This window comes from Oncorhynchus mykiss, chromosome 17 (genome assembly GCF_057628025.1).
Source record: "Oncorhynchus mykiss isolate SJ-2025 chromosome 17, ASM5762802v1, whole genome shotgun sequence".
NCBI classification, from domain to species: Eukaryota; Metazoa; Chordata; class Actinopteri; order Salmoniformes; family Salmonidae; genus Oncorhynchus; species Oncorhynchus mykiss.
Window position 1 is genome coordinate 10371838 of NC_143038.1, and position 60948 is coordinate 10432785.

Here is a 60948-nt window from a genome sequence, read left to right on the forward strand (position 1 = left end):
CATTAAACACAGGACTAACACTTTACATGCTGTGTTTATATTTCTGTTTAGTGTATACACATTTTATTGACACAGTATATTTTACTTTTTATTTTATTTAGTTTTTAGTCCCACCCTTCAGCTACACTCAATCCCTCCCATCTATCTCTGAAGTCTATCTAGTTTTGATCTAATTGTCAAATATTTTTCAACTTAGCTGTGAGGTTTCACAACATTTCTGAACCTTTCTATTCTCATAGTTTCAACAGATTGTTAAAAAAATGTTTTTTTGCTAAGAGTATTATTATATTATTTATCGATTGACTATGACTTTTCAAATCACCCAGCAGTCATTATTGCAGAATTAGCTCCAGATAAATGTTGCAATTCTTCAGCCATTCCTGAACCTGTGACCAAAATCAAGCTACACATGGACAGTACCAAAACAAGTGATCTAATGATTCTGTCTCTTCGCAGCAAAATCTGCAGAGCTGGGATGGTTGAATCCTCCATATTTCTAACATTGTATTGGTTGCAAGAATTTTGCAAGAAAGAGTTTTGAATCTGGTGTTGTTTTGTGTATCAGTTCATAAACAATGTGCCATAGAATCGGTACATCGATAGTTTTGTCCCAACTATTTTGTTGGGTGTGACAACTCCAACAGTCCTATTTGTGATATTTTACAAGGTTATGCCGTTCTCTTATTTTTTAAAATCATTTTGTTTTCTTAAACCATTAGTATATTTGAAATAACCATAATGTTGCAATATTTGTTGTATTTTCTGGTAGATTAAACTGAAATTGCTGAAATTAACAAAGTGAAAATAAAAAGCAACGGTCAATTTCCTCACTTTTCATCCAGGAGATGATCAATAACAAAATAAATCCATTATAACATTCAGAGGTGACTGTATAATTTCTATGCTGCGTACAACTAATTTAGAAATCATTATTAAAACTGTGAAGACAGTTCCCTCTGTTTCTTTTGTCCCATAGTGATCATCTATTAAATGGGATATTTTTTTAAATCCTTAATCTTTGTGATCCACCAGGAGAAAAGATGACAAATTAGTAACTAAGTCACTATACTGTTAAAGCTTCATATGGATTAAAACACACTGCACTTCCACCACTAAAAGTCCATCACCTGTTAAATTAATTTAATTAATAAATCAGATATCAGTTTTCAAAACACTGAAGGTGAACATGCATAAAATCACCATCTTTGAGTAGACATTATTTAGGCCTAATAATATCATGCCCAAACTGCGTCCTCAAATTGATTTTGTCCCCCCACACCAAACGCAATCACGACATGCAGGTTGAAGTATAAAAACAAACTCTGAACAAATTATTTTAATTTGGCGACAGGTCAAAAAGCAAACATTTATGGCAATTTAGGTAGATAGCATTCTGTTGCTAGCTAATTTGTCCTGGGTTGTTATTTTACGTGAAATGCACAAGGTCCTCTACTCCGACAATTAATACACAGATAAAACGGTCAACCGACTCATTTCTAGTCATCTCTCCTCCTTCCAGGCTTCTTTTTCTTTGGACTTTATATGGCAATTGGCATCTAACTTTCATAAGGTGTATTACCACAGCTGACTGACCAGCTGACTGACCAACTGACCTCAGGTCATCTTTCAATCACCCACGGGGGTATAACCAATGAGGAGGTTGCACGTGGATTTCTGCTTCTATAAACCAATGAGGAGATGGGAGAGGTAGGACTTGCACCGTGTTCAGCGTCACTAATAGCACGGATTTCTATTTTAGCGTTTGGCAACGCAGACGCTTGTTGGCGCAATGATTGAGTAACATGCATGTCAATTTATTTTGCAACGCGGGGTGGTCAGCATGTAACTGTAAAACAAGTTTCAGTTTAGATTATGGTTAACCTGTACCATTTCCCTGATATGACGTGGGTGGCTAGGGCATAAAAGATGGGAGGGTTTCAGGAAATCAGTTCCATTTAGGAAGAGATTATCTGGCATTTATAACCAGAGTTCTTTCAAGACATGTTGCTTGTTGGTAAATTAGATTTTGTTAGCTATTTGTTGCTTTTTCTCACATTTGTAATTATTAAAGTAACAAACTATGAAGTAACCATACATTTTGGCATATAGAACTACATTTAACTACATTTTAAACATTGCTTCAATCTGCTTTTGACTTTAGAAACTCAAAGTTGATTTTGGCTCCATAAATGTCAAAAGTGACGAGTATTTATCTATGGTGAGGTGCTAAATAGGATGATACATTTTGCAAACAGGAAGATATTTTGGGCTCAGTCTACCTAAAGGTGGTGCTTTTCTGGTTCCTAACCACCAGGAGTGGCAGGACCATAAAGGAGAGCTGCATTTAATCCTTAAACTGATAGAAGAAAAAAAGTCAAAGTAGATTATTTTTCTCCTCTATTGCAGCCAGCTTCATTACAGAAACACTAAGAAGCTCCAATTGACTAGACCTAGAGGAAAGCGTGCTATGGTAATCTGAGACGGCTAGCAGATGTAAAATGAACGGTTCAAAACGAAAATACAGGAAGTGTTATGTGAATAATACTCAAGGCTCTATTCAATCTGTATCGCTGAAGTGTTACAAATAGAGTAATTTCCTATTGTGATGGCATCTGCAGCATTTACCATAAATGCAGTCTACGCCAACACGGGAACAATGCTTTTAAATTTGATGTAACACTGAATTTACGCGATAGGGATTGAAATGACACTATCGGCTGAAAAGCCACGGATGACCGGCTCGAGTGCCACTGTCAGATAAGTCATCTTCTGTCAAGTATACTTTCATTAATTTTCACGCAAAGAAGATGGTGCTTTTATGTCAGACAGTCATAATCAGTCATTTAATTTTAATGACAGGATAACTTCATGCATCAAAACATTTGGGCCAAAAGTCTACAACCAATTAATTTGAGAAACCATGTCCACTCCACTTTCCCAGGGACAATGGAGAAGAAGAACAGGGTAAGTTACAGACTAGGTCATGATACACCTCGTCACCATATCAACTGACCCTAGCCTATTCCCTAGACTAGTCATTCAAAATAGCATGGTCCCTGGTTGTTACCCTAGCATTCAACACAACATGGAAGAGAGAGTACAGAAATATTTGTAAATCAGCTAGTATAAAGGCTGGTCTTGGCCATCTTTTTCATGCATGACCTTATCGATCTCATCGCAAAATTCCAACATCTACACCTGTGGAGGAGAGGGAGAGGAGATGGACTGGGTATGGGCAGTCACCAGAAGTGTGTGTGTATACACACACACAGGGTGGAATGGGCAGGACATGAAATGGCTTTTTCTGTTAAAACAGATTAATCAAGAAATGGGAGTGACCTGCTGCCAGGAAGAGGAACACAATGAGGAAATGGACTGGGTATGATGATGACACATTTGTCTGCATCATTTCCAATCCCCCATATATACTGAACACAAATACAGTGGGGCAAAAAAGTATTTAGTCAGCCACCAATTGTGCAAGTTCTTCCACTTAAAAAGATGAGTGAGGCCTGTAATTTTCATCATAGGTACACTTCAACTATGAGAAGAAAAAAATCCAGAAAATCACATTGTAGGATTTTTAATGAATTTATTTGCAAATGATGGTGGAAAATAAGTATTTGATCAATAACAAAAGTTTATCTCAATACTTTGTTATATACCCTTTGTTGGCAATGACAGAGGTCAAATGTTTTCTGTAAGTCTTCACAAGGTTTTCACACACTGTTGCTGGTATTTTGGCCCATTCCTCCATGCAGATCTCCTCTAGAGCAGTGATGTTTTGGGGCTGTTGCTGGGCAACACGGACTTTCAACTCCCTCCAAAGATTTTCTATGGGGTTGAGATCTGGAGACTGGCTAGGCCACTCCAGGACCTTGAAATGCTTCTTACGAAGCCACTCCTTCGTTGCCCGCGCGATGTGTTTGGGATCATTGTCATGCTGAAAGACCTAGCCACGTTTCATCTTCAATGCCCTTGCTGATGGAAGGAGGTTTTCACTCAAAATCTCACGATACATGGCCCCATTCATTCTTTCCTTTACACGGATCAGTCGTCCTGGTCCCTTTGCAGAAAACAGCCCCAAAGCATGATGTTTCCACCCCCATGCTTCACAGTAGGTATGGTGTTCTTTGGATGCAACTCAGCATTCTTTGTCCTCCAAACACGACAAGTTGAGTTTTTACCAAAAAGTTATATTTTGGTTTCATCTGACCATATGACATTCTCCCAATTTTCTTCTGGATTATCCAAATGCTCTCTAGCAAACTTCAGACGGGCCTGGACATGTACTGGCTTAAGCAGGGGGACACGTCTGGCACTACAGGATTTGAGTCCCTGGCGGCGTAGTGTGTTACTGATGGTAGGCTTTGTTACTTTGGTCCCAGCTCTCTGCAGGTCATTCACTAGGTCCTCCTGTGTGGTTCTGGGATTTTTGCTCACTGTTCTTGTGAATTTTTTGACACCACAGGGTGAGATCTTGCGTTGGGCCCCAGATCAAGGGAGATTATCAGTGGTCTTTTATTTCTTCCATTTCCTAAAAATTCCTCCCACAGTTGATTTCTTTAAACCAAGCTGCTTACCTATTGCAGATTCAGTCTTCCCAGCCTGGTGCAGGTCTACAATTTTGTTTCTGGTGTCCTTTAACAGCTCTTTGGTCTTGGCCATAGTGGAGTTTGGAGTGTGACTGTTTGAGGTTGTGGATAGGTGTCGTTTATACTGATAACATGTTCAAACAGGTGCCATTAATACAGGTAACGAGTGGAGGACAGAGGAGCCTCTTAAAGAAGAAGTTACAGGTCTGTGAGAGCCAGACATCTTGCTTGTTTGTAGGTGACCACATACTTATTTTCCATCATAATTTGCAAATAAATTCATTAAAAATCCTACAATGTGATTTTCTGGAGAAAAAAAATCTCATTTTGTCTGTCATAGTTGAAGTGTACCTATGATGAAAATCACAGGCCTCTCATCTTTTTAAGTGGGAGAACTTGCACAATTGGGGGCTGACTAAATACTTTTTTGCCCCACTGTATATAAACGCAACAATTTCAAAGATTTTACTGAGTTAAAGTTAATGGAAGGAAATCAGTAACTTGAAATGCATTCATTAGGCCATAATCTATGGATTTCACGACTGGGCAGGGGCACAGCCATATTTTTGTTCAGTATATATTTTTGAAAATATATACAGCACCAGTCAAACGTTTGGAAACACCTACTCATGCCAGGGTTTTTATTTTTTACTATTTTCTACATTGTAGAATAGTATTAAAGATATCAAAACTATGAAATTACACATGGAATCATGTAGTAACCAAAAAAGTGTTAAACCAAAATACATTTAATATTTGAGATTCTTCAAAGTAGCCAACCTTTGCCTTGATGACAGCTTTGTACACTGTTGGCATTCACTAAACCAGCTTCATGAAGAATGCTTTTCCAACAGTCTTGAATGAGTTCCACATGCTGAGCAATTGAGGTTGGGTGATTGTGGAGGCCAGGTCATCTGATGCAGCACTCCATCACTCTCCTTCTTGGTCAAATAGTCCTTACACAGCCTGGAGGTGTGTTTTGGGTCATTGTCCTGTTGAAAAACAAATGATAGTCCCACTAAGCGCAAACCAGATGTGATGGTGTATTGCTGCAGAATGCTGTGGTAGCCATGTTGGTTAAGTGTACTTTGAATTCTAAATAAATCACTGACAGTGTCACCAGCAAAGCATCCCCACCTCCTCCTCCATGCTTCACGGAGGGAACCACACATGAGGAGATCATCCGTTCACCTACTCTGTGTCTCACAAAGACGCGGCAGTTGGAACCAAAAATCTCAATTTTGGACTCATCATAACAAAGAACAGATTTTCACCGGTCTAATGTCCATTGCTCGTGTTTCCTGGCCCAAGCAAGTCTCTTCTTATTGGTGTCGTTTTAGTGGTGGTTTCTTTGCAGCAATTTGACCACGAAGGCCTGATTCACGCAGTCTACTCTGAACAGTTGATGTTGAGATATGTCTGCTACTTGAACTCTGTGAGGTGCAGTTAATTGTCGATTTCTGAGGCTGGGTTTATGAACTTATCCTGAGATTGCAGAGGTAACTCTGTGTCTTCCTTTCCTGTGGCGGTCCTCATGAGAGCCAGTTTCATCATAGCGCTTCATGGTTTTTGCGACTGCACTTGAAGAAACTTTCAAAGTTGTTAATGTTCCAGATAGACTGACCTTCATGTCTTAAAGTAATGATGCACTGTAATTTCTCTTTGCTTGTTTGAGCTGTTCTTGCCATAATATGGACTTTGTCTTTTACCAAATAGCGCTATCTTCTGTATACCACCCCTGCCTTGATTGGCTGACTGATTGGCTCAAACGCATTAAGAAGGAAAGAAATTCCACAAAGTAACTTTTAACAAGGCACACCTTAATTGACTACCTCATGAAACTGGTTGAGAGAATGCCAAGAGTGTGCAAAGCTGTCATCAAGGCAAAGGGTGGCTACTTTGTAAAATATATTTGGATTTGTTTAACATGATTCCATTTGTGTTATTTCATCGTTTTGATGTCTTCACTATTATTCTACGATGTAAAAAATTAAGAAAAACCCTGGAATGAGTAGGTGTGTCAACTTTTGACTGGTACTACAGTTGAAGTCGGAAGTTTACATACACTTAGGTTGGAGTCATTAACTCGTTTTTGCAAGCTGAAGAACACCATCCCAACCGTGAAGCACGGGGGTGGCAGCATCATGTTGTGGGGGTGCTTTGCTGCAGGAGGGACAGGTGCACTTCACAAAATAGATGGCTTCATGAGAAGGAAAATTATGTGGATATATTGAAGCAAAATCTCAAGACATCAGTCAGGAAGTTAAAGCTTGGTCACAAATGGGTCTTCCAAATGGACAATGACCCCAATCATACTTCCAAAGTTGTGGCAAAATGGCTTAAGAACAACAAAGTCAAGGTATTGGAGTGGCCATCACAAAGCCCTGACCTCAATCCTATAGGAAATTTGTTGGCAGAACTGAAAAAGTGCGTGCGAGCAAAGAGGCCTACAAACCAGACTCAGTTACACCAGCTCTGTCTGGAGGAATGGGACAACTTATTGTGGGAAGCTTGTGGAAGGCTACCCGAAATGTTTGACCCAAGTTAAAGAATTTAAAGACAATGCTACCAAATACTAATTGAGTGTATGTAAACTTATGACCCACTGGCAATGTGATGAAAGAAATAAAAGCTGAAAAAAATCATTGTCTCTATTATTCTGACATTTCACATTCTTAAAATAAAGTGGGGATCCTAACTGATCTAAGACAGGGCATTTTTTACTAGGCTTAAATGATGAAAAACTGAGTTTAAATGTATTTGGCCAAGGTGTATGTAAACTTCCGACTTCAACTGTATATATCTTAATAAAGAAATAAGTTTTCCTTTATTATTTGCCCTTATCTGTACCACCCCTCCCCTAATTGGAGTAAACTAATGGACAACAATACTTAGGCGTCTGCTTCTAGCTTATACATACTATACTAAACAAAGATATAAACGCAACATGCAACAATTTCTAAGATTTGACTGAGTTACAGTTCATATAAGAAAATCTGTCAATTGACAGATTGGAATGTTGTGGAATGTTGTTCCACACCTCTTCAACGGCTGTGCGAAGTTGCTGGATATTGGCGGGAACTGGAACACGCTGTCGTACACGTCGATCCAGAGCTTTCCAAACATGTTCAATGGGTGACATGTCTGGTGAGTATGCAGCTTAGAGGAATTGTGTACAGATCCTTGCGACATGGGGTAATACATTATCATGCTGAAACATGCTTCAGGATCTCGTTAGTATCTCTGTGCATTCAAATTCCCGTCAATTAAATACAATTATCTTATGCCTGCCCATACCATAACCCAACTGCCACCATGTGGCACTCTGTTCACAACATTGACGACAGTAAACCACTCGCCCACATGACGCCATACACGTGGTCTGCGCTTGTGAGGCCGGTTAGAAGTACTGCCAAATTCTCTAAAACAACAGAGGTGGCTTATGGTAGAGAGATGAACATTGAATTATCTAGAAACCACTTTGTTGGACATTCCTTCAGTCAGCATGCCAATTGCACACTCCCTCAACTTGAGACATCTGTGGCATTGTGTTGTGTGACAAAACTCTGCATTTTAGAGTGGCTTTTTATTGTCCCCAGCACAAGATGCACCTATGTAATGATCATGCTGTTTAAACAGCTTCTTGTTATGCCACACCTGTCAGGTGGATGGATTATCTTGGCAAAGGGGAAATGCTCACAAACAGGGAGGAAACACATTTGTGCGCAAAATGTGAGTAAAATAAACTTTTTGTGCATACTGAAAATTTCTGGGATATTTTATTCCAGCCCATTAAACACAGGACTAGTTTTGTCCCAACAATTTTGTTGGGTGTGACAACTCCACCAGTCCTATTTGTGATATTTTACAAGGTTATGCCGTTCTCTTATTTTTTTTAATCATTTTGTTTTCATAAAACCATTAGTATATTTGAAATAACCATAATGTTGCAATATTTGTTGTATTTTCTGGTAGATTAAACTAAAATTGCAACCAGCTTTCTGTGGTTTGTTTTAAAAATAGCAATAGCAACCATTTTATTAGTAAACTACACAGCAATGTAAAGTTGTATTTCTTAGCGATCCAATACGTAATATGGTGCATTTATCATAATTCTGTTGTGATCCAGAGAGGTTAGAAAAATTATCTAGATCCTCTGAGGCCATGTAGCGATCCAAATTGCGAACTTAAAAGAAAACGTGAAGGTTCAGCATATAATGACACCTTTGATTTTAAACCCTGGATTTCTAGCCCATTGATATTATTGTTACATCTGATTTTAATAGCTAACATTTAGATCTCCATAATAAATAGATATGGCGATAGTGGACAACCTTGTTTTATTCCTCTTGACAGTTGAATACTTTCTTAGAAGTAGCCATTATTTACTATTTTACACCTGGGGTTACTATACATAACTGTAACCCATTGTATAAGAGATTCTCCTAAATTAAAAAGTCCAGGCATTTATATATAAATTCCAGTAGTACTTTATCAAAGGCCTTTTCAAAGTCTGATATGAATACCAGGCCTGGTTTCCCAGATATTTCATAGTGTTCTAGTGTTTCCAGTACTTGTCTTTTATTATCTCCAATGGGCTAACATGTTGCAGAAAATAGTCGATTTGCGTGTCTTCACAGATCTCATCAAGCAATCCAAACTTTTGCGTCTGGAGAGAAAGAGAAGATGATGAGGCCTAAAAGGTGTCAACTGGATGGATGGTCATCAAAACATCTTAGCATTAAGGCCAGGAAATTGGTGCACAACGCAGCTGCATTTTGCACCTCCACCCAGTACAGCCAGAAGAGGACTGGCCACCCCCCGGAGCCTGGTTCCCCTCTAGGTTTCTTCCTAGGTCCCTGCCTTCTAGGGAATTTTTCCTAGCCATTGTACGTGCTTGTGCATTGCTTGCGCTTTGGGGTTTTAGGCTGGGTATCTGTAAAGGACTTTGTGAACTCCTAATGTAAAAAGGGCTTTATAAAATGTATTTGATGGATGCACACTGACTTCAAGTCAGGTGTCGATAGCGTATAGTATCATTCTTCCAAGGTCTTTGGCGGTCACATTGAAATGTAGAAATATGTTGTTTTGTGTTTTATTTTTCCACTCATCTATGATTTATTGGCCGAGAGCACAAATGAACACTGGAGGAGCTGGTGCTTTGTTGAAAATGTTGTCTTGTTGCCCATTTGAGCCACCTTTACTGCACTAATTTCTTATGGTGGGAGGGATGTCATTCGTGGCTGTTTAGGGCCGCCGGCGATGAAGATTGGTAGAGAGGGGGAGCAAGGGAATGAGATTAGATAGGGACATGGTGTTAGGAGTACTAGCCCTCTCCCCTAATTTATGTTTGAAGCTCATCTGGAAAATCTGCCAAGTACACTGTTACTTGATTTCTAACCAAAAGGTGAACTCTGCATTCATTTAAAAGATTGTATAATAAAGTATTTTTTTTTTGTTCATACCATGGTTGTGTCTTGACCACTGACGGACCATAGCGATTCATTTAAAGGTGGTGGCAGCTTGCACACTACTTTACTCAGTCCAGTATTTTGGCTCCACGATCTTGGTTTAGGTTTATTACGGTTTATTATCAGTGGACTGGTTAGTTTTCACTTTGTAACCTGAGAAGAAACAAATAAGCATTGAAATAAGTCCTCCTCAGGGTATAGTTTAAGGGAGAACTGGTTTGAGCTAGCTGAAACATGCATTCAAGTGAAACTTTACATAAAGGTGTACAGGGGTGGATTGCCATCTGGCAATCCTGTCAGATGCCAGATGGGCTGGACCATTTTTTTTAGTTAGGTGGGCTAGCCAAAATTGACACACTCGAAAATATACATTTAAAAAAAATAATATAATGTAAAAAGTGACATGGCAATTATAATATATACTTAGTGTACAAAACATTAGGAACACCTGCTCTTTCCATGACATAGACTGACCAGGTGAAAACTATGATCCCTTATTGATGTCACTTGTTAAATCCATTTTAATCAGTGTAGATGAAGGGGAGGAGACATCTTAAAGAAGGATTTTTAAGTCTTGAGACAAATGAGACATGGATTGTGTATGAACGGGGTATGGTAGTAAGTGCCAGGTGCCTCGGTTTGAGTGTGTCAAGAACTGCAATGCTGCTGTATTTTTCAGGCTCAACAGTTTCTTGTGTGTATTAAGAGTGGTCCCCAACCAAATGACATCCAGCTAACTTGACACAGCCGTGGAAAGCATTGGCGTCAACATGGGCCAGCATCCCTGTGGAACGCTTTCAACACCTTGGAACTCTGGGGGCGCTATTTCATTATTGGATAAAAAAACGTTCCCGTTTTAAGCGCAATATTTTGTCACGAAAAGATGCTCGACTATGCATATAATTGACAGCTTTGGAAAGAAAACATTCTGACGTTTCCAAATCTGCAAAGATATTGTCTGTGAGTGCCCCAGAACTGATGCTACAGGCAAAACCAAGATGAAACTTCAAACAGGAAGTGAGCAAAATTTTTGAGGCGCTGTTTTCCATTGTCTCTTATATGGCTGTGAATGCGCCCTGAACGAGCCTACACTTTCTGCCGTTTCCTGAGGGTGTCTGCAGCATTGTGACGTATTTGTAGGCATATCATTGGAAGATTGACCATAAGAGACTACATTTACCAGGTGTCCGCCTGGTGTCCTGCGTCGAAATTGGTGCGTAATCTCCAGCTGCAAGTATTCTTCCATGTGATTCAGAGGAGAAACCAGACTTCCACGAACGATATATCATCGAAGAGATATGTGAAAAACACCTTGAGGATTGATTCTAAACAATGTTTGCCATGTTTCAGTCGATATTATGGAGTTAATTTGGAAAAAAGTTTGGTGTTTTGATGACTGAATTTCTTCTTTTTTTTTTTGGTAGCCAAACGTGATGAACAAAACGGAGCGATTTCTCCTACACAAAGAATATTTTTGGAAAAACTGAACATTTGCTATCTAAATGAGAGTCTCCTCATTGAAAACATCTGAAGTTCTTCAAAGGTAAATGATTTTATTTGAATGCTTTTCTTGTTTTTGTGAAAATGTTGCCCGCTGAATGCTACGCTAAATGCTAAGCTAGCTATCAATACTCTTACACAAATGCTTGTTTTGCTATGGTTGAAAAGTATATTTTGAAAATCTGAGATGACCGTGTTAACCTTTCTGATCTCCCCATCCCGGATCCGGGATCGTGAATACAGACTCAAGCTCATTACCATAACGCAACGTTAACTATTCATGAAAATCGCAAATGAAATGAAATAAATATGCTAGCTCTCAAGCTTAGCCTTTTGTTAACAACACTGTCATCTCAGATTTTCAAAATATGCTTCTCAACCATTGCAAAACAAGCATTTGTGTAACAGTATTGATGGCTAACGTAGCATTTAGCATTAGCATTCAGCTGGCAACATTTACACAAAAAAACAGAAAAGCATTCAAATAAAATCATTTACCTTTGAAGAACTTCAGATGTTTTCAATGAGGAGACTCTCAGATAGCAAATGTTCAGTTTTTCCTGAAAGATTATTTGTTTAGGACAAATCGCTCCGTTTTCTGCGTCACGTTTAGCTATGAAAAAAACCCTGTATCCAGGATTGTGTAAATCTATCAGCAAGCTCATTAGCATAACACAACGTTAACTATTCATGAAAATCGCAAATGAAATGAAATAAATATGCCATCTCTCAAGCTTAGCCTTTTGTAAACAACACTGTCATCTCAGATTTTCAAAATATGCTTCTCAACCATAGGAAAACAATCATTTGTGTAAAAGTAGCTAGCTAGCGTTAGCATTTAGCGTTAGCATTTAGCGTTAGCATTTAGCGTTAGCATTTAGCGTTAGCGTTAGCGTTAGCATTAGCGTTAGCATCCAGCACGCAACATTTCAACAAAAACATAAAAGCCTTCAAATAAAATCATTTACCTTTGAAGAACTTCTGATGTGTTCAATGAGGATACTCTCAGTTAGATAGCAGATGCTCAGTTTTTCCAAAAAGATTCTTTGTGTATTAGAAATAGCTCCGTTTTGTACATCACATTTGGCTACCAAAAAAAATCTGAAAATTCAGTCCTCAAAACGCGAACTTTTTTCCAAATTAACTCCATAATATCGACTGAAAACATGGCAAACGTTGTTTAGAATCAATCATCAAGGTGTTTTTCACATATCTCTTCATTGATACATCGTTCTTGGACACATGGTTTCTCCCCTATATCAAATGGAAAAGTACGAGCAGCTGGCAATTGCGCACCGAATTCCACGCAGGACACCAGGCGGACACTTGGAAAATGTAGTCTCTTATGGTCAATCTTCCAATGATATGCCTACAAATACGTCACAATGCTGCTAAGACCTTGGGCGAACGACAGAAAGTGTAGGCTCATTCCTTGCGCAATCACAGCCATATAAGGAGACAATGGAAAACAGAGCTTCAGAAATTCTGCTAATTCCTGGTTGATGCATCATCTTGGTTTCGCCTGTAGAATGAGTTCTGGGGCACTTACAGACAAAATCTTTGCAGATTCTGAAACTTCAGAGTGTTTTCTTTCCAAAACTGTCAAGAATATGCATAGTCGAGCATCTTTTCGTGACAAAATATTGCGCTTAAAACGGGAACGTTTTTTATCCAAAAATGAAATAGCGCCCCTAGAGATCTAACAGGTTAACAAAAGGCTAAGCTTGAGAGCTAGCATATTTATTTCATTTCATTTGCGATTTTCATGAATAGTTAACGTTGCGTTATGGTAATGGGCTTGAGGCTGTATTTACGATCCCGGATCCGGGATGGCTAGTATCAAGAGGTTTTAAACAGCATGATCATTACACAGGTGCATCTTGTGCTGGGGACAATAAAAAGCCACTCTAAAATGCAGAGTTTTGTCACACAACACAATGCCACAGATGTCTCAAGTTGAGGGAGTGTGCAATTGGCATGCTGACTGAAGTAATGTCCAACAAAGTGATTTCTAGATAATTCAATTTTCATCTCTCTACCATAAGCCACCTCCGTTGTTTTAGAGAATTTGGCAGTACTTCTAACCGGCCTCACAAGCGCAGACCACGTGTATGGGGTCATGTGGGCGAGCGGTTTACTGTTAAGGGAATTTTCATCAATGATGACTAATTATGTATACATTTCAATCAGGACTGACTAATCAGAATACTATTATGTTACTGTATATGTACTATTCCGAATACTATTATGTTACTGTATATGTACTAATCAGAATACTATTCTGTATATGTATGAGTTTTCTTTCTTGATCCCAGTACTGAATATAATGTTTGTGAATGTGGTCAAGAGTTAGAACAATGACTATCTGTTCCTTGGTAGGAATGAATGAACGATATCTTCAGACTGGCTAGAATGCTTCTCTACACGAGAAGACCTTGGCTCGTAAATTATATTAAATTGGTAGTGAGACAGATGTGGGAAGGCTTGAGATACAGCCTTTGTACTGGAAGGGAGATGGCACGGGTTGGTGCTGAAACTAATGACGGCATTTTCAGTTTATAACCTGTGGTAAACTGTATCGTATTCAGTACTCTCGTGAATAAACTCTGCTGATTGACTTTAAGACTGGGCTCTGTCCATTATTATAGAATAAGGGTCTTACAAATCCTTATGAATTGACAGAGTGTTTAATTTTAATTAGGGTATTAAAACATAGAGCAATTTAATTCCTTTAACAAATTGGTCCTTCGAGCCGGATCTAAATATCCGTCCCTGCCATCTGGAGGTCGTACGCCGGATAAATCGTACACGAACGGGTCTGGTCCCGTTAGTTAAGACCTGGCCTCTGAATTGAGGTTTTAAAAAAACAGGCCGGTAAACATCCCAGACCACAGGGACGGTGACCAGATCAAACGAACAGTGCTTTTCCCAGTCGGCAGCAGGTCAGTAGCCTTTATTTTCGAATCTGGGAGGGATTATTTGAGATATTTTTGATTAAATGTTATAAAGGAGTTTGGATTTAATCAATGATAGGTGCTTGAATATTCTGAACACATACAACGGGTTTCTACCTTGGGTTTTAACCAAAATCGATAGGAAGGAAACAGGTCTGAAATTGACCTGTGGTAAGGTGCACTACCATAAATAAACTAGAGCTTAATAAATCCTGGTTTTGCAAGCCGGAAGGTTATTAAGGAGAGATATAGTACGCATTGGGGAATTAGGACGCTTGTTCCGTGCAAATAGGACAACCATTAATTCAAAAAACATACCTAAATAAAGTTTGAACCTGAGTAGTCTATCTGTATATGGGAAGTAGTCTGACTATGAAGAAGTAGCAGATAGATATATATAAAACAGGTGAGGATAAATTAGGCTTGGTGAGAAGGCAGGGTAATTCTAGGTGAACAGAATTATTTAAACCTGTACAATGCTGAAAGAAATTAATATCTACGAGATGAGGTTAACTTAGTCTAGAGTAGTGAGATATGAGATATTAACGTTGAAAGTCCCAAGGAGAATATCCTACGGGTGAAATGTAATGTCCAATCAAAAGTCATCTATAGACGTGGTTTCCAGGAAGGAGAAATACATACTGATTATCATTAAAGAGACACACACATAGTCAGACAGAAAAGCAACTAAAGTAACTAAGTAACGGTAAATAGCAGATTTTTAGAAATACACTCACATAGAAGGTAAAATTAAATATAGAAAGGCATAGATAAGTGATTAAATACCATAGCTACTAGTAACGGTAAGGATTAAGAATGGGTGGAAATTCCTCAAAGGAAGTGCCGGAACTAACGGGAGACGAGCGTTATATGGAACAGAGAGACAAGAGAAACATTGATTTCGGTCTAAGATGGAGAAAGAAATATGATTTTGATGGCCGTCTAAATGTAGAAAAGCTGGAATCACTTATGAAACAGATACATAAGGAATGTGGAAAAAAAATGTGAAAAAGCAGAATAAACAGGGGTTATGCACAGCCGGAGTTTGGCTTTCAGAAGCAAAAAAGAGAGTTGGGGGCGCAGAAAATGTTAAATCTAACAAGAGTCAAGATGCGCTGCCCTCCGCTCCCGCAGATGAAAAAGTTAACCAATTGGGTGGAGGTGAGGGTAACAAACTATATCCTTCTCGATTATACCAAGAATACAGAGGTAATCCAGTCAATGAAATAGTGGTTGTGAGAATACGGCTGCAGGAGCTACTTGCGAAATTACCAGCCATATATATGAATCCTGCTGAAGCCGAGGGAGGTATAATGGAGTTAGAGAAGGGAATAAAGTCGAGATAAGTGGATAAGGTAAGTCAAAAGAAAAAGAGAAAATGTTTTAATTGTAACGAAATTTGACATTTCGCCCGGGAGTGTAACACTCCCTGCAAACGTTGTCACCAATGTTGTAATTTAACTGAGGGGAAGGTCAGAGGCGACAATCGGGTAAAAAAAGAAGGGTCAGATACAAAGAGAATGAGATTAATGAGAATCCTAACTGAGGGAAAACTTTGGGTCGTTAAATTAGGGCTATTTCCTGTTGTCCAGAGGCCGGAGTTACAAATTTAAACAGAGAAAATGGGTCTATTTGCAGAGAATCTCAGTCAGTTCCAGTGTTGGTGGTATAGTGGTGAGCGTAGCAGTCTTACAAACTGCAATCCACGGTTCGGTTCCCAGCCGAGACGGTTAACTAAAATTGATTTTAGATTGTAATTCATCTATTTGTATGTTTTGCCTGAAAAAATATGGTCGCTAGTGTTTGTAAAAGATATGAACTGAACGTTTAATATGTGTTTTAGATTGAATTGAAAAAAGAAGTCATTAAAAATAATGGCGAGACAATTTCGTTGTAATACACTATTTTGCCCAAAATGATCTGCTAGAATAATGTATTGAGATGGGAGTCGCATCTAAATAAATGTATTATAGAAGAGAAAGTCACCAAAAGTTAAATGTAGGGAGTAACGGAGAGATACGATATCCAGAATGTTATATTTTGATGAATCGACGGACATACGATAAATTTAAACAGAGAAAATGGGTTGTGGCATTTAGAGGGAAAATGCGTGCATTATAGCTTAGAGTTACTTTTCAAAAGTGGCTAAAAGTTACAAATACATTTTTTTTTAAAAGGAGCTAAATATCGTAAGGATAGTCTGAAAAGATGCTACAGCTAGCAACGGAATTGCTAGGCATTCAATGGGGCTATATAGTGCAACGCTTTGGACTATAAAATAGGTAAGAATAGTTTAATCGTAAAAAGTTGTGATTGTTTTCCCGAGTATTGATTTTTGGTTAGGTAGTGCCAGTGAATTCGAACAAGAAGTTAACGTATTCTAAAAACGCTATCTGTTTTCATTACGGGGAACAAGTAAATGTCTTATCTTAAAGGGACAGTGCACGTTTATCACAGTGGTTTGAGTGTATGGCAGTGTATAAAATATTTTGGGATGACAATTTGAAGATAGACTGAATGAGTTACATGAAACATCGAGAGATTTAAAACAAATGATGTGAAGGGATTATCATAATTATTAGGTTTCGTTGTTGTAGTAAAAGTTTGTGTTAAAGGGGATTTCCCTGTTACCAGAGACAAGATATCTTAAAGGGGTACACTCACATATGGATTATTAGGAGTTTTAATTAGAGTGTGAATAACGTATTGGGAATAGAGTCGTAATTAAAATGCTAAGTCAAAGACGAGACAGTTACTTAAATCAAAATTAATTCTAAATAATAACGAAGAGACAATTACGATTTATGCCCATCGAAATGATTTTATAAAATTAGCGAATTTAGAGATATTGGTTGGTGTTGTAAATTATAATTCAAGATTTGAACAGTGATAAATTAGGTTTGGTTTATCGAACAATTATTTACAATTCATTGAAAGTCGTTACGGATTGGGTCGAGGTTGAGCGCTTGTTGATGACATCACTCGCAAGGCACTTTTGTCGCCACGGAAATTATGTTGTGACTAGGGGTAACGGAGAAAATGTTTGTCTTTTAGAAGGAAAATGCGTGCATTATTGTTTTGAGTCACTTTTCAGAAGTTGATAAAAATGTCCAAAAACATTTTTAAAAGTAGTTTGTGAGTCGTCAGGATAGTCAGGAAAGATGCTAAAAACGAGCAGCTGATTCGCTAGGTGGGCATCATAGATTTGTGGCGTTTATTTGAACTGTATTAGGCTATGAGAAAGGGAGACTGGATGTCTGAATCGTAAAACATTGGGATAATGGATTGTTGTTGATTCCGGGTTTGATTGTTTATGTAACACCAGTGAATTTGAGCACTGTTTCCATTGTTCCCAAAGAACAAACATTCCCAAAGATTGGAAAGCAGCTGCGGTCATCCCCCTCTTCAAAGGGGGTGACACTCTTGACCCAAACTGCTACAGACCTATATCTATCCTACCATGCCTTTCTAAGGTCTTCGAAAGCCAAGTCAACAAACAGATTACCGACCATTTCGAATCTCACCATACCTTCTCTGCTATGCAATCTGGTTTCAGAGCTGGTCATGGGTGCACCTCAGCCACGCTCAAGGTCCTAAATGATGTCTTAACCGCCATCGATAAGAAACATTACTTTGCAGCCGTATTCATTGATCTGGCCAAGGCTTTCGACTCTGTCAATCACCACATCCTCATTGGCAGACTCGACAGCCTTGGTTTCTCAAATGATTGCCTCGCCTGGTTCACCAACTACTTCTCTGATAGAGTTCAGTGTGTCAAATCGGAGGGTCTGCTGTCCGGACCTCTGGCAGTCTCTATGGGGGTGCCACAGGGTTCAATTCTTGGACCGACTCTCTTCTCTGTATACATCAATGAGGTCGCTCTTGCTGCTGGTGAGTCTCTGATCCACCTCTACGCAGACGACACCATTCTGTATACTTCTGGCCCTTCTTTGGACACTGTGTTAACAACCCTCCAGGCAAGCTTCAATGCCATACAACTCTCCTTCCGTGGCCTCCAATTGCTCTTAAATACAAGTAAAACTAAATGCATGCTCTTCAACCGATCGCTACCTGTACCTACCCGCCTGTCCAACATTACTACTCTGGACGGCTCTGACTTAGAATACGTGGACAACTACAAATACTTAGGTGTCTGGTTAGACTGTAAACTCTCCTTCCAGACCCATATCAAACATCTCCAATCCAAAGTTAAATCTAGAATTGGCTTCCTATTTCGCAACAAAGCATCCTTCACTCAAACATACCCTTGTAAAACTGACCATCCTACCAATCCTCGACTTTGGCGATGTCATTTACAAAATAGCCTCCAATACCCTACTCAACAAATTGGATGCAGTCTATCACAGTGCAATCCGTTTTGTCACCAAAGCCCCATATACTACCCACCATTGCGACCTGTACGCTCTCGTTGGCTGGCCCACGCTTCATACTCGTCGCCAAACCCACTGGCTCCATGTCATCTACAAGACCCACCATTGCATCTCCCACCTGTAGCACACGCTCCAGCAGGTATATCTCTCTAGTCACCCCCAAAACCAATTCTTTCTTTGGCCGCCTCTCCTTCCAGTTCTCTGCTGCCAATGACTGGAACGAACTACAAAAATCTCTGAAACTGGAAACACTTATCTCCCTCACTAGCTTTAAGCACCAACTGTCAGAGCAGCTCACAGATTACTGCACCTGTACATAACCCACCTATAATTTAGCCCAAACAACTACCTCTTTCCCTACTGTATTTTATTTATTTATTTATTTTGCTCCTTTGCACCCATTATTTTTATTTCTGCTTTGCACATTCTCCCATTGCAAATCTACCATTCCAGTGTTTTACTTGCTATATTGTATTTACTTTGCCACCATGGCCTTTTTGCCTTTACCTCCCTTATCTCACCTCATTTGCTCACATCGTATATAGACTTCTTTATACTGTATTATTGACTGTATGTTTGTTTTACTCCATGTGTAACTCTGTGTCGTTGTATGTGTCGAACTGCTTTGCTTTATCTTGGCCAGGTCGCAATTGTAAATGAGAACTTGTTCTCAACTTGCCTACCTGGTTAAATAAAGGTGAAATAAAATCAAAATAAATAAATTGTGTGGAACCATGTTAGGGTATTTATGTTGAAAAGCAACCTCTATAGAAAAACATAATTGCATATGTTTCGGGAAATTAGCTAGGTTGAATTTGGTTATTTGAGCTTTTCCCCTGATACGTAGACATCTGTAACAGGGGCAAGCAGATGATGATTTGTTTTATTGAGATGTAAACGTGAGTCTTTGGGTAATTTTGTCATCTGAAGCATTATAGTAGTGAGTTTTTGTATAGTTTGTTTTTTGCTGATAAAAGTGGTTTGTTTATTTGGTTACTGGTTATGGTCAATTTTAGGGTTTGATTTAACTTAGTTAAATATTGTATTCTGGTGCGTTTAAGTAGGATTCCTTATTCCGGGACGGATGGAAGTTATCTAAAATATGTAAGTTGAAGGAGCCATGGGAGAATGCGATTGCATTTTTATTAAATATCTGGGATTAAATTACGGATTTCTTACACTGAGAAATGTACGACATTTGCGGCAGAGGGAAAAAGTAATACATTGGATAATAATGTTATCAGGTTAATTGTATCTAAGGATAGCATGTTCATTTAAGTAAACATATACATAGACGATGTTTAAAACTTATGATTAATGATTTGAGTCAAAGGGGAATTATCATTAGGTTTAGTTTATAGTTTACACTTTTGAGTTTCTGAATCGAAGTAGCATAGTGAATGCTAGTTAGGCGTGTTGTGTTCTTCTGGGAAAATTGAGGTTTAGGTGTCTCACTCTTAGATGTTTCCTGGGATTATAATCTTGGGGAGAGTGGGTGAGATAGCGGCCATAAACGACCAAATTGAAAAAGGCCTGGAAGTTTTGATTATCCATTAAGGTTTGCAAATATATACACATAAAACATTTGTTAGGACTATTTGTTTTAGTGCAAAGGTATTTTAAAGAGGCACGCTCACATATGGAACTTTATGAGTTTTTATTTTATGAGTTTTAATTACACAAGTGATTTTTTTTATTTTAAGGATAAAGGGTTCTTTAATATGTCTAAGGTAGTATGAAACATGACTATAAAAGGGTGGTACGACCTATTGACCTTATCATGGCTATCTTTTGGGGTCTGACCATCCCCGGGGGAGAGCCATTTGTATAATGAATTGTGGTCAGTTGGGTTACTAATTTTAAGGTAAATTAATTATAATGGAGGTTTAGTTTGGGGTTTAGAATTATTGTTTGAATCACTGAAGAGAAAGTGTTTCAGGCTTCTGTTTTACAATATTAGCTGTGAAGTTTTTGAATAGGCTATTATGGATTTGATATTACAACAGAAAATAATTATATTTATCATTGAGAATAAATAGGGGTGATAAATTACTGTAGATAAGGTATTCCACACTATGCAACATATATTAAATTCATGTTATTGTCAGATAGAATACTGAGGATCCCTGAAGGAAAGAGCTTGTAAGTGTAGGAAGGATTTTGATATGGTTAGCATTTGTTTTGGCTCTGTTTAACTATTAGTAGTTTTTTTAAATAGTATTAAATTTAACAGGAATATAGGACATCTGTGGTGATTTAGGATCATTGTAAGGATTAAGATAGATTGATTAGAGATTGACACTTATAGACATGTTTTTTCTAAAATCTATGATTTTAGATAGTCAAACAGTGAGACGCTTAGTGGCATTTTGAGAGATAGGAGAGAAAGGAATTACTGTTTAAATCGGTAAATATATTTAAGAACATATATAAATAGCACAGATACTTCTTAAACTAGATAAGACATTTGACAGAGAATTGATACAGGATTGAGATGAATGGATGCGCAAGGGAGAATTGGACATACATGATAATGTCAGAATATAAGGATAATTTACTAATCCTACCTAAGTCATTATTTAGGGTATATAAGGTTGTTACCTGGGCAGAGTCAGGTATCAAAAGGGGTGGGTAAGTTAGTGACCTATTGGATAAGAAACTAATAATTAAAATTTAATTTAAAATTAGCTAACAAATAGGCATAGAAGTTAAAGATATAATCAGATAAAACATATGAGAAACTGTTTGTTAACCAAGCCTGTATGTCCAGGATTTTATGCATTACAGGTGAACTACAGGTGAAGTCACTCAATCCAGTCCCAGAGGCTTGTTGGGGGGACCATACCAAGGACTCCTGATGACAGCTAGCTGAAAGAGCTAAGAGCTATATCGCACGGCAGGAGGGTAAGACACACTGACACTGTCGAACAATAAACAGTGTTCGAGAGGAGAACTGGAATTAACAGAATTCCGGGGGCCATCTCTCGAATGAAGTAATCCTTCCTGTCCTATCACCGCTGTTTTTGTTCATAGAAGTGAAGGTGTGTCTGGCTCTTGCTAGTGATGTGTTTTCGGGGAGAGGGTGGGGCTTCACATGGAAGCTGTTCGTCTGAGCTGTCTTATCGTGGGTGACATATTCCTGATACAGCACGTCCTACCTGAGTATGCGGAGAGTGGTAATTTGACCCATGGTTTAGACGATGAGGATTTTGTTCCAAACCAAGCATAAGAGATCCCTAGATCTGGGTAGACAGGAAGTTAGAGTAGAGGTTGGGAAGGATCTCTCAATGGAGTTTTATGTAGACCAAATGGGGTCTCTAAATACATGGCAGTCTAGGACTCTGAGCCATTATGGTATATATCGGTGCAGGTTCCCATATTGATCGTGGACACAGGTCATAGCTCATTTGGAGAGAGAGGGCTATATGAATCCACTCACCCAGTATGGAAGGAGGTGGAGTATAGTGAAGGTGAGAGTTTTTGATTGTAATCCGGAGAGAGGGATGTATTGCATAAAGATACGCCTAACCCTTTAAACAGTAATGAAGGAGGATCTAGGGTTGTGGTATGATGGATATGACCAGGTCTTGGTCGACACCCTAGTACCGTTCTGGGTAGAGGAGTTTAGGCCAGTATGTTAAAGCTGTTCACGAAAGCAGGAATGCCAGATAATGACAGTTGCATTGACTTGCACTATTTATATCCACAGGTTCCTCCCTTTACAGTGACCGGAGGAGATTATTACCGTTTGGCCCGGTACAGTACTCTTGGGAAATGATGTCAGGGCGAGGTGTCACCGATTGGACAGGATTATGCTCCCTTGTACATTTGGGAATGCCTTTCACACTCATTCAACACCGTGACATGAAGTTTAGCCAAATGGGAGAAAAAAGCTATTCCATCCGGGTCTCTTGATGACAAAGTATACATTGATAACATTGGGGTTCCACGGGGGGTGCCAGATGAGTTCAAAGCAAGAAATCAGATCCTAGCAGGATTAGAGTTAAGCATTTCCGGGTGGTCTACTCTCAATAAGAATGTGGACTGGATTAATTATATTTATTATAATCAACAGAGCTTTAACAATTATACCAGAGATGCTATTAAAGGTTTTGCAGAACAGACTGAAGCAACCAGCCTGATGGCTTGGCAGAATAGAATTGCATTAGATATGTTATTGGCTGAAAAGGGAGAAGTATGCGTGATTATCGGGACCATGTTTGTGCTTACATCCCAAATAACACAGCTCCGGACGAGTCAGTGCCCGAAGCCTCAGCTGATTTGACCACCCTGGCTCACGGTTTGGCAGAAAACTCTGGGGTGGATACTTCTCTGACTAATTGGTTTGATAGTATGTTCGGAAAATTGAAAAAATATTATGATCACTGTATTATGGGCTGCATTCACCTGTGTGACTGTTTTAGTTTTATGGGGCTGTTGTCTAATTCCCTGTGTACGAGGCCTTATTTCCAGGACTCTGGAGAAATCGATGACAATAGATGGTGAGGTACCAGTGGATTCCAGGTTCTGACCCGTGGAGTGAATGCATGTCTACAGAACAAGCGGACGAATCTGGATCCTTCATTTGCGGGGAATTTATGTTTGAGGAGACCATTTTTGATGTGTAGGGAGGCTAGGTTGTATCCTGTTTCAATATTAGACTGTTTTTTTATGAAGATTGTAACGAAAATCCTGATAAGAAGAGATATGATTCTGATGTAGGCCTAAAAAACAGTCATGGCGAATGCAAGTAGTGGGTTATGTTTAGGTGATGTTTTGATGACAAGAAATATCTCTAATAAAAATAGAAAAAAATAGGCTTTTTAATATTACAATACAATACATGTGTGATTGGATGTATAATATTTAATCAAAGGGTGGATATGTTAAGGGAATTTTCATCAATGATGACTAATTATGTATACATTTCAATTAGGACTGACTAATCAGAATACTATTATGTTACTGTATATGTACTAATCCGAATACTATTATGTTACTGTATATGTACTAATCAGAATACTATTCTGTATATGTATGAGTTTTCTTTCTTGATCCCAGTACTGAATATAATGTGTGTGAATGTGGTCAAGAGTTAGAACAATGACTATCTGTTCCTTGGTAGGAATGAATGAACGATATCTTCAGACTGGCTAGAATGCTTCTCTACACGAGAAGACCTTGGCTCGTAAATTATATTAAATTGGTAGTGAGACGGATGTGGGAAGGCTTGAGATACAGCCTTTGTACTGGAAGGGAGATGGCACGGGTTGGTGCTGAAACTAATGACGTCATTTTCAGTTTATAACCTGTGGTAAACTGTATCGTATTCAGTACTCTCGTGAATAAACTCTGCTGATTGACTTTAAGACTGGGCTCTGTCCATTATTATAGAATAAGGGTCTTACAAATCCTTATGAATTGACCGTGTTTAATTTTAATTGGGTATTAAAACATAGAGCAATTTAATTCCTTTAACATTTACTGTCGTCAATGTTGTGAACAGAGTGCCACATGGTGGCAGTTTGGTTTATGGTATGGGCAGGCATAAGATAATTGTATTTAATTGACAGGAATTTGAATGCACAGAGATACTGTGACGAAATCCTGAAGCCTATTGTCGTGCCATTCATTCGCCGCCATCACCTCATGTTTCAGCATGATAATGTATGACCCCATGTCGCAAGGATCTGTACACAATTCCTCTAAGCTGCATACTCACCAGACATGTCACCCATTGAACATGTTTGGGATGCTCTGGATCGACGTGTACGACGGCGTGTTCCAGTTCCCGCCAATATCCAGCAACTTCGCACAGCCATTGAAGAGGTGTGGAACAACATTCCACAAGCAACAGCCTGATCAATTCTATGAAACGGAAATGTGTTGCGCTACATGTGGCAAATGGTGGTCATACCAGATACTGACTGGTTTTCTGATCCACGGCCCTACCTTTTTTTTAAGGTATCTGACCAACAGATGCATATCTGTATTCTCGGTCATGTGAAATCCATAAATGAGGGCCTAATGAATTTATGTCAATTGACAGATTTTCTTATATGAACTGTAACTCAGTAAAATCTTAGAAATTGTTGTATGTTAAGAGAAGCAGACGCCTAAGTATTGTTGTCCATTAGTTTACTCCAATTAGGGGAGGGGTGGTACAGATAAGGGCAAATAATAAAGGAAAACGTATTTCTTTATTAAGATATATACAGTTGAAGTCGGAAGTTTACATACACCTTGGCCAAATACATTTAAACTCAGTTTTTCATCATTTAAGCCTAGTAAAAAATGCCCTGTCTTAGATCAGTTAGGATCCCCACTTTATTTTAAGAATGTGAAATGTTAGAATAATAGAGACAATGATTTATTTCAGCTTTTATTTCTTTCATCACATTACCAGTGGGTCATAAGTTTACATACACTCAATTAGTATTTGGTAGCATTGTCTTTAAATTCTTTAACTTGGGTCAAACATTTCAGGTAGCCTTCCACAAGCTTCCCACAATAAGTTGTCCCATTCCTCCAGACAGAGCTGGTGTAACTGAGTCTGGTTTGTAGACCTCCTTGCTCGCACACGCTTTTTCAGTTCTGCCAACAAATTTCCTATAGGATTGAGGTCAGGGCTTTGTGATGGCCACTCCAATACCTTGACTTTGTTGTTCTTAAGCCATTTTGCCACAACTTTGGAAGTATGATTGGGGTCATTGTCCATTTGGAAGACCCATTTGTGACCAAGCTTTAACTTCCTGACTGATGTCTTGAGATTTTGCTTCAATATATCCACATCATTTTCCTTCTCATGAAGCCATCTATTTTGTGAAGTGCACCGGTCCCTCCTGCAGCAAAGCACCCCCACAACATGATGCTGCCACCCCCGTGCTTCACAGTTGGGATAGTGTTCTTCAGCTTGCAAAAACGAGTTAATGACTCCAACCTAAGTGTATGTAAACTTCCGACTTCAACTGTAGTACCAGTCAAAAGTTGACACACCTACTCATTCCAGGGTTTTTCTTATTTTTTTACATCGTAGAATAATAGTGAAGACATCAAAACTATGAAATAACACACATGGAATCATGTTAAACAAATCCAAATATATTATATTATATATATTTATTTATTTATTTTACCTTTATTTAACCAGGCAAGTCAGTTAAGAACAAATTCTTATTTTCAATGACGGCGTAGGAACAGTGGGTTAACTGCCTGTTCGGGGGCAGAACGACAGATTTGTACCTTGTCAGCTCGGGGGTTTTGAACTCGCAACCTTCCGGTTACTAGTCCAACGCTCTAACCACTAGGCCACCCTGCCGCCCCAAAGTAGCCACCCTTTGCCTTGATGACAGCTTTACACACTCTTGGCATTCTCTCAACGAGTTTCATGAGGTAGTCAATTAAGGTGTGCCTTGTTAAAAGTTAATTTGTGGAATTTCCTTCCTTCTTAATGCGTTTGAGCCAATCAGTTGTGTTGTGAAAAGGCAGGGGTGGTATACAGAAGATAGCGCTATTTGGTAAAAGACAAAGTCCATATTATGGCAAGAACAGCTCAAACAAGCAAAGAGAAATTACAGTGCATCATTACTTTAAGACATGAAGGTCAGTCTATCTGGAAACCATCAAGCGCTATGATGAAACTGGCTCTCATGAGGACCGCCACAGGAAAGGAAGACCCAGAGTTACCTCTGCAATCTCAGGATAAGTTCATAAGCCCAGCCTCAGAAATCGGCAATTAACTGCACCTCACAGAGTTCAAGTAACAGACACATCTCAACATCAACTGTTCAGAGTAGACTGCGTGAATCAGGCCTTCGTGGTCAAATTGCTGCAAAGAAACCACTACTAAAACGACACCAATAAGAAGAAGAGACTTGCTTGGGCCAGGAAACACAAGCAATGGACATTAGACCGGTGAAAATCTGTCCTTTGTTATGATGAGTCCAAAATTGAGATTTTTGGTTCCAACTGCCGCGTCTTTGTGAGACACAGAGTAGGTGAACAGATGATCTCCTCATGTGTGGTTCCCTCCGTGAAGCATGGAGGAGGAGGTGGGGATGCTTTGCTGGTGACACGGTCAGTGATTTATTTAGAATTCAAAGTACACTTAACCCACATGGCTACCACAGCATTCTGCAGCAATACACCATCACATCTGGTTTGCGCTTAGTGGGACTATCATTTGTTTTTCAACAGGACAATGACCCAAAACACACCTCTAGGCGGTGTAAGGACTATTTGACCAAGAAGGAGAGTGATGGAGTGCTGCATCAGATGACCTGGCCTCCACAATCACCCAACCTCAACCCAATTGAGATGGTTTGGGATGAGTTGGACCGTAGAGTGAACGAAAAGCAGCCGTCAATTGCTCGGCCTATGTGGGAACTCATTCAAGACTGTTGGAAAAGCATTCTTCATGAAGCTGGTTTAGTGAATGCCAACAGTGTGCAAAGCTGTCAAGGCAAAGGTTGGTTACTTTGAAGAATCTCAAATATAGAATATATTTTGGTTGAACACTTTTTTGGTTACTACATGATTCCATGTGTTATTTCATAGTTTTGACATCTTCTATATTATTCTACAATGTAGAAAATAGTAAAAATAAAGAACAACCCTGGAATGAGTAGGTGTTTCCAAACGTTTGACTGGTGCTGTATATATTTACAAAAAATATATACTGAACAAAAATATGGCTGTGCCCCTGCCCAGTCGTGAAATCCATAGATTATGGCCTAATGAATGCATTTCAAGTTACTGATTTCCTTCCATTAACTTTAACTCAGTAAAATCTTTGAAATTGTTGCATTTATATATGTGTTCAGTATATATGGGGGATTGGAAATGATGCAGACAAATGTGTCATCATCATAACCAGTCCATTTCCTCATTGTGTTCCTCTTCCTGGCAGCAGGTCACTCCCATTTCTTGATCAATCTGTTTTAACAGAAAAAGCCATTTCATGTCCTGTCCATTCCACCCTGTGTGTGTGTGTGTGTGTGTGTATACACACTTCTGGTGACTGCCCATACCCAGTCCATCTCCTCTCCTCCACAGGTGTAGATGTTGGAATTTTGCAATGAGATCGATAAATCGATAAATACCGCTACAAGGTCATGCATGAAAAAGATGGCCAAGACCAGCCTTTATACTAGCTGATTTACAAATATTTCTGTACTCTTTCATGTTGTATTGAATGCTAGGGTAACAACCAGGGACCATGCTATTTTGAATGACTAGTCTGGGTGATTTTAACATAGGCCATAGTTGTTGAATAGGCTAGGGTCAGTTGATATGGTGACGAGGTGTATCATGACCTAGTCTGTAACTTACCCTGTTCTTCTTCTCCATTGTCCCTGGGAAAGTGGAGTGGACATGGTTTCTCAAATTAATTGGTTGTAGACTTTTGGCCCAAATGTTTTGATGCATGAAGTTATCCTGTCATTAAAATTAAATGACTGATTATGACTGTCTGACATAAAAACACCATCTTCTTTGCGTGAAAATTAATGAAAGTATACTTGACAGAAGATGACTTATCTGACAGTGGCACTCGAGCCGGTCATCCGTGGCTTTTCAGCCGATAGTGTCATTTCAATCCCTATCGCATAAATTCAGTGTTACATCAAATTTAAAAGCATTGTTCCCGTGTTGGCGTAGACTGCATTTATGGTAAATGCTGCAGATGCCATCACAATAGGAAATTACTCTATTTGTAACACTTCAGCGATACAGATTGAATAGAGCCTTGAGTATTATTCACATAACACTTCCTGTATTTTCGTTTTGAACCGTTCATTTTACATCTGCTAGCCGTCTCAGATTACCATAGCACGCTTTCCTCTAGGTCTAGTTAATTGGAGCTTCTTGGTGTTTCTGTAATGAAGCTGGCTGCAATAGAGGAGAAAAATAATCTACTTTGACTTTTTTTCTTCTATCAGTTTAAGGATTAAATGCAGCTCTCCTTTATGGTCCTGCCACTCCTGGTGGTTAGGAACCAGAAAAGCACCACCTTTAGGTAGACTGAGCCCAAAATATCTTCCTGTTTGCAAAATGTATCATCCTATTTAGCACCTCACCATAGATAAATACTCGTCACTTTTGACATTTATGGAGCCAAAATCAACTTTGAGTTTCTAAAGTCAAAAGCAGATTGAAGCAATGTTTAAAATGTAGTTAAATGTAGTTCTATATGCCAAAATGTATGGTTACTTCATAGTTTGTTACTTTAATAATTACAAATGTGAGAAAAAGCAACAAATAGCTAACAAAATCTAATTTACCAACAAGCAACATGTCTTGAAAGAACTCTGGTTATAAATGCCAGATAATCTCTTCCTAAATGGAACTGATTTCCTGAAACCCTCCCCTCTTTTATGCCCTAGCCACCCACGTCATATCAGGGAAATGGTACAGGTTAACCATAATCTAAACTGAAACTTGTTTTACAGTTACATGCTGACCACCCCGCGTTGCAAAATAAATTGACATGCATGTTACTCAATCATTGCGCCAACAAGCGTCTGCGTTGCCAAACGCTAAAATAGAAATCCGTGCTATTAGTGACGCTGAACACGGTGCAAGTCCTACCTCTCCCATCTCCTCATTGGTTTATAGAAGCAGAAATCCACGTGCAACCTCCTCATTGGTTATACCCCCGTGGGTGATTGAAAGATGACCTGAGGTCAGTTGGTCAGTCAGCTGGTCAGTCAGCTGTGGTAATACACCTTATGAAAGTTAGACGCCAATTGCCATATAAAGTCCAAAGAAAAAGAAGCCTGGAAGGAGAGATGACTAGAAATGAGTCGGTTGACCGTTTTATCTGTGGATTAATTGTCGGAGTAGAGGACCTTGTCCATTTCAAGTAAAATAACAACCCAGGACAAATTAGCTAGCAACAGAATGCTATCTACCTAAATTGCCATAAATGTTTGCTTTTTGACCTGTCGCCAAATTAAAAAAATTTGTTCAGAGTTTGTTTTTATACGTCAACCTGCATGTCGGGATTGCGTTTGGTGTGGGGGGACAAAATCAATTTGAGGACGCGGTTTGGGCATGATATTATTAGGCCTAAATAATGTCTACTCAAAGATGGTGATTTTATGCATGTTCACCTTCAGTGTTTTGAAAACTGATATCTGATTTATTAATTTAACAGGTGATGGACTTTTAGTGGTGGAAGTGCAGTGTGTTTTAATCCATATGAAGCTTTAACAGTATAGTGACTTAGTTACTAATTTGTCATCTTTTCTCCTGGTGGATCAAAGATTAAGGATTTTAAAGAATATCCCATATAATAGATGATCACTATGGGACAAAAGAAACTAAGGGAACTGTCTTCACAGTTTTAATAATGATTTCTAAATTAGTTGTACGCAGCATAGAAATTATACAGTCACCTCTGAATGTTATAATGGATTTATTTTTTTCTTGATCATCTCCTGGATGAAAAGTGAGGAAATTGATCGTTGCTTTTTATTTTCACTTTATTAACAAAAATCCTGAATTGCCACAGTTACTTTGATTGGAAAATAATTGGAAAGGGAACAGGCTTTTGAACCTTGAGGGAGAAGTCTACCACTGGGCAGCCCTGGGTGATGCAGCCCAGAGAGATGATGTCCACATGGGGGGAGAGATACTGGGGCAGGGAGTCTGGGGTCACCCCTCCACTGGCCTCAATTAGCACAGAAGGGAACTCCTCCTTCAGAAGCTTGGCTGCCGCATGGAGTTCCTGAGTGAGGAAGGGACAGAGGAGGAATCGAGGCCGGAAGAAACGAGTGCGGGAAGAGACCGTGAAGGAAAGAGATTGAACTAAATGCACAGCACTGGAAGAAGAATATTACATTGATAGTCCAATGTACATGAATGTCCAACGGAATTATGTCTTCTGCTGTATCACAAGCCCTCCAGTACATCTCTACCTCTTCTACATTACTTCCCTGATGCCTTTGGGAAGTCCATCAGTCTCACCTGTGGCTTAAAGTTGTCCAGCATGACGATGTCGGCGCCTGCCGTGGCCGCCTCACTGCCCTCCTCCCGGCTGCCGCACTCCACCTCAATCTTACTGCTGAAGCCACACACCGAGCGGGCGTCCCTCACCGCCTGGAAGACCCACAGGTAGGAATTACATCAAATCAGTTCTCTATCAGAATGCTAAATTAATTTATATTCAAAATGCACAGAGGGAAAACTTCAGCTCTCATATTAGAAAAAGGACAGATCTAATGGTACATCTTGGAATATGAAAGACATACATGTATTCTTGCACTCTGATTTTCATGCATTTCAGAGGAATCGACAACCACAACATAGTATAGGTTGATGTCAAATGTACAGTTTGAGACATCCACCCTTGCCTACCTGTGTGATACTCCCTGATGCCCATATATGATTGTCTTTCAGCATCACCATCCCACTCAGGTCCTGTCTGTGTATGGACACGCCGCCCACCAGCATGGCATACTTCTCCACCAGCCGGAACCCAGGGGTGGTTTTACGCGTGCCAGCCACATGGCCATGCCAGCCTGCCTCCCTGGCAACGCTCTGTAGCTGGGAGCAGCGGGTGGCTATCCCAGAGGCCCGGGCCAGGCAGTTGAGGGCCGGTCTCTCCCCGAGGAGGATACACCTTGCTGGGCCTCTGACCACAGCAGTCTGGGTCACCTCATTTGGACCTGGTTGAGGCGAGGTCAAAGAAGAGTTTACCTAAAAACACGTGAGTGATCTGCATCTAAAATAGTTAGATGGTCATCAGTTGGAATCTATTCCAATGGAATTTTGTGAATGCCAAACTCGAAGCTCGTTTCCACAATACCTTCTCCAAATGAATTTGGCAGTGTGATCAGAGTTTGTGTATTGTCATCACATTTGTGAGGCATCTGTGTATTATCTTAAACCTCCACAGCATGCATTTGACCAGGTTCATAGTTGGTCTCTTACCGAGCTGTGCTCCCTCTTTGTGCGCCCATTCAACAGTGCAGCTGAGCTCAGTGAAGACAGCAGTGAAGAAAGGCCTGCCTGCCAGCATGCTGCACGGCGTTTTACACAACAACCTGGCCTCGACCTCATGTGACCCCACACACAGCCCTGCAGGGTCAAAGTTTGGTGTGTCCTCTGCCAGCCACTCCCGTGCCAGTCGGGTCAGTGTGTGGGGAGGGAGCGTGTTTGACAGGTCATACTGAGGAGTCGTCATCTTGAGAGGGGAGGTAAAACGTGATGCCGGAAATTTGTTCTGTTAAGAATGGAGAAAGGGGTTAGTTCCAGTGCTTTAAATCTGGCTATCCACTGATAGTTAAGTTTGTAGTTTAAATTGTACCCTACAAAATGTCCTGAGTTCTGGTATGAATGAATCCCTGCTCTCAATGTGCTTTTTCGACCACTTGCTTTGTAACAGTGTCAGTCTTCAGGTTAAGATTCACCACAAACAAAGAACGCTGGTGTGGTGACCTCAAGGGGGCCAATGTGTTAGAAATGGCAGAGACGATTTCTGATCCCAGTCTGCTCCTGCGGGTGTGGTAATATAACTGGAGTACAAATAACGAGTGCAGATTTCAAAGAGCGCTCTGTAAGCCACACCCTAGTGGGCGGAGCTAGGCATGTTGTTTGTGCACATTGTAGTAAGGAGATATCAATTTACAATGGGTCTGCGGTGGTTCTGTGTAGTTATGCTTAATATATGAGTCAAGTACATTGCAGTCAATTTTATCTATGACCTAATAAGTAAGATCTTAGGGATGCGCTCACTAACCCCTCTTTTCTATTTCTCTGAGGACAACGGCTGAGGGCACCCTGGCCGACACGAGGGGGGGGGGGGGGGGGGGGGGGGCAGGCACGTCCATCTGCCTGTTGCTGCCTCCACTGTTTGTCTCCCCCTCAAGTCACTGTGTCAAGTGTATGAAATGCAAATTACAATGAACTAACAGCGGTCTTGATTGTATGTTTTGTACAGTCCGATTTGGGAATTCTGCTCATTGACAAGACAGCCCTGGTTTTTAAATTTAAAAAAATAATAATTTCACCTTTATTTAACCAGGTAGGGTAGTTGAGAACAAGTTCTCATTTACAACTGTGACCTGGCCAAGATAAAGCAAAGCAGTTCGACACATACAGAGTTGCACATGGAATAAACAGTCAATAATACAGTAGAAAAAGTCTATATACAGTGAGTGCAAATGAGGTAAGGTCAGTAAAGGCAATAAATAGGCCATGGTGGCAAAGTAATTACAATATAGCAGTTAAACACTGGAATGGTAGATGTGCAAGTAGAGATACTGGGGTGCAAAGGAGCAAGATAAATAAATAACAGTATGGAAGTCTTCATTGTTGTCAATAAGACCTTATCGTGAACCTTGTCCTGTCTCTGTACATTACATACAATCATCCAAGTTGGGAAGAATAAATGACTACTACTAGGGTTGAGGTCAAGTCCATGGAAAAGCAATGCAGAATCATTTGAACCTTGCCCATCATAACCCAAGAGCTAAAGCTGTATTAGACCCTCTAGAAATCTGTTTCATGACTTTGAATGGTTATATTTTTTCCATATGTTGCAATAACGGAATAAACATCCTTTATTCTGTTGGTGTGTGTACCTTTGTGCGCTTGTGTGATGGATGGGTCAATGTTTATAATAAATTGCTAATAATTGAATGACAATTCAGCCCAGTGGATCTTTATATTCTACAGATTCTGAACAGTCATGTAACAATTGGAAGTGTTTTTGTTGCCATGTAGGCCTAGTATTTGGTCTTTGTTGGGGTTAACCAAGGGGACTGTAATTCCTTAGGTGCTGGTAGCTGAAGATGTGTTAGCTCCCAGGTGATGAGGTAGTGAGTGACTCTGGACACACATGTACACTGTGTTCAACACAAAGTGTCAATAAAATAGATAATTAAAGTATCAAAATTCCTAAATACTAAAAGTAAGTCAACTGTGATTTACACGGTCTAGCATCTGTGCAGTCCCGTGTGGCTCACTTGCAGCGTTGTGGATCTGATTGTCATGGGTGGACCAGTATGAAAAGGTATGCACTCACTACGTCATTCCCATAGCTCCCCCCAACAGACTGGGTAAAGAGGTCAGCATGCTTCGGTTCGGCTTGCTCCTAGCTGTACAGAACGAGTGTGCTTGCATACTCCCTTAAAAGCTTGAAAAACAAGAAAAAAATACCTGCAAGAGTACGGTTTGTCCATTTTGAGATGCCGTAGCCAGTATACACTTCCTTATAATTAATCTAAAATAACTCAAAATCAGTCATAGATTCAGTCAAAAAAGTCAAAATTGTACATGTAACTAATATGCTTGGTGCAGTATTTCTCAATGAAAAAAATGCATGAAAACTAGTAGTCTCTTGTTGAATGACAGACTTTGAATAATCCTTATTGTTGACCCATCACCGATCAAGGGGCGTAGACGTCGGTGAGGGTTTTCAGCTGTTCGGGCACACAAAACCAAGGTCCAAAACAAACGTCACAAAATGCCATCATAATATACGCACAAACTCTTCCGAACTGTTTCGGCTGGGAAGCATGTGGACGCCTTAAGGCACATCTCTGATATCAAGAGATCTCAACCTTTAGTCACACTTCCAGTTAAATCAGTTTACATAGTCTTTATTTTACTTGCTCTACAACAGAACAAAATGTCCAAATCAGACTGTACAAAACATACAATGAAATCACAATGGCTTTTTTGTTGTGAAAAAGTACAGTGTGTCTATAACAAGGGCCAATTACAATAATGCGAATTTCATGTCAACCAGATCTGTCTTGTGAACAAGCAATTTATTCCGAGCACTGGTGGTCATTAGATAATCCAAATAATTGTTAAACAGCGCCCCCCTGAGGCAGAACATTTTCTATTGAGAAGTGTTTGGGACTTGTTTCCGTTTGCTACTCAAAATATATTTTACATAAGTCAGACAAAATTAACTGCAATACATATGTTCTGAAATATTAGATTAACTAAACACAACCACCGCAGACCCATTGCAAAACGACAGGCCTCTCTCAGTAATAAAATGTGTCCCAGTGCACAATCAACATGCCTAGCTCTGGTTTACAGAGGTTTACAGAGGACTCTTGGCAATGGCAGTGTTCGATTAAGGATTAAGCTGAAGCGAGGTGCACCAGTCTATGGCCTGCGTGGTGAACGGGCAAAAGTGGTGAGGGAGAAGCGCTCTTCTCAAATCGAACCGTAATCTGCGCTGTTCTGGTCATGTTGTCAACAAGGCAGCATGGTCTATCGTTCAGAAATATACATCTCTTTTCCATAAAAGGCAGATAAAGCGTTTATCAAAGACAATCACTTTTGCACGTGAAAACCCAGAATCCTACTCATTACAGGGCTGCCAACATTTGAACAAAGTTTGGAGTGAGATTTTCAATTTGAATTTCATTGCCGCAACCCCTAGTTGGGGGACTGGGGGTCCTCCCCCCAAAAAATGGTACTGTTTTAAAGCTAATCCCTGCAATTTGACATATTTTGACATGGTTTAGGCCTATGACCAGGGATTTTTTTTAACAGGTCAAGTGTATTCAGAATGCTTTGAACATTAAATGAAAATGAACACTCAAAATTCAACAACTTTGTTACTTTGAGATTTTTGGGGAGATGAAATGTAAAGAACACTAACAAAAAAATCGTACATATTTTTGGGGTGGTTTGACACTATTCAGACAGTAATTAAATGAGATCGGGAGACAGGCAAATGCTAGAAACCGTGCACCAAAGGCTCTGCACAGTAAATTGTAATATTAATGGTTGGTGGCAGTGGTTAACCAAATCATAGATTGCAGTCTCATTGTCCATAGAATGCTTTCAAGGTAGGGACACAAACATTTTGTATCTTAGGTGAACTCGTTCTTGAAAATAGGTCTGGAAGAAAATCCTGCTTGCTCTCCAGAAGGGTTGGCCACCCCTGATCTATGTTTCCCAAGTGCTGGTTGTTTGAAAATGTTATAACAATCGTTTCTCCAAATCACCCACAATCTTCCCCCCCAAAAAAATCTAATGAATATCAATATTCAGGTTGTTTATGTCTACTAGTTGAAGATCCTTGCCATCGTCTGACTATGTATACAAAATTATGCATTTTAGGAGTTGAGTCCCCTTGTCATCTCTGCCTAGCACAATACTAAAATCTCAAATCATATTGGCTTCATGGAGCATTTAATATCAAATGCTTATTTGTATGACTTATTCAAAACTGTCCATGAAGGGCAGCAATAATGTATAGCCTAATATAATTCATTTTCAAAGACAAGTAGGCATATCATATTTTAAATATGGGATTTTTTATAATAAATAAATAAATATATATATATATATATATATATATATATATATATATATATATATATATATATATATATATATATATATATATATATATATATATATATATATATATATATATATATATATATATATATATATATATATATATATATATATATATATATATATATATATATATATATATATATATATATATATATATATATATATATATTTCACCAGGTAGGCCAGTTGAGAACAAGTTCTCATTTACAACTGTGACCTGGCCAAGATAAAGCAAAGCAGTGCAACAAAAACAGTTACAAATGGGATAAACAAACATACAGTCAATAACACAATATAAAAATCTATGTAGTAAGGTTTGGGAGGTAAGGCAATAAATAGGCCAATAGTGGCAAAATAATTACAATTTAGCATTAACACTGGAGTGATAGATGTGCAAGTAGAGATACTGGGGTGCAAAAGAGCAAAAAAAATATGTTGGGGATGAGGTAATTGTTGGGTGTGCTATTTACAGATGGGCTGTGTACAGGTACACGGATCGGTAAGCTGCTCTGACAGCTAATGCTTAAAGTTAGTGAGGGTGAGATACAAGACTCCGGCTTCAGTGATTATTGCAATTTGTTCCAGTCATTGGCAGCAGAGAACTGGAAGGAAAGGCGGCCAAAGGAGGAATTGACTTTGAGGGTGACCAGTGAATATACCTGCTGGAGCGCTGCTACGGTGACCAGTGAGCTGAGATAAGGCGGGGCTTTACCTAGCAAAGACTTAAAGATTACCTGGAGCCAGTGGGTTTGGCAATGAATATGTAGCGAGGGCCAGCCAACAAGAGCATTCAGGTTGCAGTGGTGGGTAGTATATGGGGCTTTGGTGGCAAAATGGATGGCACTGTGATAGACTACATACAATTTGCTGAGTAGAGTGTTGGAGGCTATTTTGTAAATGACATCGCCGAAGTCAAGGATCGGTAAGACAGTCAGTTTTACGAGGGTATGTTCGGCAGCATAAGTGAAGAAGTCTGTTGCGAAATAGGAAGCCGATTCTAGATTTAATTTTGGATTGGAGATGCTTTATGCGAGTTTGGAAGAATGGTATACAGAATGTTGTCGTCTGTGTAGAGGTGGATCAGAGAATCACCAGCAGCAAGAGGTGGCCCAAGAATTGAACCCTGTGGCAACCCCATAGAGACTGCCAGAGGTCTGGACAACAGGACCTCTGATTTGACACACTGAACTATCTGAGAAGTGGTTGGTGAACCTGGAGAGGGCAGTCATTTGAGAAACAAAGTTCCTTCAAGTTCCTGCGGGAGCTGTTGGCCGTGGTAGGGGTAGCCAGGTGGAAAGCATGGCCAACCGTAGAAAAATGCTTAATGAAATTCAATTATCGCAGGTTATTCGGTGGTGACAGTATTTCCTTGCCTCAGTGCAGTGGGCAGCTGGGAGGAGGTGTCTTATTCTCCATGGACTTTATGATGACAAAACCTTTTGGAATTAGTGCAGTGTATATTGGTTCCCGACTTCCCCTACCTGAGCGTTTTTTCCCCTTCATATTTTAAAACATTCATAAAAGGAATTGGTTAAAGGTAAATTAATCCATGAACACATTATTTAACATTTCTTAAAAATGACCCAATTTTCATCAATTTGATTATATAAGCTGAAAGCCCATTCAAAAACAGTACTGGACTTGGACCAGGAAGTAGGCGGGTATGTGCTCATGACCTTTCAGTTCGCACACATTTTGTTGCATATGCGAGTAAAATGGTTGCACTGTAGAGCCCTGCAAGTGTCAAAATATGAAGTGTTAAGCATTTGCATAATGGATCATCAGGTGCAATAAGAACATGGAAAAGTCTAATGGTGCATTCAAAGCTAGTGGGAACTAGGAACGCCAAAATGTCCGACTTGCTAACTGGTTGCACATTCTGGCTGTTTTGTCCCGCCTACTTCCTGGTCCAAGTCCTGTATAACAACCCCCAGTTAGTAAGTCAGAAATGTCAGTTTCCAAGATCAGACTAATACGTTTAGGTTAAAGGTTAGGTTACTCTTAGCTATTTTACAGTTCAATACAGCCAAGGGTGCCTCCATCCAATGAAATTACACTTCCCGAGTTACACTTACACAGGTGTTCGCAGTTGTGTAAAGTACTTAAGTAAAAATACTTTAAAGTACTACTTCAGTAGTTTAAGTATCTGTACTTTACTATTTATGACAACTTTTAGAAAATGTACTTACATTTCCCCAGACACCCAAAAGTACATTTTGAATGCTTAGCAGAACAGGAAAACTGTCCAATTCACACACTTAAAGAGAACATCCCTGGTCATCGACTGTCTCTGATCTGACGGAGTCACTAAACACAAATGCTTTGTTTGTAAATGATATGAATGTTGGAGTGTGCCCCTGGCTATCCATCAAAATGCTGCTGTCTGGTTTGCTTAATGAGGAATTTTCAATCATTTATACTTTTGATACTTAAGTATTCTTAAAAACCAAACTACTGGGTGACTTTCACTTTGGGGTAATTTTCTATTAAAAAAAAGGTATCTTTACTTTTACTCAAGTACAAGAATGGAGTACTTCTTCCACAACTGGGTGTTCCTAGTCTTCGGTCTGTTTTCGTAAACAAGCGCTGTAACATTGAGATATGGCCATGTGGGAACATTAACACTATCAAGGTGTGTATCAATTTAACCATATACACATACACAGTGCCTTGCGAAAGTATTCGGCCCCCTTGAACTTTGCGACCTTTTGCCACATTTCAGGCTTCAAACATAAAGATATAAAACTGTATTTTTTTGTGAAGAATCAACAACAAGTGGGACACAATCATGAAGTGGAACGACATTTATTGGATATTTCAAACTTTTTTAACAAATCAAAAACTGAAAAATTGGGCGTACAAAATTATTCAGCCCCTTTACTTTCAGTGCAGCAAACTCTCCAGAAGTTCAGTGAGGATCTCTGAATGATCAAATGTTGACCTAAATGACTAATGATGATAAATACAATCCACCTGTGTGTAATCAAGTCTCCGTATAAATGCACCTGCACTGTGATAGTCTCAGAGGTCCGTTAAAAGCGCAGAGAGCATCATGAAGAACAAGGAACACACCAGGCAGGTCCGAGATACTGTAGTGAAGAAGTTTAAAGCCGGATTTGGATACAAAAAGATTTCCCAAGCTTTAAACATCCCAAGCGGCACTGTGCAAGCGATAATATTGAAATGGAAGGAGTATCAGACCACTGCAAATCTACCAAGACCTGGCCGTCCCTCTAAACTTTCAGCTCATACAAGGAGAAGACTGATCAGAGATGCAGCCAAGAGGCCCATGATCACTCTGGATGAACTGCAGAGATCTACAGCTGAGGTGGGAGACTCTGTCCATAGGACAACAATCAGTCGTATATTGCACAAATCTGGCCTTTATGGAAGAGTGGCAAGAAGAAAGCCATTTCTTAAAGATATCCATAAAAAGTGTCGTTTAAAGTTTGCCACAAGCCACCTGGGAGACACACCAAACATGTGGAAGAAGGTGCTCTGGTCAGATGAAACCAAAATTGAACTTTTTGGCAACAATGCAAAAACGTTATGTTTGGCGTAAAAGCAACACAGCTGAACACACCATCCCCACTGTCAAACATGGTGGTGGCAGCATCATGGTTTGGGCCTGCTTTTCTTCAGCAGGGACAGGGAAGATGGTTAAAATTGATGGGAAGATGGATGGAGCCAAATACAGGACCATTCTGGAAGAAAACCTGATGGAGTCTGCAAAAGACCTGAGACTGGGACGGAGATTTGTCTTCCAACAAGACAATGATCCAAAACATAAAAGCAAAATCTACAATGGAATGGTTCAAAAATAAACATATCCAGGTGTTAGAATGGCCAAGTCAAAGTCCAGACCTGAATCCAATCGAGAATCTGTGGAAAGAACTGAAAACTGCTGTTCAAATGCTCTCCATCCAACCTCACTGAGCTCGAGCTGTTTTGCAAGGAGGAATGGGAAAAAATGTCAGTCTCTCGATGTGCAAAACTGATAGAGACATACCCCAAGCGACTTACAGCTGTAATCGCAGCAAAAGGTGGCGCTACAAAGTATTAACTTAAGGGGGCTGAATAATTTTGCACGCCCAATTTTTCAGTTTTTGATTTGTTAAAAAAAGTTTGAAATATCCAATAAATGTCGTTCCACTTCATGATTGTGTCCCACTTGTTGTTGATGCTTCACAAAAAAATACAGTTTTATATCTTTATGTTTGAAGCCTGAAATGTGGCAAAAGGTCGCAAAGTTCAAGGGGGCCGAATACTTTCGCAAGGCACTGTGTGTGTGTGTGTGTATGTATATATATATGAAATATAAGGTCCTTATAATTCCAAAACGGTACCAAAAGCGATGCATGTTAAGGTTCAGACCGAGCATCTTGGATCTTAAATCCCCACCCCATGATCAAGGGCTAGGTTGTTCTGAACCACAGCTGTTTGCATCCTATTGCACCGGTTGCATCAAAGGCCTGTTTGCATCCTCAAATGGCAGCCATGATGTGCTTATCAACTGAAGACTATTTTAGAGACTTGCAAAAATGATTTTGATAAAAAGTATTGTACAGTAAAAAGTCATTTTGTCTGCAGCGATTATCCATTGTAATACCATTTGGGCCACAGCAATGGTTGTGTATAACAGTGGTTCGCAAACCTTTGAGTTATTGTATCTCCAATCACATTTAGCTCCGATCCAAAATACCCCCTTATGTGCAAGTTCTTACGCATCTCAGGACCTACCGCAACAAATGTTATAGTAATGTCTACAATTTGTGTACTTAAACACTATTCAACAACACAAATACAATCAATCAAATATCCAAATGAAATGATGAATATGGATACACAATGGGCTACAGAGGAATGTTTACTCACCACAAAAGTAACAAAGTTCCTCTTTTCTTTATTGATTTGATTCATCGATTGTTTTTGACATTCAAAGCCGACAACACCAGAAAAGTGGAATTTGCTCCTTTGCTCATGATGTAATGTTTACAAGCTAAGCGAAGAATGTGAAAATCAGTCACATTGAGTTACAGCTTTGAAATAACTATTATTCTTCTTGTTTTTTTTTTTTTAAACCAGACAATCTGCGTAACACAACAGTTCTCTGACATTTTGAGTTTGGGATGTCAAACGTCAAACAAAAATACAAAAAGTAATGTTAATTTACTGATATATATATATATATATAAATAAAATTATGTTGGAATATTTTTCATTCAGACAAAGATCTTCACTGACATGTCAATTTAATTTCAGAGTCCACCTTATCGGTCCCAAAGCCTTAAGTTGCAATCTTACTTCTGGAACTATAAGTTATTCTAAAGCACAGCAGATGTCACTTTCCTAAATGCAAAGTGGTGGTTTGGTTTCGGACATATTCACCTGAGTGTAGTGCAATATGCCGTTCTGACAAGAAGTGAAAGGGATGCAGGGCTGCCTTAAACCTACAACTTATAACACTGCACAATATAAACAGAGATCGTTTATGATGATGTCAGACCACTCTTGCACAGCACTGCGCAGACGGGATGCTTTCAAACATCCCGTAGGTTCACTAGAGATGGAAGAGCAAGCAAAACATCACACGCTCCATTTCCCCCCCCCCCCCCCCCCGTTTCATATGCTGTATAGTCAATTAACTAGCTGAGCAGACCAGACCATCTTGGCACTCACCCACCATTGTAAAAAATATTTGGGAACCTATAGAAATTCATTAATGTCTACATTTGTTTTGCCAAGTTTATTCTATTACAGACACCTTAATGCACTTTTCAATTATATTATCTGAGCTACATAAATGTAATTCTGTCCTTGATCCATTTCATTCAAAACGGCTTCTTCTGAGGAGTGCCATTATGGCTGACTGGTGCTTTCAAAGCCTCTCATTGGCCAATACATAGCATCAGCCCTTGATCATGACTCTCAGTTCCATACAATACCCATAACAACTGGGATCTCAGACTTACAACTTCAGTGTGTTCAAGACAGCTGGGAAGTGGAGAAAAAAATAAACTAGCTCCGTCTGTGAAAAATCTTTTTGAACAGACATCCAACTCGGAATTCCAACTCAAGATCTCTGGTCTCTTTCTAGAGCTTGGACTTTGACCTGAAGATCACTGACGTCATGATTTAATCTCGTATTTTTTCCAGAGTTCCCAGTTGTCTTGAACGCACTATAATGCATTGGTCTACAATAGTAGAAGTCATAATACCCATAAAACCTAGCGGTCGAAACACAGAAATGGTTGCAATCATTTTTACACCATTCAGTCATAAATAAGGTTACATAACATTGCCCATACGAATGATCTGCAGTCCAGAGGGTAACAGCAAACACTGTTTTCCCAAAGTAAACACACTTGACTCGAGAGGATGAATCAGTCCATCTCTGAAACCTCAAAGCCAGACTAAAATAATTCAGCTAGCTAGGGTAGCTACAAGTCAAGTAGTCCTTGAAGTAGGCTACCCACCCCTCACCTACAGACACAAACATTACGAGTCAAGGATCATATCACCTCCACCTTACCGGCCACCCTAGACCCACTTCAGTTTGCATACCATCCCAACAGGTCCACAGACGACGCAATCGCCTGCACACTGCCCTATCCCATCTGGACAAAAGGAATACCTATGTAAGAATGCTGTTCATTGACTACAGCTCAGCTTTCAACACCATAGTATCCTCCAAGCTCATCATCAAGCTGGAGGCCCTGGGTCTCAACCCCGCCCTGTGCAATTGGGTCCTGGACTTTGACGGGCCACCCCAAGGTGGTAAAGGTAGGAAACAACATCTCCACTTCGCTGACCCTCAACACTGGGGCCCCACAGGGGTGGGTGCTCAGCCCCCTCCTGTAATCCCTGTTCACCCACGACTTTGGCCATTCACGCCCCCAACTTAACCATCAAGTTTGCAGACAACAGTAGTGGGCTTGATTACCAACAACGAGACAGCCTACAGGGAGGAGGTGAGGGCACTCGGTATGTGATGTCAGGAAAATAACCTCACACAACGTCAACAAAACAAAGGAGATGAGTGGACTTCAGGAAACAGACCCCTATCCACATGGAAGGGACAGCAGTGGAGAAGATGGAAAGTTTTAAGTTCCTCGGCGTACACATCACAAACAAACTGAAATGGTCCACCCACACAGACAGTGTGGTGAAGGCGGCGCAACAGTGCCTCTTGAACCTCAGGAGGCTGAAGAAATAAGGCTTGTCACCCAAAACCCTGACAAACGTTTACAGATGCACAATTGAGAGCATTCTGTCGGGCTGCATCACAGCCTGGTACGCCAAATGCACCGCCCTCAACCGCAAGGTTCTCCAGAGGGTGGTGCAGTCTGCACAACGCATCACCGGGGGCAAACTACCTGCCCTCCATGACACAGGAAGGCCAAAAAGATAATTAAGGACATCAACCACCCGAGCCACTGCCTGTTCACACCGCTTACCATCCAGAAGGCAAGGTCAGTACAGGTGCATCAAAGCTGGGACCGAGAGACTGAAGAACAGCTTCTATCTCAAGGCCATCAGACTGCTAAACAGCAATCACTAACTCAAGAGGCCGCTGCCTACATTGAGACCCAATCACTGGCCCCTTTAATAAATGGATCACTAGTCACTTCATACAATCCACTCTAAATAATGCAATTTTAATAATGTTTACATATCTTACATTACTCATCACATGTATATACTATATTTTATACTATCTATTGCACCTTGCCTATGCCACTTGGCCATCACTCATCCATATACATATTCTCATTCTCCCCTGTAGATTTGTGTATATTAGGTAGTTGTTGGGGATATGTTAGATATTACTGCACTGTCAGAACTAGAAGCACAAGCATTTCGCTACACTCGCATTAACATCTGCTAAACACGTGTATGTGACAAATAAAATTGTTTTTGATTATCAAGAATACCTAGCCATAGCTTCCAAGTTAGCTACCATGCTAGACTGTTGGTTTAGAAAAGCCAAAGAAATAAACTTGTTTTTATGAATTTCTCATGCATTTAAATGGCTAGGCAAATAGCCTGGCTAGATGGCGAATAGTAGTCTAATGTTGCTAACTAACTGACCAACCATGAGCTACCTAGCTAGATAACAGGCATTTTTTATTAAAAACTTGCCCAAGACAGTTCAAAGAATTGTCCATTTAAACAATTTGAACCAATTTATGAATTACTAAATTTAGCAGTTAATCCAGAGATTCTTAACTTTGCCTCAATTTCCCTGGGGCACAGTGGAGTTGTCATAATACCCATAAAACCTAGTGGTCACACAGGGAAATGGTTCCAACTGTTTTTTCACCCTTAATTTTATCCATTGTGGATTTTCATGAGTAAAGTTTGATTTGATTGATGACATTACAGCTGTAGAATATTTAACTGTCATTTTCACATGAGGGCAAGTGCAGTTTTTCATTAAACATTTAATTGATAACACTTGACACACTAATCAAATAGTGGGAAGGATCCTATAAATCAAGACTGTGAATGCATGTACCACTGAATAAATAAAGCCTTTCAAGATTGGTTATGAAACTACAATACACACTACACTGGATGTCTAAACAATTCAATTCTGGATGTCAATAGATTTTTTAGATTCAGTCTCATGACAACATTCTAGGACAGAGTAATCACTCACTCATCTAAGTCTTTCATCCGGGGTAATCTGATGAGTGATACAGTGCATTCAGAACGTATTTCAGAGCCCGTGATTTACCCCCACATTTTGTTACGTTATAGCCTTATTATAAAATTGATTAAATTGTTTCTTCCTCTCATCAAGCTATGACAAAGCAAAAAACACATTTTCTGCAAATGTATATTAAAAGAAAAACTATCACATTCAGACCCCTTACTTAGTACTTTGTTGAAGCACCTTTGGCAGAGATTAGTCTCAAGTGTTCTTGAGTTTGAGGCTACAATCTTGACACACCTGTATTTTGAGAGTTTCTCCCATTCTTCTCTGCAGATCCTCTCAAGCTCTGTCAGGTTGGATGGGGTGTGTCGCTGTACAGCTTTTTTCAGGTCTCTCCAGAGCTGTTTGATAGGGTTCAAGGCCAGGCTCTGACTAGGCCACTCAAGGACATTCAGAGACTTGTCCCGAAGCCACTCCTGCGCCATCTTGGCTGGGTCGTTGTTTTGTTGAAAGGTGAACCTGAGCGCTTTGGAGCAGGTTTTCATCAAGGATCTCTCTGTACTTTGCTCTGTTCATCTTTCCCTCGATCCTGACTAGTCTCCCAGTCCCTGCCGCTGAAAACCATCCCCACAGCATGATCCTGCCACCACCATGCTTCACCCTAGGGATGCTGCCAGGTTTCCTTCAGACGTGACACTTGGCATTCAGGATAAAGAGTCCAATCTTGGTTTCATCCGAATAGAGAATCTTGTGATCAGTCTTTAGGCGCCTTTTGGCAAACTCCAAGCGGGCTGTCATGTGCCTTTTACTGAGGAGTGACTTCCGTCTGGCCACTACCATAAAGGCCTGACTGGTGGAGTGTTGCAGAGATGGTTGTCCTTCTGGAAGGTTCTCCCATCACCACAGAGGAACTCTGGAGCTCTGTCAGAGTGACCATTGGGTTCTTGCGCACCTCCTTGACCAAGGCCCTTCTCCCCCGATTGCTCAGCTTGGCCGGGGCGGCCAGCTCTAGGACATGCACTGGCAACTGTGGGACCTTAGACAGGCGTGTACCTTTCCAAATCATGTCCATCAATCAATTTAATTTACCACAGGTGGACTCCAATCAAGTTGAAGAAACATGTCAAAGATGATCAATGGAACAGGATGCACCTGAGATACATTTCTAGTCTCTTAGCAAAGGGTCTGAATACTTATGTAAATAAGGTTTCTGTTTTATAAATGTGCCAAAATGTCTAAACCTGTTTTCACTTTGTCATTGTGGGGTAGTGTGTAGATTGATGAGGAAAAACATGGATTAAATTCATTTTAGAATAAGGCTGTAATGTTAAAAAATGTGGAAAAAGTCAAGAGGTCTGAATACTTTCCAAATGCACTGTGTAATTGATAAAGTAGCTCTTCCCTGTAGAATGTTGACAGCAGTATAAAACATGTTTTTTTTAAACTCACTGACACAGGATAAACTTTATCCCTCATGGCCCTGACCAAACCGGTAAATTGCCCGTCACTCTGGCTGTACTTCTCCACATGGCCAGGCTTATAGTGGTCTTCTCCCTTTTTAATGCTCTTATGCTTATCCTTTAAAAATGCCATAAAAGGTCTGAAATAGACACCACAGTCGACATACTGTACAGACAATTATCTAGGCTAAGTAATACAAAATGATTTTATGATCTACTGCTCTGCTAGCTGAACAATTATCTAGGCAAAGTAATACAAACATATGTTCTAATCTACTGCTTTGCTAACTAGCTAGCTAAAGTGTAGTCAGTGGTTAACTAAGACAGAGAAAGGGGACAGAATAATGTCTACACTTTATTAAATGAATTTAAATACAGCACATGGAATCATCTTCGATTGGATACATGTCTCTGATTGCGCTTGCTGAGTTCTTCTATGCTGGTAATTAGCGTTTCGAATGTGAGAGTAAATTGAGGCAAATATATTGATAAAACTCACCGTATCTGAGAGAGAATTAAACGGTTGTCAAAACCTACACCAAACACACTTAATTTAAAGTGTTTGTAAAATTCCCAACGTGAAAAATGTATGGAATTATTTCCATGTTTTACCGCTAGGTTTTATAGGTGTTATGACCCGCCCACTGTGGCTGACTATTGGGCAAAACAGACAGGGTTGGCTTTGATTGTGGACAACATGTAAACTATATTTTGTCTCCAATGTTTATTGATGTTTATTGAAAACATAAATACATTTGCCCAATGAGCACTTGTCTCTCAAATACATAGTTACATTGTTCGTTAATTAGCTAGTAAATTTTTGTCACATTAGCATAGACATTGCATCAGTCTAAACACCCCAACACAATACATGGTATCAATAACAAGATTAAACTAGCTGAAATGAGCCACCTACGATGCCCCAACATGGCAGCTTCTTGTCATTGTTGCTATCTGGCCATCCAGAATCACAACAACACACAGACTTCTGCCTCCATTGAAGCGTGAAGCGTTTTCGTTGCCATCTACGGGAGAGCCACTCCTTAAGCAGACCGGAACTGTGACACATTTTTTCAATGGTTAACGGCCTGAGTGGGACATCTTCATTTATGCACCATCTTTGGCTTCACACCCAGTGTTTTGAATAAGGAAGTGAAACTATACACATGGAGGGTGTGTCTTTTCTATCGAATATATATTTTATTGAATAAAGTCCTTGTCGGATAATAATGGGGGACACAGCAAAGGATAAACGGCAGGAACAATTGAAGCGCTGGTCCGGTTCAAGCACCGAAAGAGAACCGGCTGTGCCCAGGCGAAGGTGGCGGGGCGATGTCGAGGATGTAGGCGGCTCGGAGGCCGTGAACAACGCCGTTTCAAAGGACCATTCTCAGGATGTGGAGGGAAGCGGATCGACCACCGGGGAAGCCCATAGTATTCTACTCAAACGAAGGTACTGTATTGTCAGATTGATGCATTACTACACAGCCAGCTAGCTAGGTTCTCGCTAGCTAGCTAGTACTATACCGGATGCTATTCAGGAATGCTGTGCGTGGGCTAGGCACTTGCTAGCTAGCTTTACTGATACTTGAATGTTTATCTCGCTAACTAGCTATGTCTGTAATCACAACAATGGCACTTTCGTGTGTGCTTGTCTACTAGTAGATTTAGAACAGTTCTCTACAGTATTCGACGGGATACTATGTAGCTAACACACCTACATTGGCTGGCTAGTCATTTTGGAAAGCTAGCAGGCAGTTAACTAGTCAGCCAGCATACATATCTAGTTATCTACAGACCGCCACTGTTGTTGACAACCTCTGGTTTTAACATGGACTATTTGGAAGAGGGGAATATTATCTGCCTTCCATGTATGCAAATAATGAGGTTTGAGTAGCTGCCATGGAGTGCTGGTAAAATATAAACTTTTTAATATCCTGAGTATTGTCACTAAATGATGACCTCGACTGTAGGAGGCGAGTGCGGTTTGATACTGCTGCAGAGTTCCTGGCAGCTTGTGCCAGTGGTGACACAGATGAGGCCCAGGAGATGCTGAAAGATGCAAGAGAGACGGAAGGCAAAAATGGAGACTATCAGGGAGAGGTTGTGAATTGTGCCAATGCTGACGGAATCACAGCTCTTCACCAGGTAAGGACTTGTGGTAAATGAGTAGAATCTAGTGTCTGTGGATTGACTCTACAACCTATAATCATACTGGAGCTATGAATATCATCATCCTCTCTCCTCATTCACTGTAGGCTTGTATAGATGGGAGCATGGAGGTGATGGTCTTTCTCCTGGCTCAGGGTGCCAACATAAACCAGGTGGACAGTGAGGGCTGGACTCCGCTGCATGTGGCAGCCACCTGTGGGAATCTGGAGATTACTGAGTATGTACAGTATAGTATATCACTTCAACATCAGGCAATAGAAAAGGGGCTACATATGAAAGCTTTCTACATTCCTCTGTTATAATGTTGGGCAGTCGTTGCAATTGAGTTAACCCGATTTGGTAGCCTTAGCCTCCCTGTGCCAATGTTTCTCCATTCAACAATGCTGTATTGTTGTCTGGTATAGCAGGGCCTGTAATGCTGGCCAACTGCATTTAGTTTACTCTTGGTTATGTGGCCTGTTTCTCTCTTGTGGATGGTTTCAAACTCTCTTTCTATATCTCAGTTTCCTTTTGCAGCAGGGTGCATCTCTCACTGCTGTGAACTGCGATGGCGACGTCCCCCTAGATATAGCTGAAGACGAGGCCACTGAGTCGCTCCTGCACCAATACATGGTGAGACAAGGTGAGTACGGTGCTACCAACACAGGGAGGAAACAAAGGAGAGATTCAGGGTGATAAGTGTTGTGGTGTCTGATTTATAAAGACTTACTTAGGTACAGAGAAGGAAGCGAAGCCAGGGCACACTCTTAGCCAATTTTTGGCTTGTGACGCTGTCACGTTTTATATCGAGCTAAACAAGAATAAGGCTCCCCCTTTTTCAATGGAGTTGAGAGAGGAAAAAGCTTCGACTACCACTTTTTCAACATTCTTGTTCAGTTATTGATTATACATTTCATTCCTGTGTCAGGTGTGGATGTAGAGGCAGCTAAGCGGGTGGAGGAGGAGGAGATCATGAAAGATGCCAGAGCCTGGCTGACAGAGGGGCTTCCCTCAGAACTACGGCATCCCAAAACTGGGGCCACTCCCCTGCATGTGGCTGCAGCCAAGGGCTACCTGGAAGCCATCAAGTGAGTGTCCATGACCGTGTCCCAATTCTCTCAAAACCCCTATTTTTCTTGTGTCTCCCTCACAGCCTCCCTCACAGCCACTCTGACAAGCTCAATAACTCTTGAGTTTATGGAAAAGTAGGGCATTGTTAAAAAACGAAGAGACAAAATGAATTAACTCAATTGCATAGGCTTTCTGCTTTGCTCTCTGTGCTAAGCCACTCTGTGTTGTTGTGGTTCAGACTGCTATGCCAGTGTGGTCTGGACGTGTCAGAGATGGACTGTGATGGCTGGACACCTCTCCACGCAGCGTCACACTGGGGGCAGGGAGATGCCTGCAGGATACTGGCTGAACAGCTCTGTGACATGGAGGCCTGCAGCAATGGGGTGAGACCGACAGACCGACTAGAGCCATACACATGTATACCAGTGGAGGCTGGTGGGAGGAGCTATAGGAGGACGAGCTCATTGTAATGAATGGAATTAATGGAACGGAGACAAACGTGATTTCAATATGTTTGTTGTGTTTGATTACTGTTCCATTTATTCTATTCCAGCTAATTACAGTGAGCCCATACTCCTCAAGACACTCAATGTACTGGGAAATATTGTCGACTGCTTGTATACCAGGTCTCTGTAGTATTTGTTACTACTTTATGAAATGCTAGGCTAATATAGCTTCGCCATGTGTTAGGAAGTGTGATACCACATAATGTCTTTGTGCTCTATTTTCATTTTTGTAACGTCAACCCTGCAGGGTCAGACTCCGTTTGATGTCGCTGATGAGAGTGTTGTGTCGCTGCTGGAGGAGCTGTCACAGAAACAAGCCAACGTGAGACTTCCCTTTTTTGTCACTGTTCATGTGTGCAAAATATTTATCTAGATGGCCAATACAAAACTGCCTGATTTGAGAAATATTAATTGTAGATTTTACATCTTTTCAGAATAGTATAATTTGACTAGTTGCCGTATTTGCCATGTAATATTAGGCTGTTCTGCAAAAGGCAGTCTTCCTATGTTTCTCTTACTGATGAGTGATGCTGTCATGACACTTGCTACTATATTTGCCTTGCAATATTATTATTATTATGTGCGTTATCTAATGACAGTGGTCATATTTTTGTCACTGATGACCGGGTGTCCCTTCACAGTGGCGTAATGAGCAGTCCATAATGGACAGACAGAACCCTGCAGGCTCTACTGCTGCGAAAGCTGATAACAAACGACGGAGGTCAGTATATGCCTTGTTATTACTGCATCTGATAACAAACGACGGAGGTCAGTATATGCCTTATTATTACTGCATCTGATAACAAACGACGGAGGTCATTAAATGCCTTATTATTACTGCATCTGATAACAAACGACGGAGGTCAGTAAATGCCTTATTATTACTGCATCTGATAACAAACGACGGAGGTCAGTATATGCCTTATTATTACTGCATCTGATAACAAACGACGGAGGTCAGTATATGCCTTATTATTACTGCATCTGATAACAAACGACGGAGGTCAGTATATGCCTTATTATTACTGCATCTGATAACAAACGACGGAGGTCAGTAAATGCCTTATTATTGCATCTTATTTTCTCCTGTTTCTTTTCCTCTTCAACTCTGTTGGAGTAAATGTGGTGGGCTTGGCCTCATGCAGGAAGATGGTTTTGTCTTCCTTAGAAATGTAGATGAGATACAATTGGATAGTTCTTCACTTGACTGTTATTTTACAAAGATGGCTGACTATGAAAAAGCCGTCTTCCTTGTTTTTTTTAACCTTTTTAACTAAGCAGGTCAGTTAAGAACTAATTCTTATTTTCAATGATTGCCTAGGAACAGTGGGTTAACTGCCTGTTCAGGGGCAGAACGACAGATTTGTACCTTGTCAGCTCGGGGATTTGAACTTGCAACCTTCCGGTTACTAGTCCAACACTTTAACCACTAGGGCACCCTACCCCCAGGGCAGCCTAAATAATAGCAGGGAGGATTGTGTTGGACAGTGTCAGAACTGGATGCGTTCCTGCAATGAATTTCATGGCTACATTCCGATCATTATCTCCTCCCATGTATGCACCAATCCAAAGCTTTTCAATGCACGGAGGGGAGTGAACGAGAGCACACTTTGGGAGAAGGGTAAAGAATATTAATGCAGCCTATTTCTGTGAAACGCTGATAGTAATCATCTCCGTGTGTTTCAGGACCTCCGTGTGCAGGATGAGCAGTAAGGAAAAGATGAACGTGCAGGACCAGTCTAAAGAGAGGAGGTCTGAAGGCCTGGAGCTCAGCGAGGAGAAAGAGAGCAGCCCTGGTATAAAATATGGCTGATCTCTCTCTCTCACACACACACAGACATTTTGAATACCCATACATGATTACCCACTGACCAGAGTACACCTCCTGTCTGTCTTTCTTAGAAGGCTCCACTCTATCCAGTCCAGACACAGAGAGTGCCACCTCCACCGTCAGCCCCGCTGAAAAGGTAAGACATGCCTCAATGCATCTTAAGCTGTACTGTAGATGTTGTGTAGTCTACCTGGGCCTGTCGTGCTTTACACACAGAAAAATGTGAATCATCAGCCTAGCAACAGTGACTCGATTACTGTCAAGAGGAATGTTATTATTTCTCTGTATCAACGTGGTCCTGTTTTGCCTGTGGTCCAGCAGACTCCAGAGGAGAAGGATGTGGAGGAGCGAGACCAGGACAGAGCCAGTCGTACAGCCCGGGTCCAGCCCACCCCCCAGAGGAAAGACCCCCTGGCTGATAGTCCCAACAACACCAACCCAGACAGACGGAAGTAAGAGCCACATGACACACAGTAAACACACATTAAAGCTTAGTGGCCTGGCACAACTACCGGAAAGATACGTGAATAGTTGGCAGGAGGCAGGGTGTGGCACATAAGAAGGAAGTGATGATGAGAGCTAATGAATGAAAGACTCAACACACAGGCAGTTGTTTAAGTACTATCAATGTGTTTTAGTAGTGGAGTGTGTGTCTTCTGCTGTAAATTAAGGGGATGTGCTTTTATGGAGGTGTTCTTATGGAGCATTCTGAATATACATCTTCTAGTGGAGCTGTGTGGATGTGTTTGAGCATTCAGAATATACATCTTCTAGTGGAGCTGTGTGGATGTGTTGGAGCATTCTGAATATACATCTTCTAGTGGAGCTGTGTGGATGTGTTGGAGCATTCTGAATATACATCTTCTAGTGGAGCTGTGTGGATGTGTTGGAGCATTCTGAATATACATCTTCTAGTGGAGCTTAGTGGATGTGTTGGAGCATTCTGAATATACATCTTCTAGTGGAGCTGTGTGGATGTGTTGGAGCATTCTGAATATACATCTTCTAGTGGAGCTTAGTGGATGTGTTGGAACATTCTGAATATACATCTTCTAGTGGAGCTGTGTGGATGTGTTGGAGCATTCTGAATATACATCTTCTAGTGGAGCTGTGTGGATGTGTTGGAGCATTCTGAATATACATCTTCTAGTGGAGCTGTGTGGATGTGTTGGAGCATTCTGAATATACATCTTCTAGTGGAGCTTAGTGGATGTGTTGGAACATTCTGAATATACATCTTCTAGTGGAGCTGTGTGGATGTGTTGGAGCATTCTGAATATACATCTTCTAGTGGAGCTGTGTGGATGTGTTGGAGCATTCTGAATATACATCTTCTAGTGGAGCTGTGTGGATGTGTTGGAGCATTCTGAATATACATCTTCTAGTGGAGCTGTGTGGATGTGTTGGAGCATTCTGAATATACATCTTCTAGTGGAGCTGTGTGGATGTTGGAGCATTCTGAATATACATCTTCTAGTAGAGCTGTGTGGATGTGTTGGAGCATTCTGAATATACATCTTCTAGTGGAGCTGTGTGGATGTGTTGGAGCATTCTGAATATACATCTTCTAGTGGAGCTGTGTGGATGTGTTGGAGCATTCTGAATATACATCTTCTAGTGGAGCTTAGTGGATGTGTTGGAACATTCTGAATATACATCTTCTAGTAGAGCTGTGTGGATGTGTTGGAGCATTCTGAATATACATCTTCTAGTGGAGCTGTGTGGATGTGTTTGAGCATTCTGAATATACATCTTCTAGTGGAGCTGTGTGGATGTGTTGGAGCATTCTGAATATACATCTTCTAGTGGAGCTGTGTGGATGTGTTGGAGCATTCTGAATATACATCTTCTAGTGGAGCTGTGTGGATGTGTTGGAGCATTCTGAATATACATCTTCTAGTGGAGCTGTGTGGATGTGTTGGAGCATTCTGAATATACATCTTCTAGTAGAGCTGTGTGGATGTGTTGGAGCATTCTGAATATACATCTTCTAGTGGAGCTGTGTGGATGTTGGAGCATTCTGAATATACATCTTCTAGTAGAGCTGTGTGGATGTGTTGGAGCATTCTGAATATACATCTTCTAGTGGAGCTGTGTGGATGTGTTTGAGCATTCTGAATATACATATTCTAATGGAGCTGTGTGGATGTGTTGGAGCATTCTGAATATACATCTTCTAGTGGAGCTGTGTGGATGTGTTTGAGCATTCAGAATATACATATTCTAATGGAGCTGTGTGGATGTGTTGGAACATTCTGAATATACATCTTCTAGTGGAGCTGTGTGGATGTGTTGGAGCATTCTGAATATACATCTTCTAGTGGAGCTGTGTGGATGTGTTGGAGCATTCTGAATTTAAGGGTTCTAATGGAGCTGTGTGGATCTGTTCATCGAACCAGCGACATTTCGATTACTGACCCAACGCTCTTGTTAGTCTTGATCGCCAAGGTGATAATGGCTGGGGTCGTTTTTGCTGTTTTCCAAATAGCTTTTTAAACTTTATTTAATTGTATATAAATGCGAGAAAAAAATCCTCACTAAAACCCCCAATCCTGGTTACGGCTCTGAATCTAAGAGTTCTAATGGAGCTGAATGGATGTGCTCTTTTGGAGCATTGTGAATCTAAGGGTTCTAATGGAGCTGTGTGGATGTTTGCCCCTCAGGTTCCAGGCCCCTGTAAGAGACGAGGAGTCTGAGTCTCAGAGGAAGGCACGATCACGCCTCATGCGCCAGTCTCGCCGCTCCACACAGGTACTGGTCACAATAAACCATCTCTTTACGTCTCTTACAGAGGACTTAAAATGGATCTGGTCACCTTAACTGACCACCTTTCAGCATAAATAATAAACATGATTTTTGCTTGATTCCTGTGACAGGGTGTGACGCTCACTGACTTGAAGGAGGCAGAGAAGAGCGTAGCCAAACCGGCTGATCCACCACCTAGCAACATCCTGCATGTCAGCCCTATAGTCACCATAACACCTGCTGAGAGAGGTGAGTGGGACTGTGGTGGGAAAAAATGTGCTGTTTTCATGTATTAATAGTAATGCCATTCAGGAAGACAGGATTATGAATCCTAGTTTTAAAAGTTTAGTGTCAGGAAAACATCAAGATGGCAATATCAAATGCATCCTCTAGGCTCTAGCCTTAGTGTCTGTTAAGGGCTCAAAATTGCAACCAAAACTCGTATTTGCAACCGTTTGACTTGGCAGTGCAACACACATTTTTAATTGGACTCTAGGGTGCCAGTTGTTTTTTTTTTTCACGTTACTTTTTGGTTCACAATTTTCAGCTTTTTAAAAATGTATTATAAAGGTATGCAACAATGGGTATGCAGGTATTCATAAAGTTTGGTCCGAAGTCTTGGTTTAATCTTTGCAAAGCCAAATTGAGTCATGAGCTGTTTGAATGAACATTCCTAAAGGCTTTCCCAAAAACAAAAAAACTTGCCAATTAAATACCTGGCTGAATGATATCTTGATGATTTGTAACAATTGCAAGGCATTTGTTTATAAAACTGTGCCATCACATGTAGCCTACATTGTACAGAACAAAAAAAAACACTAGCCGAACACAATGGCCTCTTGCTAGGCGCACAATTGATTTGAAGGGCAACTACACCCTCCAATTTAGTTTTTTATTGTTCCCAGATCTCAAAAGTGTTCTCCCGATGTGGTTTAAGCATTGTTGTGGACAGGGAACATCAAATTTGAGGAGTTTTTCAACCCCCAAAATATGATTTTTGCGAGTGAAATCCTGAGGGAAAACTAAAACGTATATTTTTATCAGGCCCTACAATCGCTAGCGATAACACCCTTTTTAAGATTGCTCAAAGATTATTCTTTTTTTTATGGAGGGTAGGTCATTATAGGCCAGGGCTTTCCAACCCGGTTCCTGGAGATTTTCATTTCAACCCCAGTTGTAACTTTCCCGATTCAACTTATCAACCAGCTAATTATTAGAATCGGGTGCGCTAGATTAGTGTTGGCGCGAAAACCTACAGGACGGTATCTCACTAGGAACAGGGTTGGAGAGCCCTGCTATAGGCTACTTACGCAGCCTGCAAATGAAACATTTTAATAGATGCGCACATCATCAGTGTGCCACTGGCAAATTCATCTGAATGTCAAACCCTGCAAGGGCATGCTAATGTAAAAGATGACTAGTCATTATTAGCCTGGTTCTGTATGGAATGCAGGCACACTATGAGACACCGGTCAGGTCGTTATCAGCACGCAGCGGCAAAAAATGGGTGCGACCATATCATGTGCTGGTGCCGTCAACAGGAAGAATTGTGCCACCGGTGGAAAAAGTTAGTTTAGAGCCCTGCTGTTGAATGCCTTTTGATCTATCAATGTCGTTCTGTTCCAATTGTATTGTAGACACCGACCCAGTGAAGGAGGTCGGGTCCGAGGGAGAGACGCGGCTAGGAGTGCGGGACCGACGGAAGGGAAGGAGAGAGAGACGCTCCACCGGGGTGGTTCAACTAGGGGTAAGCAGAGGAACCCCTTCATACATATTCATAGTATTCGTGCTAGAGCTATTGTTGTCTTTGTTCTAATCGTTTGACCATTTCCTCTTTGTATAAACTGATTGAACTTTAATTTGACTATCAACCAATATCACTCTTTCTTGTCCACTTCCAACATGCCACAAGTACAACGTAAATGTTATGTCCTACAAAGACAAAGAGGAAATGCAACAGTATGTTGTAACCTTGTACTCAGAACAGGAACTCCATACCCCACCTGAAATGTTCTTCCCCCCCCCCCCTCCTTTTTTCAGTTGTGTAATTGCTACATTTCTGCATTTTGACTGCTTAATAGTGTAGACCTGAAATATAGGACTCCCCCTCCTCCCCCAAAATGTTGGAATCTGATGGTTTGTCACAAAAGTGGTCTTGTATTACAATGCCTGGTCAAATCTTAGTGGTCAATGTCAAACGTGCTATTGTCAACGTGGTCTTTGTTACAATGTTCATTGTACACTGTATCTATTTTTCTTACAAGAATGAACATTTGGATGCAATGGATGAAGCCCAACAGGATGAAAAGCATCGTCATAGTTCACCCAGGTAACTGTTTTTTCATTTCTATACTACAGTATACTGAATTACTAAACCTCTTTTGTATTGCATAAATCATGTACTCTATGTCTATCTTTGCAGTGAGCCTCAGTTGGGAGTTTCTTCACCAGAGTACAAAATGGTATTGTTGACAACTCCCAGTGATTTTTAAATACACACATTCTTCAGGCACTTGAAAGATTGAAGCTAAGGTTTTAATAAGTGAGAGAATAACATGCTCTGTTGGGAATGAATGGATGCAGCTGACTAGCTGGGAAATAGGAGTTTAAACCGCTTAAACGGAATGTATTTAGAACTGTAGAGGCTATGACCGGATCCCTGTATTTGTGTCGCCCCCTAGCTGTACATGTCGGTGCTGCAGGAGAACAGCCTGCTCAGAGACAAGCTGCAGGAGACCGCGCTGCTGCTCAGCCAGAGCAAAGTGGAGCTGGAGAGACTCCGACAGGTGAGGATATGATCCGGTCTAGATTTTGATGACCATGGTTCAAGATCCATGGCGTATAGCAAAGCCATGTGCCATGACTCTTTTCCTTGTCTTCTCTCGCTCATAACTACAGATAGGGAACTACAGATAAGTCTGGATATGATTATCAGGTATTCCATTTCAATATATTAGATCCACATAGCAGTGGAAAGGAGGGAGACGAAGAGTATTGGGACATTGTCAGTCTGTCAGGGAGGCAGATCCTAGAAGTGCTGTCGCTGGTCATGTGGCGGGACCTGACGGTGTTCTGTGTCCGCCTCTGGCAATGTGGAGAGAAGTTACGTTGTGTAAGACAAACAGTACACAGTATTGTTAGGAACACAAAGATGGATTCCAGATAGCACACAGAATGTGTTGGAATTTATCCTGCTCGGCTTCTGTGTTGAGCTGTGCATGTCAATCACTGGCCCTGTTGTAACTGTGTCCGTGTCTCCATTGCAGAGTCAAGAGAGCAACACCGAGAGGCCGGCCCTGCTGGAACTGGAGAGATTTGTGAGTCCCCTCTTAAACTGTCTGTGTTCATGTTTTAGGGTCCATTTCACTGTTAGCTTCCCAATTCAGGAAATTATTTATTTATTGGATCAATTGAGGTCAAATGGAATATAACCTAATGTCATTAGCTGTAAAGGCTGCATACCTATGTGGGAGTGAGTTAAAAAAAAATCTGTGTCTGTTTTTACTCGCAGGAGAAGAGAGCACTCCAGAGAAAAGCAGTGGAACTGGAGGATGAGCTGAAGGTATAAGGGAATTGTTCAGTCACCGGGGCTAGCCTATTCAACTTGTCTGTTCAGACTTGAATTAACCTGCATAATTGTTAGCATTGATGATGTGCTTTGGGATCCTACTGACTACCCAAAACAACCTCAAACAACCCAACATACTGACCCCCCCCCCCCCCCCCCCCCCCCCCAAAAAAAACAAAAATAAACTACTGAAAACATTAACCACATAAAAGTACTCAAACCAACTCCAAATTACACAAACATTAATGACAATCTACCCCAAACACTATGTAAAACAACCTAAAAACTGTGTTTTGAGAATATGGTTTTATTCTGTACTGTTCTACATTGCATTATCTGTAACATACAATAACCAATAGATTTCCATCAACTGATCACGATGATAAAAAAAAACATCTATTTGTCCCTGATGTTGTCTGTCCTCCCTGGTTATCGTGTATTTCCAGGTGCTGGTGGATCTCCGAGCAGACAACCAGAGGCTAAAGGATGAGAATGCCGCTCTCATCCGTGTCATCAGCAAACTTTCCAAATGAGCCTCATCTCCCAAACCTCTAGACGGAGAAAAGTGTTAAAAGGTTCCTGTCTCTTGCCCAACTCACAAGGCACATACCGGGAACAAAACCCAGCACCAAGAAAGACTGTGTTCTGCTCTGATAGAAGACCAACGATGCATTTGTTCAATGACATTTTTGGATTTATAACTGGAAAGAATAGTTTTTGCAGGGTTATCATGCGCCTTTGGTTTGTCTTCACTCATTACTCGATCTACTGTATAACAAGCTGAACTGCACCTCCTATGGATTCACAGGGTACTGTACGGTGTTCCTGTTCAAATTCTTTAAACGTTTTTTGGTTGTGTTTTTCTGACCTAAATATTTTGTGCTTTGCTTCTGAATTACCATGTTTAAGGATACATGTGTTTTTTAAGATATTTTAATAACCATGCAAAGTGAGCGCTTACGATAACGACATGATCTTACTTCAGAGTACATACCACTAGACACCTAAACAGGACTGGGGGGAGCGATGCAAACGGAAGGTGCTTCGGTTCTGAGGAGAGGCGGAGAAGGTTGTTATTAGGTTTTGACATGCATATTCCACAAAAATGTGCCAAAACACCCCCCATTTACGGCTTGTTTGGCATGTTGTTTGGGGGAAAGGTGAAGTGATTGGTTTGTCTCTCTCAGGACGAGTCTGGGTCAATACTGTACTTGAGCTGACTACTGTTAAAGTTGGACCAAACTGTATGTGCATGTTAAGTGTTTTTTGAATGTATATTTATGTGTATATTTATGTACAGGGGCCCTCTCCTCATCCAGTGATGTAGTAGTAATGGTCTCTTTGATTTAGGAAAGGACGGAGATGCTGGGTGCTCATACTGTGACGGAGACCTGTTAGTTAGTAGACAGGCAAGATGGGTCAAGTCTTTTGAATGTTTACTCTGTTTTTTAATGCATGCCAAATTGTATTTTGACAATGTGCCTTTCTATATATATTTGTAATTAATATTTACACAACGTCAAATAAAATACAGTATGGTAAATTAAGCTCGCCATCTCCCGCCACAGTCCCTGTGTGGCGAAGAGAATAAAACTCATGATCAACACCTTACCTAATGGAGACATTAGGGAAGCACTGCATGTGGAAGTCGATGCTCATTTTATTTATATTGTGCTTTTCATTAAAGGTCCAATGCAGCTGTTTTTATCTCAATATCAAATCATTTTGGGGTAACAATTTAAGTACCTTACTGTGGGGGAGTGTGGAGAGGGCAACTGAAAACTAAATGTTTAGAACTCTTTCTTGTTGGTCTATTAACTAATTGAACCACCTGGTGACGTCACCAGGCAGACCAAAACTCCATCCCACCAAAACAGGTTGCAATTTTAGGCGGTCTTTTCAAACAGCTCTTACACTAAAAGGGCATTATCATATTTGCAATTTCACTGTATTATTCCAACCTCAGTGTGGAGATATAACACAGGAAAATCACGTTTTTGACTGCACTGGGCTTTTCAAGAGGAATCTTAGTCGGTAAAAAGACAAAGTCAAGACCAGGATACATTAATAATTACATCACAATCAGTAATGACTCCACAGCTGAGTTCTGAATGTCCTCTTTTTCTGCAACACTTGCAAGTGTATCATTTTACAACAGACAAAATATCCACTAGGTCAAGGCTCTCCAACCCTGTTCCTGGAGAACTACAGTCCTGTAGGTTTTCACTCCAACCCTAATCTAGCGCACCTGATTCTAATTAGCTAGTTGATAAGCTCAATCAGGTTAGTTACAACTGGGGAAAACCTACAGGCGGGTTGCTTGGTCGGAAAGTCCTGCACTAGATCAATATATCCACTTTCATAAAGTAGTCACATATCCACTATACAGCTTCACATGGAATAAAGCATATAGAGCTTCATTTTATAGAAAATGTTGCTTGAAAGTGTTACCAAATCTAAGTTCTTAACTAAAGTAACTGTTAAAGGGATTATTTGAAATAAATAATGATTAACAAATAAACAGTTTCTTTTAATACCCTTCGGTTCTTTCATTTATATCATGGTACTACTATGGTACTTTCACTTATACCATGGAAATGTACCATGGTTTTAGCCTTGAAGTATGAGGGTCTACCATGGTACTGCACAAACTGTCAGAGTTTCTGCACAAATTGTCAGAAACGGTCTCAGGGAAGCTCATCTGCGTGC

General features: G+C 40.4%; 2 protein-coding genes across 4 annotated transcripts; one reads left to right on the top strand and one right to left on the bottom strand.

Annotated features, from left to right (window-relative positions):
• Positions 1–30310: 30310 nt before the first annotated feature.
• On the bottom strand, positions 30311–47015 carry LOC110493651 (nicotinate-nucleotide pyrophosphorylase [carboxylating]-like). 2 transcript variants are annotated; one of them, XM_021568047.3, is made up of 5 exons: positions 46867–47015; positions 31845–32136; positions 31269–31579; positions 30879–31010; positions 30311–30639 (listed from the first exon to the last, which is right to left on the bottom strand). In XM_021568047.3, exons 2-5 carry the CDS (start codon positions 32095–32097, stop codon positions 30424–30426), a joined length of 912 nt encoding a protein of 303 aa, XP_021423722.3. In that variant the 5' UTR covers positions 32098–32136; positions 46867–47015; the 3' UTR covers positions 30311–30423. The 2 variants fall into 2 exon arrangements, with proteins under 2 accessions (XP_021423722.3, XP_021423721.3); XM_021568046.3 differs by lacking the exon at positions 46867–47015 and adding an exon at positions 41124–41249.
• A 42-nt stretch (positions 47016–47057) lies between these two features.
• LOC110493652 (protein phosphatase 1 regulatory subunit 12C) lies at positions 47058–59941 on the top strand. Of its 2 annotated transcripts, none has more exons than XM_036949644.2 (20): positions 47058–47820; positions 48341–48515; positions 48626–48756; positions 49043–49161; positions 49447–49606; positions 49828–49972; positions 50343–50417; positions 50737–50816; positions 51782–51891; positions 51998–52062; positions 52248–52378; positions 54590–54677; positions 54803–54920; positions 56309–56418; positions 56936–57000; positions 57094–57133; positions 57353–57457; positions 57938–57988; positions 58183–58233; positions 58686–59941. In XM_036949644.2, the coding sequence occupies exons 1-20, from the start codon at positions 47597–47599 to the stop codon at positions 58770–58772; spliced, it is 2130 nt and encodes a 709-aa protein (XP_036805539.2). In that variant the 5' UTR covers positions 47058–47596; the 3' UTR covers positions 58773–59941. The 2 variants fall into 2 exon arrangements, with proteins under 2 accessions (XP_036805539.2, XP_036805538.2); XM_036949643.2 differs by having other exon boundaries at positions 47259–47820; positions 52245–52378.
• The last annotated feature ends 1007 nt before the right edge of the window (positions 59942–60948 follow it).

Bases quoted from the DNA above. Each gene is read 5' to 3' on its own strand.
- LOC110493651 (XM_021568046.3), bottom strand. From the start codon at position 41,168: ATGAATCAAATCAATAAAGAAAAGAGGAACTTTGTTACTTTTGTG. The intron at 32,137-41,123 runs GTGAGTAAACAT...CATTCTTAACAG, and splicing joins GGAACTTTGTTACTTTTGTG to AACAAATTTCCGGCATCACG. The intron at 30,640-30,878 runs GTGAGACTGATG...TTCCTCACTCAG, and splicing joins TGGACAACTTTAAGCCACAG to GAACTCCATGCGGCAGCCAA.
- LOC110493652 (XM_036949643.2), top strand. From the start codon at position 47,597: ATGGGGGACACAGCAAAGGATAAACGGCAGGAACAATTGAAGCGCTGG. The intron at 50,418-50,736 runs GTGAGACTTCCC...GTCCCTTCACAG, and splicing joins TGTCACAGAAACAAGCCAAC to TGGCGTAATGAGCAGTCCAT. The intron at 58,234-58,685 runs GTATAAGGGAAT...GTGTATTTCCAG, and splicing joins AACTGGAGGATGAGCTGAAG to GTGCTGGTGGATCTCCGAGC.